Raw genomic sequence first — 72,089 nt, forward strand, 5'->3', positions numbered from 1 at the left:
GTTAAAAAGGGAAGATGACATTGGCCCACTGTCCCCTGTGCTCCCAGTTTGGGTTGGCCACCCAATGCTGCAGACAGTCCGGCACCTATGTCCCCGGGCCATACTCGCCATGCCTGGTCCACCAAGCCGGTTCAATGAATACCTGGTGTAAATAAAAATGTTATGCCTGGTACTTCAGTGGAATAAGGGAAGTTATTTTTATATATCAACTGTACACTAGACCCTGAGTATGCACGGACAATGATTGCTTTGTGCTTTCCATGTCCCAGGATCCCCTGGGAGAATAACATGAAGGGCAAAGGGGTCCAGGAGAGCTGGCTGTATTTTAAAGAATCCTTATTGCGGTTGCAGGAACAAACCATCCCGATGTGTAGAAAGATTAGTAAATATGGCAGGTGACCAGCTTGGCTAAACAGTGAAATCCTTGCTGATCTTAAATGCAAAAAAGAAGCTTACAAGAAGTGGAAGATTGGACAAATGACCAGGGAGGAATATAAAAATATTGCTCAGGCATGCAGGAGTGAAATCAGGAAGGCCAAATCACACTTGGAGTTGCAGCTAGCAAGAGATGTTAAGAGTAACAAGAAGGGTTTCTTCAGGCATGTTAGCAACAAGAAGAAAGTCAAGGAAAGTGTGGGCCCCTTACTGAATGAGGGAGGCAACCTAGTGACCGAGGATGTGGAAAAAGCTAATGTACTCAATGATATTTTTTTGCCTCTGTCTTCACGAACAAGGTCAGCTCCCAGAGTGCTGCACTGGGCAGCACAGTATGGGGAGAAGGTGACCAGCCCTCTGTGGAGAAAGAAGTGGTTTGAGACTATTTAGAAAAACTGGATGAGCACAAGTCCATGGGGCCGGATGCGCTGCATCCACGGGTGCTAAAGGAGTTGGCGGATGTGATTGCAGAGCCATTGGCCATTATCTTTGAAAACTCATGGCGATCGGGGGAGGTCCCGAATGACTGGAAAAAGGTTAATGTAGTGCCCATCTTTAAAAAAGGGAAGGAGGAGGATCCGGGGAACTACAGGCCAGTCAGCCTCACCTCAGTCCCTGGAAAAATCATGGAGCAGGTCCTCAAGGAATCAATTATGAAACACTTAGAGGAGAGGAAAATCTCTCTTAGAGGAGAGAAAAACACTTAGAGGAGAGAAAAAAAGTGATCAGGAACAGTCAGCATGGATTCACCAAGGGGAAGTCATTCTAATTGCCTTCTATGATGAGATAACTGGATGAGTTATTCCTTGACTTTAGCAAAGCTTTTGATGCGATCTCCCACAGTATTCTTGTCGCCAAGTTAAAGAAGTATGGGTTGGATGAATGGACTGTAAGGTGGATAGAAAGCTAGCTAGTTCGTTGGGCTCAACGGGTAGTGATCAATGGCTCCATGTCTAGTTGGCAGCCAGTTTCAACCGGAGTGCCCCAAGGGTCGGTCCTGGGGCCGGTTTTGTTTAATATCTTTATTAATGATCTGTAGGATGGTGTGGACTGCACTCTCAGCAAGTTTGCAGATGACACTAAACTCGGAGGCGTGGTAGATACACTGGAGGGTAGGGATCGGATACAGAGGGACCTAGACAAATTAGAGGATTGGGCCAAAAAAAACCTGATGAGGTTCAACAAGGACAAGTGCAGAGCCCTGCACTTAGGACGGAAGAATCCTATGCACTGCTACAGAGTAGGGACCGAATGGCTAGGTAGCAGTTCTGCAGAAAAGGACCAAGGAGTCACAGTGGACGAGAAGCTGGATATGAGTCAACAGTGTGCTCTTGTTGCCAAGAAGGCTAATGGCATTTTGGGCTGTATAAGTAGGGGCATTGCCAGCAGATCGAGGGACGTGATCATTCCCCTTTATTCGACATTGGTGAGGCCTCATCTGGAGTACTGTGTCCAGTTTTGGGCCCCACACTACAAGAAGGATGTGGAAAAATTGGAAAGAGTCCAGCGGAGGGCAACAAAAATGATTAGGGGTCTGGAGCACATGACTTATGAGGAGAGGCTGAGGGAACTGGGATTGTTTAGTCTCCAGAAGAGAAGAATGAGGTGGGATTTGATAGCTGCTTTCAACTACCTGAAGGGGGGTTCCAAAGAGGATGGAGCTCGGCTGTTCTCAGTGGTGGCAGATGACAGAACAAGGAGCAATGGTCTCAAGTTGCAGTGCGGGAGGTCTAGGTTGGATACTAGGAAACACTATTTCACTAGGAGGGTGGTGAAGCACTGGAATGCGTTACCTAGGGAGGTGGTGGAATCTCCTTCCTTGGAGATTTTTAAGGCCCGGCTTGACAAAACCCTGGCTGGGATGATTTAGTTGGGAATTGGTCCTGCTTTGAGCAGGGGGTTGGACTAGATGACCTCCTGAGGTCCCTTCCATCCTTGATATTCATTCTATGATTCTACAGCTGAAAGTGTGCTCTTCAGCTCATCTTCCACACTGGCAGAGAGGCTGTCCCAGATTAGAAGAAGGTGAAAGAGAATGTGTGATGACATGTTTAATGAGATTATAAACGCCTCTGGGACAGCTGACACTGAGCAGAGAGCGGGGAGGATTTCTTTCTCTGAAAAACTGAACATGGACATTGCGAGCAGGAGAGAGAAGCCCAGGAGCATGAGGATGGCCTGCAGTAGGAGATGCTAGAGATTCTGAAGGAACAAACAGACATGTTGAGGTGTCTAGTAGACCTTCAGGAGAAACACCTTGAGCCTAAACTCCCTCTGCAACCCCTGCAGAATGGAATTCCTGCATCGACATATTCCCCCTCCCCTTCTTCCAAACGTTCCAGGAGGCGAGGGGGGAAATGCTATATCCCTTCCACTCAACACCGGGGTAGGGTACTTGTAATAAAAGGCACACATACAGTGATCTTTGACAGGCAAGGCCACTCTATTTAAAAGACTAGATTAAGGTGTTTTTCCCCTCCATATTGCAGTCTGCTGACTGTCCAAGGTTGCATTTTTTCTGATCTTTCATTTCCAATATGTTTGTGCAAGAAAAGTCCATGGCCTGAGAATGAAATAATCTTTATTATTTCACACCATGGGGGAAAGTGGAGAATGGGAGGTATAGGAAAACTGAGGAAACAGAGGGGATTTGCTGGAGACAGAAACCTAGCAGGCACAGCAAGGTTCACAGTATGGGAAGGCACAACTCCAGAAGCAGCGCACATTCCTGAGGGTTATTACTGAATCAGGTTTTCAAAACCTCCCTCAGACACAGTGCTCCATGCTGCACTCTTCTTTTTACCCTGGTATCTGGCTGCTCAAAATTAGCAGACAGCCTATCCACCTCCTTGCCCCACCCCTGTGGAAACGTCTCACCCTTTGCTTCACAGATATTATGGAGCACACAGCAGGCAACTATAACCATGAGGATATTGCTTTCACTGATGTCTAACCAAGTAAGCAAACTGCACAGTGGCCTTTAAACTGCCAAAGGCACATCCAGCCTATGGTTGAACTGCTCCTTGCTACTGTCCAGGTGGCCGATGTGCAGCTTCATGAGCCATGGGAGCAAGGAGTAAGCTGGGTCTCCCAGGATGATTATTGGCCTTTCAATGTCAATGATTTTGCATTTCAGAAAAAGTCCCTGTTTGCACTTTCTGAATAGACCCGTGTCCTTAAAGATGTGGGCATCATGCACCTTCCCTGATCACGCCAAGCTGATGTCGTTAAAATGCCCCCAGTGATTCACCAGAGCTTGCAACCCCATTAAAAAGTATCCCTTTCCGTTTACATACTCTGTAGCAAGGTGGTCTAGTGCCAAGACAGGGATGTGTGTTCCATCTATCACCCCACCGCAGTTAGGGAAAGCCATTGCAGCAAAACCATCCAGTATCTCCTGCACATCGCCCAGAGTCACAACCCTTCTTAGCAGAAGGCAATTAATGGTCCTCCACACTTGGATCACAGCAAACCCAACGGAAATTTCCCAACTCCAAATTGATTCCCCACTGACCGGTAGCAGTCTGGCATCGCAAGCTTCCACACAGCAATTGCCACTCGTTTCTCCACAGTCAGAGCTTGTCTCATTTTAGTGTCGCTGCACCACAGGGCTGAGGAGAGCTCTGCACACAATTCCTGGTAAGTGGCCTTCACATACAAAAGCTCTGCAGCCACTGCTCGTCACCCCATACCTGCATAATGATGCGATCCCACCAGTCAGTGCTTGTTTCTTGGGACCAAAACCAGTGCTCCCCATGTTCAGCTGCTGCGTGACTGCCAGCAGCAACTGGGAATTGTTTCGTTCTATGGCTTCCAGCAGGGCTGCTTGAAGGACATTGCCATGTTCCATGCAGCGGCTCTTTTCCCAACTTTGGAAATACTGCAGGATAAGGTGGGTGGTGTTTGTAGTGCTCACAATAACAGTGCACAGCTGAGCGGGATCCATGCGTCTCAGGAGATGGCGTACACATGGCTATGCCAGCCTTTTGAGAAAAGGCACAAAATATTATGGGTTGCAGTTCACATCAAGGGAGTGGAGGAGAAAACTGCATCATGTGATGTTCAAGCCATGTGCCCAGTCCCCCATGTGAAAATGTTTTGGTCCTAAGAGGCATTGCAAGCCCTTCCCAAAACCCCCTGCAGTGAGTTACACTGTGGGATAGCTACCTATGGTGCACTGCTCTCAGCATCGATGCAAGCGTTACTAGGGAGGATGCACTCCACCAACACAAGGAGTGTGGCGTGGACACGCGCTACTGATTTAATTACTGCAGCAGCTGGATGTTGACTTAACTTAAGTTGACTTAAGTTTGTAGTGTAGACATGCCCCCAAACTAAATTGAAGTAAACCTAGTTTAAACCAGTATAGGACTGTTCACATAGCCTTTTGGTCAGATTTAACTAAATTGGTTTAAAAATCCCTATCTTGAGTTAAACCAATGCAACTTTTCCAGATAGACAAGCTCTGATTCGGGACTCCATAGCATTGAGTTCAGACTGTAGTTAAACATTAATTGCTATGGCTCTCTTTTTAAGACCCATAAATTCCACACAATTAAAATGGCAGGAAACGAACAGTAAGAAAAGAGAATGCACTAAAGGTGTCAGGAGCAGTGGAAGAACATTGCTGCTATGTGATTAAGCAGTTTTAAGTACAAAAAACCCAATCAAAACAAAAGCTCTTTCCCTTTGGAATTTTTTGGTCTTCTCTCTCTGCCAGATCCTCTGCTAGTGTAATTGGCATTGCTCTATTGATTTCAGTGCAGACACTCCAATTTATATCCACTGAGGAGCTGCCCTGCGTTGCCTCCTCACTTTCATTGTTTCTTTCTACCATCTATTTTTCCTCCCTTTTCTCTTCCTCATCTTAAAAATTGTTACTTTTTTCTACAGAAAACAAACTCCTTTCCAAGCTCAGAAGCACTCTGGAGTACCTTGATTAATGCTACACAAAGTAACCTTTGAAAGTAGAGATGGAACAAAAAGAGTGCCACTTGCAGATCAATCCAGCAGGGAAAGAAAAACATAAAACTTATTAAACAATCTTTAGTTAAAAATGCCTCAGAGTAAAATCTATAACTCACTGTACATTACCTTAAAATTCCCTCTGTCACCTCTTTGTATTTTCTTAATTTCTTCCTCTCATCTCAGCAGTGAGTCCTGGCTTCTGTATGAAACTCCTCCTAACAGCAAAGCCTCTGCTTTTCATACCCATAAGCCTCTACAGCAAAAGGAAACTTTTCCTCACAATCCGTCTAATATTGCCCCTGCAGACTCGCCTTAAAACCGAACTATATTGAATGACAGCGGGAAAGAGTTTGAACAATTGTACAGATAAAAGACCCAGAAGCATCACATCCAGCATACAAAGTGTTAATACAGCCAAGTCTGCCTGTGAACAAAATATTGACCCCATTGTGCTGAGTGTCCTTGGCTCCCATGGAAATCCAGGCGAGTTGAAGTTGCTCAATATTTTGCAGAGCTGGAGTGAATGCTGAAAGACAGTAATCAACATTCATGGAACTGTAAACATCTGCTCGGCTCAATCATGTAAGTAGGAGTTTTTCTGCAAACCTTTGTTTAAAAGGGTTTTTGTTTGGGGGTTTTGAGATAAGTGGTTCTGGGTTTGGCCCATTTTGATTTCTAATAGATACAAACAAAACTACGGGTGGTGTGAGTAAAACCTTAACAACATTTTGCTTTGCAAAGTCAAGATCAAGCAGTGGTTTGGATCAGGGTTCCATTTTATCCAAATCCTCAACATGCAGGGAGATTTGAATAAATGTATCTGGGTTTTGGCCCTTGTATAGTCATAAAGCTGATAGAAGCATTAAATGCATCTCTAAACAATAGTTTAAATATTATTGAATAATAGATTTTGCAGATAATTTTAAGTTCTGCATAAAGAGTATTCTGAGTGGCCCTAAGCAGGCACTCAGAGATTCAAGGACACCATTACTGGCATTTATGAGTATTTGAATAAAGCACTTATAAATTCCTACATACTGATATTAGTGGAGTGACTTATTCCTGCTGCTACCAATCTTAAATTTCAGAATATTAATGAGAAAAATTGCTGTAAAGTAGAAACGTGTCCTGAATTTGAAAGAGTCCAGACTCCAGGGTAATAGCAACATACTGTATATGCTACTACCAATTTTATAAGACACAGCAAAGATATTTGCTTGAAAAAAGTTAGTGCAGACTTACAAATAATAAATATAAGTGAAAAGTATTATCATAGTGCCCTTTTGCTGATTTAAACAGGTGGGTATTATCCCAGTTGTATAGATGAGAAACTGAGGCAAAAAGGTTATATGACTTGCTCTTGGTCACACAACTAGTCTGTGGCAGAGCCAGAACTGAACAGAGGTTTAATGACCCTTACAGCTATAACTAAAGTGATATATAAATAAATACAGACACACACACACACACCATTTCTTGATCCAGACATAGGCACACATGCATATGAGGTTGCTGCATCTCATGTCTCTTCACAATGTTAGTTATAGCAGATCAGCAGAGTGGTCTCTATACAGCTTTCAGTGGAAGTAGCATCATGACAGCCGTTTTCAGTAGCTGACTCCTACAAAACAGGTTTTTGGGTGTGCACGTATTACAGATGATCAGAAATTTTTCAGCAAAACTTTTTTTTGTTGAAAAATGCTAATAAATTCTCTGTGGTGCAAGGTAGAGAAAAAAAATTTAGGTATTGATACAGAGAGAGAGAGCCCCATCCCAGAATAGCCAATCATTTGGTGTTTAGGACACACATCTGAGTTGTGGAAGACATGGGTTTAAGTCCTGAATCAGACAGAGTAGGCTGTTCAATCTTGTTCTCCAAAATCCTAAGTAAATGCTCTAATGACAGGGCTACTGGCTATTCTGGGAGGTGTCTCTCTCTTCTTCTTCTTTTTTTTTTTTTTTGCAAAGGTTAGATGTGGAACAAAACTAATATCAGAACCTCAACATTTTTCATGAAATAGAATTATTGTTTTCCAACCAACACTAGCGTATATGCTACCAAAACAGTTCTATCAGATTATCAGTTTCTCTATGTAATAAAAATCACACCAAAACATGCACATTATATGTAGGCTTGGAACAATTCGATGTATTGGTTAATGTTGGTAAATGTGAATTATGCTGTACATACACAAACTGACCAAAAAGTATTTCCATCCATAATAATTGAAATTTTACTGATAGGCAAAGTAAGAACATGCTGCTTGAGAACTTATTAGAGTTTAATTTAAGGACATTTATTTTGTATATTTTAACGTTTAATGTTGAGAATTTGTATTTTAATAGTTATAAGACTAACTTTTTGAATTTCAATATCTACGGTCATTAGATAATTATTTTCTGACCTCCCCCCATAATTCCCCTCGACTTTGAAAATTTAAATCGATAAAAGTAAAAAAAAAAAAAAAGGCTTAAAAATAAACTATCCACCAAAATTATAAAACAGTAAAAATATCAAATACTGCCAACCCTAATTATATAGATGCAGTGTGGTTGTAGCAGTGTCAGTCCCAGGATATTAGAGAGACAAGGGGGGTTAGGTAATATCTTTTATTGGACCAACTTCTGTTGGCGAGAGAGACAAGCTTTTGAGCCACACAGAGCTCTTCTTCAGGTTTGGGAAAGGTAGTCCTAGCTTGTCTCTTTACCAACAGAAGTTGGTTCAATATAAGCATAATTAATAATTATACCTCAGATGGCATATTATTTTGAGGCATGAATTTTCCTGACATACCACAGACTGTTCTTGGCACAGGACCTTTCAACACACAGAGACAATGAACAAACCAGCCAAAACTGGAATTTGTTACCAGAACCCCCAAACTTGGAGGGCTGAGTAACATAGGATCCAGATTGAAAAAACTCATTCCTTTGCAAAACAAACTGACTGGTGAGGCTTTGCTAAATCAAGACCAAGGCCTTGGCTACACTTGCAGATGTACAGCGCTGTGAGTTAAACCTGACTTCGTGCAGCTGAGTAGGAAGAGCTCTGCAGTCTGTTCACACTGACAGCTGCCCAGCGCACTGTCGTGGCCACATTTGCGGCAATTGCAGTGCTATTGGGAGCGGTGCATTATGGGCAGCTATCCCACAGAGCACCTTTTCCCATTCTGGCGCCGTGGGTTGTGGGAAGGGGAATTCTGGGTCCTGTCCCAATGCCCCGTGATGCATCGCTTCGCATCCCAGAAATCCCTTTGTTTCCGTCCACCTTTGGCGCCATCTTTCAACGGTTTCTATGCAGCGCGATCTGTCTGCGGGAAATGGAGTCCGAACTGCTGAGGCGTATGCTGAGGAGTCTTGCCAGCAAGTCACGTTTGGCTATCGAACTATTCCTTAAGATCCAAAGCGACAGTGAGAGTGAGGGTGAGGAGTCCGACGATGCTATCGAGACGCGTAACGCGTACGACACGAAATTGCTTGTGGCATTCACGGACATGCTCAGCACCATGGAACGCCGCTTTTTGGTTTGGGAAACAAGCACCGAGTGGTGGGATCACATGGTCATGGAAGTCTGGGATAACGAGCAGTGGCTGCAGAACTTTCGGATGTGAAAAGCCACTTTCATGAGACTGTGTGAGGAGCTCGCCCCCACCCTGCGGCACAAGGACACGAGATTGAGAGCTTCCCTGCCAGTGGAGAAGCGGGTGGCTATTGCAATGTGGAAACTGGCAACTCCAGACAGCTACCGGTCGGTCGCAAACCAGTTTGGAGTGGGAAAGTCGACCGTTGGAATCGTGTTGATGCAAGTTTGCAGGGCCATTAATCGCCTCCTACTCAGAAGAACCGTGACGCTGGGTAATGTGCAGGAAATAGTGGATGGTTTTGCACAAATGGGGTTCCCTAACTGTGGAGGGGCAATAGATGGGACGCACATTCCTATTCTGGCACCACCCCACCTAGGATCCGAGTACGTTAATCGTAAGGGGTATTTCTCTATGGTTCTCCAGGCGCTTGTGGATCACCGTGGGCATTTCATTGACATTAACACAGGCTGGCCCGGAAAGGTGCATGACGCACGCATCTTTTGGAACACTTGGCTGTTCAGGAAGATGCAGGCCGGGACTTTTTTCCCAGAGTGGAAGATCACGGTAGGGGAAGTTGAAATGCCCATTGTGATCCTTGGAGATCTCGCTTACCCGTTAATGCCGTGGCTCATGAAACCCTACACAGGGAGCCTTGACAGCAGCAAGGAACAGTTCAACTACAGGCTGAGCTGGTGCCGAATGACTGTGGAGTGTGCCTTTGGCCGTTTAAAGGGTGGCTGGCGATCTCTGTATGGGAAGCTGGACTTGGCCGAAAGCAGCATCCCCGCGATTATATCAGTGTGCTGTGCCCTCCATAATATTTGTGAAGGGAGGGGTGAAAGCTTCACTCAGGCATTGACCTCCGAGGTTCAACACCTGGAGGCTGAATTTGCACAACCAGAGAGCAGGACTATTACTGGGGCCCAGCGCGGGGCTGCAAGGATTAGGGATGCCTTGAGGGAGCAATTTGAGGCTGAAAACCAGCAGTGATATCTGGTGCCCTGCACGGGAGTGAAGTGCAGTAGTTCCAATCTTTAGGAATCAGTGTCTGCTTAGCAGACAAGCAGACTTGCAGTGCCTGTTTATTTCTGGGCTAAGGAGTCTTTTACTTTATGCAATAATAAAGAATGTTTTCAAAGCCAAAGAATCCATTTATTGAAAAGAAAAAAAAAATTATTGAAAAGAAACAAGGGGGTGGAGTGGGGAACAGTACAATCACAGATTCGCGTATGTCCTGTCTGATGTGCTGTGCAGTGAGTGCTGACTTCAGGGCAGCTATACTGCATGGTGATGGGGGTTGAGTGCAGAGGGTAAGGGTCGTGGGTTTCAGGGCTGGGTGGTGAAGATATTGGTGTTGGAGGCAGAGGGTGGCGTGAAGAACACGGAAGTTGGGGAAAGTGGGTTGGAGGTGACAGTGGGGCACAACAGAAAGAGTTTTGGGACAAGGGCTGTGGGGGGGGGGTGGCATTTGCGGTACTGCTCCTCTTTCTGCATGGCTACCAGCTCCTGGATAGCGTCTGCTTGGCGCTCCAGGATGCTTATGAACCTATCAGTGCTTTGCTGCCGGTGCATGGTGCTTTGCCGCAGGTGCGCTGCGTTTTCCTGGCGGATCCTGCTTTCTCTCTCCCTCCAGTCCTGTGCTTTCTCATTCTTTTTAATAGATTGCCGCATCACTTCTTGCAGCATGTCGTCTTTGCTTTTTCGCGGTCTCTTCCTGAGTCTTTGCAGTCTCTGAGCAGGCGATAAGAGGGACAGCTGAGGTCTCAAGGTCGATGCAGCTGTATAGGCAAAATGCAACATTTAACAGAGGCAGCATTGTTTATACCAGACAGAGTAATGATTTCCCCCCGCACTTAAGGAGTAGAAAAGAATAGCATAATTCTACACAATAGCATAATTTTCCCGTCCGAAACAGAGCACACATATCCCACGGGAGCCTCAAAATGGTGAGTAAGGGGGACTGATTGTTTCAGGGCTGTACTGTCCTCTGGGTTTCTGTGCCTTGGGGAGAGCCAACAGCTTCAGGGGGCACCTACACTGAACACTGTCCCAACATTTTCCACAGGAGTTCGTCCTGGACGATACCTCGCTGCTGAGGGTGACCTGGGAAGCAAGGGAGGGTCTTCTACTGCAATGCGGCTTCCGCCCTGGCCCATATGCAGCTTGCCTGTGTGCAGCAATGGTCCCCTTGCCCCTCGCGGCACAGTGGAGCGGACACGTTAGCCTGGCTGGGACAAGGACCACAGTGGCTCTCCCGATAAACCTGCGCAAGCGAATTGCACACGTTCTGGATGAGACATTAGAGGAGATTACCGAGGCCGATTACCGCGATGTGATAAACCACATCAATGCACTATTCCGCATCTAGGCATGCATGCCTAACCCTCCTCTCCCAAAGAGCCTGCATGGAAAAAATTTCTTCCTGGAAAAAAAAAAAAACGCTTACCGGGAACCTGCTGTTCTGTTTGTCTTTCACCAAGTACTGGCCACTGCGACTGGCTACCTTCCTCCTGGCTTGAGACGAGCTCCTGGCTGCATAGCTCCAGGGATTCCGGGGTGTCTCCATCCAGCCCACCACCATCACTCCCATTTTCCTCCTCCTCTTCCTCCTCCTCCCCCCCCCCCCCACACCGGCTCTGAAGTGCCCATGGTGATGATCGGAGTGGAGGTGGGGTTAACCCCAAGTATCGCATCCAGCTCTTTGTAGAATTGGCAGGTCGCGGGGGGAGCACCCGAGTGGCCGTTTGCGTCGCGGGCTTTGCGGTAGGCACTCCGCAGCTCCTTGATTTTAATCCTGCACTGCAGGGCGTCCCGGTCATGGCCCCTTTCCATCATGTCCTTTGATACCTTCCCGAAGGTATCGTAATTCCTACGGCTGGAGCGCAGCTGGGACTGGACAGCTTCCTCCCCCCAAACACTGATGAGGTCCAGCAACTCGCCATTGCTCCATGCTGGGGCTCGCTTGGCGCGTGGAGGCATGGTCACCTGGAAAGATTCGCTGATAGCACTCCACGCCATGCCGGGCTGAGCAGACAGGAAGGGGATTTTTAAAATTCCCAGGGAATGTAAAGGGTCGGTCACATGGTTGGTTACCCGAGGCCAGGGCAGTAGAGTTTGAACTGATGACCAGAGTGGCTAGAACAGGCATTGTGGGATACTGCCGAATAATTCTGGAGGCCATTCACAGCGCATTGGGCGGCCACACTGGCGCCGCAGCGACAGCGCTGCACTCACTATTCCTCTCGGAGAGGTGGAGTACATGCAGCGCTGCAACCAAGGAGATACAGCACTGCAAATGCCTTGCCAGTGTGGACGGGGAGTGAGTTACAGCGCTGCAACTCGCAAGTGTAGCCAAGGCTCAAGACAATTTCCTGATTTTGTCCATCTATCACAACAATCCAGAACAATGCAAAATTCACATGTTATCCACTGATAAAAGGATTTTTATTAGGGCTGTCAAGCGATTAAAAAAATTAATTGTGATAATTGCATTGTTAAACAATAATGGAATACCATTTATTTAAATATTTTTGGATGTTTTCTACATTTTCAAATATATTAATTTCAATTACAACACATAATACAAGGTGTATAGTGCTCACTTTATATTTATTTGATTACAAATATTTGCACTGTAAAAAAAATGTTATTTTTCAATCCACCTAACAGAAGTACTGTAGTGCAATCTCTTTATCATGAAATAGAACTTACAAATGTAGAATTATGTACAAAAAATAACTGCATTGAAAAATAAAACAATGTAAAACTTTAGAGCCTACAAGTCCACTCAGTCCTACTTCAGCCAATCACTCAGACAAACAAACTTGGTTACAATTTGCAGGAGATAATGCTGCCCGCTTCTTGTTTACAACGTCACCTGAGAGTGAGAACAGGCGTTTGCATAGCACTGTTGTAGCCAACGTCGCAAGATATTTACGTGCCAGATGTGCTAAAGATTCATATGTTCCTTCATCTTCAACCACCATTCCATAGGACATGCGTCCATGCTGATGATGGGTTCTGCTCGATAATGATCCAAAGCAGAGTGGACCGATGCATGTTCATTTTCATTATCTGAATCAGATGCCACCAGCAGAAGGTTGATTTTCTTTTTTGGTGGTTCGGGTTCTGTAGTTTCGGCATCTGAGTGTTGCTCCTTTAAGACTTCTGAAAGCATGTTCCACACCTCGTCCCTCTCAGATTTTCGATGGCACTTCTGATTCTGAAACCTTTGGTTGAGTGCTGTAGCTATTTTTAGAAATCTCACGTTGGTATCTTCTTTGCATTTCATCAAATCTGCTGTCAAAGTGTTCTTAATATGAACATGTGCTGGGTAATCATCCGAGACTACTATAACATGAAATATATGGCAGAATGCGGGTAAAACAGAGCTGAAGACATACAGTTCTCCCCCAAGGAGTTCAGTCACAAATTTAATTAACGCATTATTTTTTAATGAGCATCATCAGCATGGAAGTATATCCTCTGGAATCGTGGCTGACGCATGAAGAGGCATACAAATGTACAGCATATCTAGCATATAAATACTTTGCAACGCCGGCTACAAAAGTGCCAGGCGAACACCTGTTTTCATTTTCAGGTGACATTGTAAATAATAAGCAGGCAGAAGCATCTCCTGTAAATGTAAACAAACTTGTTTGTCTTAGCAATTGGCTGAACAAGAGGTAAGACTGAGTGGACTTGTAGACTCTAAAGTTTTACATTGTTTTGATTTTGAGAGCACTTATGTAACAAAAAAAAATCTACATTTATAAGTTGCACTTTCATGATAAAGAGATTGCCCTACAGTTCTTGTATGAGGTGAATTGAAAAATACTATTTCTTTTATCATTTTTACAGTGCAAATATTTGTAATAAAAATAATATAAAATGAGCACTGTACACTTTGTATTCTATGTTGTAACAGAAATCAATATATTTGAAAATGTAGAAAAACATCCAAAAATATTTAATACATTTAAACTGGTATTCTATTGTTTAACAGTGCGATTAATCACGATTGTTTTGAGTTAATCACGTGAGTTAACAGCAATTAATTGACAGCCCTATTTTTTGTGTGTGTATGTAATTTAAATAGAGCATTTCAGTGGACTGATTCTCCACCCCTCCTTCCCACACTACTGGTTATTCTTTGAGTTGTGTGATCTGTAGCAGCATGCACAAAGTTAAGGTTACCACCTGCTCAATTTTTGATCCTCTGTTCTGCTCCCCCAGTTTGCAGAGATGCCTCTTCGATTTTGCCAGACATGTGGAGCAGGTCAATATGCTGCACTTGCCAATGCCGTATGGGAGTGCTGGTCAGGTAAACCCCATGCCACACAGTCAGCTATTATGCAAGGGTGACCATCTCCGTCTTTGCAGTTTTGCCCCTTCCACAGCATTAATCCTATACTCAACACGGGGAATACTGTGACAGTAATTACTGTCAAACTGCAACTGAACATGCTGACAATGGTAGTTCATTGCCTCCAGTTGATACAGTACTTCCCATGCAGAGGTGAAAGTAAGCCGGTACGAGCCGGTACGGAGGACCGGCAAGAAAATGGAGCACTCTCCCCCTCTCTGACTCCTCCTCCTGGCTCCAGCAATATTGAGGGTCCGGGGGCCTGGCTCCATATGAATGTTCGGGGCCTGGTCTCCCCGCTGGCCCCACCTGCTGCCCCCCTCCCTGTCTCCCCTGAGTGTGGGCTGGCCCCCCTTAGCTACCCCCATGCATCTCCCTTCGGTGTCTCTCCCCTGAAACTCCATGCTGCCTGCCTGCATTAACTGCCGCCGCAGGGTCCTAGTGCCCCCCCCCCCACTACTGCCAGAGCAGGCTGCCCTTCTCCCTCAGACCTTTTCATTTTCTGGTGGGACCCTCCACCAGTACAGCCGCACCCCCTGCCCGCAGTCACCGCTCTTGCCCCATCCTCCACCGCCAGTGAGGCTACAGTGAGGGGCAGCAGCAGGGGAGGAGGCGCACATGTAATGGCAGCCCCCCCAGCATGTCACCCACCACAGGGGAGGCAAGGGGGATTCCTGGACCTGAGAGGGGCCCTAGAAGCACATGCAGTGACAGTGGGGGGGGAGTGTGCTGCCATGGGAGAGAAGGGGGTCCCTACCCCAGAGCTCGCTGCTGCTGGCAGGGAGAGGGCTGGGGGGAGTCCTCCTCTCTGGCTCCAGTCCCAGGGCAGCCTGCCTGCACCCCAAACTCATCCCCAGCCCTGCTCCACCCCAGAGCCCACACCCCCAGCCAGAGCCCTCATCCCCCCGCACCCCAACCCTCTGTCCTAGCCCTGAGCCTCTCCAACACCCCAAACCCCTCATCTCCAGTCCCAGCCAGAGCCCTCATCCCCATGCACCCTAACCCTCTGCCTCAGCCCTGAGTCCCCTCCCACACCCCACAGCCCTCACCCCTGCACCCCCTCCCTCTGCACCCCCTTATCCCCAAACTCCCTCCCAGAACCTGCACCCCCTCCCTCCGCATTCCCTCCCATCCCCAAACTCCCTCCCAGAGCCTGCACCCTGCACCCCTCCTGCACTCCAGTCCCCTGTCCCAGCCCAGGGCCTGCACCCCAGACCTGCACCCCAGACCTCCTCCCCCCCCCCAAGCTCCCTCCCAGAGCCTTGGGCAGGTGGCGGGGTGGAGTGGGGGGGGGTAGACTTTGGGCAGGGGCAGGTTCTGGGCACCACCAAAATTTCTACAAACCTGCCATCCCTGCCGGCAAGAGCTGGTGAACCATACCGGGGTGGACCAGCTTCCTGAGGCAGCAATTTAAAGGGCTGGAGCCCAGGGCCCTTTAAATTGCCTCCAGAGCCCCGCTGCCAGAGTCCTGTGGTAGCGGTGGCGGGGCTCGGGTGGCGATTTAAAGGGACCAGGGCTCCTGCCGCCTCTACCGCCCCAGGCCCTTTAAATCGCTGCTGGAGCCCCACTGCCGCTACCCCAGGGCTCTGGGGACAATTTAAAGGGCTGGGCCCTTTAAATAGCCCCCGGAGCCTGCCGGAGCGGGCTCCCGCTGCTTCTACTACCCCGGGCTCTTTAAATAGCCACTGGAGACCTGCCGCCGCTACCCCAGGGCTCCAGCAGCAGGGCTCCGGAGACGATTTAAAGGGCCCTGGAGGATAGTGGCCCTGGAGGGTAGTAAAGCCTCGGGCCTTGCAGCTGGAGCCCCAGGGATCCATCGGCAATTTAAAGGTTCTGGTGTTCCACTGCGGTAGCAGCAGTTAGAGCCCTGGGCCCTTTAAATCGCTCCCTTTAAATTGCCCCCGAATCCCAAGGCTCCCAGACACCTCTGCAGCTGGGAACTCAGGGAGTGATTTAAAGGGCTTGGGGCTCCCAGCTGCTGCTACCACAGCCCTAGCCCCGGGCCCTTTAAATCCTGATTTAAAGGGCCTGGGGATTTAAAGGCCCCGCCTCTTCCAGTGGAGGCCATGCCCCTCCTCAGGACTCCGGAGTACCGGCAAGTCCTTTAAGTTACTTTCACCCCTGCGTGTAAAAGATACACTATGGCATCAGACAGAGCAGACCACCTGTCACAAGACAGCTACCTGGGCAGAGTTGGGAGACAGAGATTAATCAGCAGTGCTAACCAGCTGGTCCAATAAAGTGAGAACTGTTTGACCAGCTGTAGTATACAGCAGAGCCTATGAAAAATAATAATGATATTTGTTACACCATATAGAGCCTTCCATCTCAGGAACTCAAAATGCTTTCTCACCGTTAATAAATTAAACCATACGTCTGTGACACAGGGATTCGCATCTCCATTTTACAGATAAGGAGACTGACACACAAAGAAAGTAAGCAATTTGCCCTAAGTTTCAAAGGAATACTGTGGCAGAGCTAAGAGTAGAATCCAGATTGAATTCAGTATTGTGCCTTAGCCACAAGACCATCTTTCCTAGTTTATTGTGGGAAAGGAATAGAAGAAGAGGAACTAGACAGGAGAAGAAATGGATAGGGTGTGAAACTCATGGAACAAAAAATAGATTTGGGGGCACAGAGCAAGAAGGAGGAATTTAAGAAAGAGGAAGAATAAGAACTTGGTGAGCTTTGGGAATCATGTAGGAGAAGGCAATTGGGGAGGAAGGAAAAGAAAGATGAAGACTAGTAAGACTGGAAGAAAGGCAAAGCAAAGGCCAGAAAGAGTGTGCAAGAAGGACAGAGAGGGAAAGAAAGGTATGGAATGAGTAGGGAAGGGTGATAAAAAGCATAATGGAGAGCAGATAGGCCAACTGGGAAGGAAAAAAAAGGAGGGGAGAATACTCAGTATTCCAGGCAAAAGAAGAACTGGAATACTTGGCAATATAACAGTTTGTGATTCCATCTTGGTGTGGGTGTGGCTTGCCCTAAAGAATGTGGATCAGTAGGAAGAATATGGACGGAGATTAATTCATTTTTTGGCCAACAGTAAAGCTGCCCACTCACTGAGACAATGCAACACAAATTGTGCAAGCTGTGAAAGTTATCTTGGCTTGCATCTGAGAATGAAACACTTGAAAATCAAAGGGCACAATGCAAGCTATATCTGATGACTTCTCTATGTTACACGTGATGTAGGTCTCAGTGTGTCTTATGCTAATTCTATGGAAAACACCCACTGAAGTTTCTTCCAAAGGCAAGGTTCACAGTCTTGGGAGCAGTTTGACTAAGTGCCTGAATGTCACACCATATTAAGATCACATTTCTGCCTCATTAATGTTTAAAAAAGGTTTCACAAGTTCCCATATAATTACAGGTCCATTAATCACAAAAGATGTTTTTTGTTCTGCCTAGCATTAAAAAGCTTCTATATTTTGATCAGGCTATATTAAAAAAAATACAATGCCAGTGTTTGGATAATGCTGTTCTGTGACCTTGCTGTACAAAGCCTATGGCAGTTCCCGTATACAAATGATAAAGCCAGATAAGGGCCTGCCTATCCATTTTTACCACACTGTAACTCAAATTCCAATATCACCTCTTTTTTCTTTCATTTTCAAGCAGTTATTGAAATACCCCAGAATCTGGGAACCCCCCTTTTTGGCAAGCTGTCCTTGTTTCCAACACTTAGACAATGGGCCTGATTCTGCACTCTGCTACAGCAGTTTTTGTAGGTAGAACTCCATTGACTTCCATGGGGTTATACTGAACCCAGTTCTGAGCAAACTAGGCTGGCTTTTTTTGCACAGATGTTTTTGCACAGACACCAGGTGAACCTGGCTGTTTTGACTGATTTTCACTTTGAATTTCAGGGGTTCAGGCCCAACTGAATTGAAATGGAGAAAATATAGTCATATGAGCCCCTTGAGCCAAAACTGTCAAATTTCACACAAATGTGGCATCAAGAACCGTGTCACACTGTCTTCTTGACACAAACCTGCCTGATGCAGCAAAAAGGCCACGGGGGGGAAATTGATAATATGTATACATTATATCTCCATAATAATAAAGAATGTAGAACTAGTGAAGGAAGGAAGAGACCTGGGTGAAGGAGTAAAGGAGAACTGTCGGGGAGGAGGATAAAATTGGCGAAGATCTGTTGGTGGAAAGAGGCAGGTTTGGGGAAGGGTGTTTGTAGGGGGTCCAGTTCTGTTGGTGGAAAAAAATGCTATTAGTATGTTCTTCTTATAACCTGTGTCATGGCTATCGAGAGCTCCTTTTTATTTATATTTTTTTTACAAAGCCAAACAACCAAGCATTTCAAACTACTGGTAGGCTAAAGGGAGATTAAGAAGGGTTTAGGCAACACTCAGAACAGGAAGCAAAGGAGAAAGTGAAAAAAAATGAATACACTCATGCATGCACACTGCCTGCAAAGTAGCAAGGAAAAAGGTAGGGCTTGTACTAAAATTAGTGGGGGAAACTGAGGTCCACAGGAGAGAGGGTAAAAGAACATGCATGAAGAGAGGGGAGCAAGGCAGAAAATGTTATGGTCCTTGCTCAGCGGTGGTTGGGAGGGGAGCATCACCTAGTGGTCAGGGATTAGGCCCATGACTCACAGAGGCAGTGGTTGGTAGGGGAACCCAGTTCCACCCACTCTACCGGGCCCTAACTTAAGGCCCTTTGAGGGGTGCTTAATGCTGCCCTCTCTGGGCCACTTATTACCACCTCCCTGCGATTGTCCCAAGGCTGCCACCGGGGTTTAGGAAGTGTGAAGGGTGTCTGCTCACCGCAAGGCACCTTTCAGTGTCTGCACATCATGTGGGAGCTTCCTTTCTCTTAGGGTGGCAACTGCTTCCTCCTGTAGTGTGGTCCATCTTCCTGGGCCAGATTTGTCATAAGGCTTTCCCCTGCTGGGAAAGTCCAAACAAAACAAAGGGAATTAACACACCAAGAGTTCATATGAGAGGGAGAGAGGGATGCTTCCTTCTCAGGCCCTTCTCTGAAGCAGAACCTCCCATCCCTCAGGGAGGGATCTTTGGGCAGGTTTTAGGGAAAGATTCTGCTTTCCCTTAGCTCTTCTCTGCTGGAGCTGCAGGTTGCTGGTCTGCTCTCTTCACTGGTCTGCTCCCAAGTGAGCTGTTCTCCTGCCTTTTAACACATTCCCCAGTTGGTGTATTTCTACAGGTGTACTAGGGCAGGGTTGGCTGAGCCCAGAGTAGTTCCTTAAACCCTTGTTGTCCAGTGTGGGGTTTACATATGGTAATTACACAGGGTAATATAGACATCAAGCACATGTGTACTTATATATGACAAGATAATGCAGGATAGACTGTTTTAAAGTGTGAGTCTATTCTGAAAAGTGACAGTAAACGTATTATTGTGCGATCCCATGTTTATTATATTTCCATGACTCCCTATCAAATTTGAGGAGCTAAGTGAATTTTTTGCATTAGTCTTCACTGAAAAGTATGTGAGGGAGATTCTCAAATCTAAGCCATTCTTAAAGGGGAGAAAGCTGAAGAACTGTTCCAGATTGAGGTGTCAGTAGAGAAGGTTTTGGAACATATTGATAAATTAAACAGTAAGAAGTCACCAGGACCAGATAGTATTCACCCAAGAGTTCTGAAGGAACTCAAAATATGAAATTGCAGAACTACTAATCGTACTATGCAACCTATCACTTAAATTAGTTTCTGTACAAGATAACTGAAGGATAGCTAATGTGATACCAATTTTTAAGAGACGCTCCAGAGGTGATCTTGGCAATTACTGTCTAGTAAGCCTAACTTCAGTACCAGGCAAATTGGTTGAAATTGTAGTAAAGAATAGAATTTTCAGACACATAGATGAACATGATTTGTTGGGGAAGAGTGAACACAGCTTTTGTAAAGAGAAATCATGTATTAGAATTCTTTGAAGGGGTCAACAAACATGTGGACCAGGGTGATCCAGTGGATTATAGTGTACTTGGACTTTCAGAAAGCCTTTGGCAAGGTCCCCACCAAAGGCCCTTAAGCAAAGTCATGGATCAGTAACTGGTTAAAACACAGGACACAAAGAGTAGAAATAAATAGTTTTCAGAATGGAGAAAGGTAAATAGAGATGTTCTCCAGGGAACTGTATTAGGACCAATACTGTTTAACATATTCATAAATGATCTGGAAAAAGAGGTAAACAGTGAGGTGGCAAAGTTTACAGATGATACAAAATTACTCAAGATAGTTAAATCCAAAGCAAACTGCGAAGAGTTACAAGGGGATCTCACAAAACTGGATGATTGGGCAATAAAATTGCTGATGAAATTCAATGTTGCAAAGTGATACATACCAGAAAACATAATCCCAACTATATATATAAAAATATAGGGTCTAAAATTAGCTGTTACCACTCAAGAAAGATCTTGGAGTCATCGTGGATAGTTCTCTGAAAACATGCACTCAATGTGCAGCAGCAGTCATAAAAGCGAACAGAATGTTAGGAACCACTAGGAAAGGGATAGATAATAACAGACAATATCATAATGCTGCTATATAAATCCATGGTACGCCTACACCTTGAATACTGCATGCAGTTCTGATTGCCCCATCTCAAAAGAAATATATTAGAAATGGAAAAGGTACAGAGAAGGGAAACAAAATTGATTAAGGGTACAGAACAGCTTCCATATGAAGAGAGATTGAAAAAAAATGGGACTTTTCAGCTTGGAAAAGAGATGACTAAGGGGAGATATGATAGACTCTATAAAATCATGGATGTTATTGAGAAAGTAAATAAGGAAATGTTATTTATCCTTTCACACAACACATGATGTGAATGCCAAAACTATAGCTGGGCTCAAAAAAGAACAAGATAAGTTCATGGAGGATAGGTCCAGCGATGGCTATTAGCCAAGATGGTCAGGGATGCAACTCCATGCTCTAAGTGTCCTTAAGCCTTTGACTGCAAGATGCTGGCACTGGGCATCCGGGGATGGATCACTTGATAATTGCCTTGTTCTGTTAATTACGTTTGAAGCATCTGGCATTGTCAGAAGAGAGGATATTGGGCTAGGTGGACCACTGGTATGGCCCAGTATGGCTGTTCTTATGTTCTTAGGAGTTTTCACATAAAAAGTAGTTTTTTTTCTAATTGCTAACCCTGAAGATTCAATCTGTGCTATTTTTGTCTCAACCATCACTACTACTAATAAAGATTCTTCAAGCTAAGTCTCATCTGTCCTCCTCCATTGGTGGAAATCTTGCTTTCAGTCCCACTCGACTGAATACCACAAACCAGAGCAAGTTTGTTGAGGGAAGTGATACCATGTTGACTGTCACTTTTTAGGGTTTCACTTAAGTTAAAACATTTTAGAAATGTGTTTAGCTTTGGGCTGGGATTTCTCCTACAAATTGTTTTCAGTCCAGTGATCACACCAGTCTGCTTCTTCACAGCATAAATAATATTTTATTATAGCTCCTGAAGCGTTTCAAAGCCAATATATACTTGAAGGCCTGGGCAGACTAGAAACATTAAACTGTGAGTTAATGCAAATCCTTGAGCTCTGACTTCCCTTTACAGACCATATAAAAAGGTTTATAACCAATAGCATTAAATAAATGGAAGCGTATTGATCACCCAAATCTGAATATATACATATGAAGAATCATTTTTCACTTTGGTTCGGTATTTTTCCTCAGGGTTGCAACATCGTAAAATCTGCAACAACAACTGGGGCTGTGATATGTGAACATGAGTTGTGATCACTACTCAAAAGGCAAGAGAAAGTAAGCAGAGTAAGCAAAAGAACATTCCCAACAGACAAACTTATCAACGAGGCAGGAATGTGGGTTGTGCCATATAGAATTTTATTCTGGTCATTTATATGCACGGAGGGTTGGTTGACTGGAAACAAAAATGCTCTTGGTCTGTTTCTGATGTTGATATGTTACTCAGCCTAAATAAAACTTTTCTTTGAATCAGGTTAATAAAAAGAGAAGCCCAGTACAAAGTGGATAGCGGCACTGAAATGAGGTCTAATTTTCCTCTAATCAGATATTGGTAGGAACAAAGATAAATGCCTTCTGTCTTTAACATGCCTTTATTTGCAGTTCCCAAGATTAGCCTTTAAGCAACCAATCAAATAGCCCTCCAACACCCTAACTCAAGGGGGGGGGGGGGGGAATAGTAATCCTTCTGAATAAGAAGAAATCAGCATTCTTAAGTACGCAGGGTGTAATAAAAATTTCCATTTGGTTTGCTGCATTGTTTCCAGTTTTCCATAGAACTTACCCACCCTTCTCCCATTGCTATGGAGATGAAGATAGTGTCTAGACTCAATTGGCTAGAACTACAGCTGGTTTAAAGTGTCATAGCCGCATTGACTTCAATGGAATCACACTGACTTGCAGTAGTTGAGGTTCTTACCCTATATATTTAGAAGCAAATTAACTGAATATTTCAAATCTAAATGCTTCTTACATTGCTTTAGATTAGACAACTTACTATTTTCTAAGTGAAATAAAAAAAATTGATTATTGTCATTACATTTGCCTGGCACACCAGAGCCCAGTGCAGCCCAACATGGCACACTATGAAACAAATTCCCTCAGAACCTGGTTTGCAGCAGAAAAAACTCCCAGAGCCATGACAATGAAAGGAGCAAGGCAGGCATTTCCAGAGCTTCTCTTCACCAGTCACCTATCCTGTGCCAAGGACTAGTGGCAGGGCAAGCCATTAGTCCCAGCCATTCCAGCCAGCACCTCAGAGAATACAGCCCTCCACACCACTCTCTGTACTGGAGGTAATGGAGAACACCACCATTGTTTCTCCTCTATGTCTGGCCAGTTTAGGAAATAACAGGAGGTTCCCACAAGATGCAAGTTAACCTATTTCTGCTTCAAGTTGGAATAAGCTGGGTGCCTATAACATGGATTTTCTGATGGTTTAGGATATCTATATCAGTACAGCGTTACAAGAGAGTGGAACAGACTTACTTCACTCCTAACCGTGTCCAGTGAAAACAATGTCATTGAAACTAGAGATCAGTTCAGCAGATTATTACATTCCCAAACAAGGGGAGCTGCAATTCAAATAAAAGTCTAAAAACTTTCCAACTATCAGAGTGTTTAGACGCAGTGTTCCAATTCAGCTCATTAAGGAGAGGATGCAGTGTTCCAATTCAGAGAGTTTGCAGCTCAAATCTAATTCCAATCAAGATCTGGGGGTTTGGTTGGGGCCCATTCAAACCAAGCCAAAATCTTGTTTAAATGTAAAAAGTTTAAAGTTTTCACAAGCCTTTCTTGATTCTGACTAAGGCTGGAAGAGCACATGTCAAAATACCAAGAAGAAAGCTTTTCTTGGGTAACTTCCACATCCACCTGTAGCAGGATGAACTAGAGATCCAAAGAGCCTGTTTTCATGAGTTTTACAGCATGATTTTGCAGACTCACTTTCATCTGAACCTTTTCCAGTTATGCATTACTCCACCATACTGGGGAGTGTTAAATTAACTGATTAAAGGGTAGTCCATTTGATATGTTCTAAAAGTCAATAAGGTGGTTGAAAGTTAATTTGGGCATTACTGTATACCAAGCAGTCCATTTTTAAAAAAAATCATGTTTCCATTTCTTCATAAATTTGTATTTATTTATTTTAATTCATTTCTTATCAATAAAACATACTGAATGCCCAGGAAGCTTTCAATTCCCAAAACATACAATCTTAGCAGAAAGCAGAATTTTCACTTTCAGCTTCCTCGTGGGGCAGTATATTTTGCTCCTATTGACAGAAGTAAATGCTTCATGCAGAAAATAATTAAATTCTTTTCTTTAAAAAAAATATATATATATAGCACCACTTTTCTCTTGTTCCTTTTCAGAGGACATGCATTCTTACAGATCAAAGTTTTAACCCTTAGGATACTGGCATTTTCCAGACTGCCAGCCAAACAAATGCTTAAGGCATACATCTACAGTCTTCAGTGGTTTTAAACCACACAAATTTATCCACCTGTGTCTTTTAATGTTTTTAAATGGGTTTTGGTGCCTAAGCAGAGAGAAGACATATGTGTGACTATGCAGAGGCCAGGAGAATAGGGCTGCGTCTGAGGTAAGTAGAGTGTTTTATTTCATATTCACTTTTCTGTTGGTTGCTATTAATTTTTAACACTGACCTGGCATTTCCCAGGCAATATAAAGGAGGGAACTGTTGCTTCTTTCAAGTTCCCCACTTCTATTGTAACAATGAAGGGCCAATCCCTGGATCTCTCACAGGCAAGCCAGCCATCACCAGCAAAAGCCATTAAACCCACAATTAACAAGAGTATCAAAAGGTGCTGAGCACTCACAGCTTTTACTGAAGTCCGTGAAAGCTTCAGGAACTCAGCAGCTTTGAAAAACAGTCTGTATGGGCCCAGTTCTATGAAAGCTGTCTCATTGAGGGTGGAATTGAGCCCTAAAGCACACATAATACTACAGTACATGGTAGAAACCATTCTAAGTGTCATAGTTTTGCCGTTTCCCTCTGGAACCAAGAACAATTAAAACACTTTTGGCTGAGCTTGTGAGTTTGTTCAAATAAAAACACAAATATCAAAGTGAAACTTATGGGGAGTGACACCCTCTGAACTAAACAGCCCCAGGAACTGAAACTCCCGAGCTTTGCAAGGCAGTAGCCAAAATGGGGGCTGAGAGCCAGAGCAAGTTTAGTGGTGGTGGCAATACTTTGCCCCTTTCTCTCTCTGGTCACTGGCAAACAGAAAGCAGCAAGATGTGATCATCCAGAAAATCATAAAAAGGGAGCAGATGCTCATGCTTGGAGAAGAGCTTTTTATGTAGCTAACATCATCGTGCTAATGCACATACTTTTTCATAATTCTGTGATTTAATTGTTGCCCTAAGCCTCACTCAGCATTTCTTAAAAATGAAATTAGATGGCCTGGAAATCTTCTGCATAATGTAGGGGCTAAATTATCAGATCTTCTGATAGTATCACATGTCCCTTTTGACTCTGCCACCAGTTCAGATAGTGAAAGAATGCAATCAGAGTCACTGTTTCCATCTTTAAATGCATATGATAGTGCTAAACTTTTTATTTCATAATGACATTTCGCACAGAGATTCCAATTTCATTTCAAATAATTGTATGCTCTTTTGTACCAGTGGATTACAACCTCCAAGGCCTCTTCTAGTTTCCTGAATACGTGAGCTGGAGTAGCACCATGGCCTGTCTGAGAAGGTCCAAGTGCAATTAAGCCATTTAGAGAATACCAGCCTGGAGAACTCTGCCCATGCAGTAATCGTAATTGTATGAAAAGAGTCAGGAGCTACGAAGAATCTGCATGGCACTCTTTAAAGAAGCACTTCATCCCTCCATGAGCTATGAATGTTGTCATGTTCTGTGCTTGAGGGTTGTGAGAGATTTGGAGGTATTCCTGTCTGAAGCCCAATAAAAACCTGAGACATGGCTCCTGCAGGCCAGTGTGCCAACTCACCAAATAAGGAAGGGGGTGGGGGGAGTCACCATTACAGGTTTTTTCATCTCCTTTTCTTCATGGCTTGCTTTATATTCACAAACTAAACAAAATCCCCTCAAACAAGCACTTCTATCTCAGACAGTGGGAGGGGAGAGAATGCACCTTTCCCTGCTTGTAGCTCCCTTTGCATCAGTTTCCCCGTTCGTTTTATAACTCCCCTCAGATCATCTAGTTGATGGGCTGGAACCTGGTAACCTTTTATAGACGAGGCTGCATTCACACCTTGTCACAGGCAGGGCCGGCTCCAGCATTTCTGCCGCCCCAAGCAAAAAAAAAAAAAAAAAGCCGCGATTGCAATCACGACTGGCGGCGGCAATTGGGGGGGGAGGGGAAGCCACGATCGGCAGCGGCCGTTCGGCGGCAGGTCCTTCGCTCCTAGAGGGAGTGAGGGACCTGCCGTCCCCGAATTGCCACAGGTGCCACCGCTCTCTCTTGGCCGCCCCAAGCACCTGCTTGTTAAGCTGGTGCCTGGAGCCAGCCCTGGTCACAGGTACTGGCTAGTACTGGGGTCTACAACGTTCGGCACGCGGCTCGCCAGGGTAAAGCACCCTGGCGGGCCGGGCCAGTTTTATTTACCTGCTGATGCAGCCAGTGGGGGCCACGATCGGCCGAACCTGCCGCGTCAGCAGGTAAATAAAACTGGCCCAGCCTGCCAGGGTGCTTACCCTGGCGAGCCGCGTGCCGAACGTTGCCGACCCCTGGGCTAGTAGAAGATCTATCCAGGTGCATCTAAAGATATACACTTATTACTGTTTTATAAGAAGAGCTCCTGCAGCTGGCTGCAGACACTCACATCTTGTGTATTTAATTACCAACCACACTAAGGTTCCCAAGCTACAACATTGTACTGGATGTTCTATATCTTATAAGTCTCTGTTAATATGCAATAACATTGAGATTAAAAATATTTTTAGGAACAAATTCCCATTATAAGTTTCTATTTAACTTTATTCATCTGCCCCATTTCATCCCCATTCCAGTGGTTTAGTGACTAGAATTAAGAAACTTTAGGTATTTACACCAAATTTAACTGGATTCTTATGATGCCCATGGAATCAGATCAACTGCAAAGAACTTCCCCCGCCCCTTTGAACATTGTCATTACATACAAATGATTAGCAATGGGACGCATAGCATATGTCAAAGGGACATAAATCAATTTGCCTGGCCACATGTCCAAGGGGCAAAATAGAAATTGCACCTCATTTATTCTCCTTTGTATGTGGAACTGATTGAGGCTGTGAATCACACATAGTGAGCAGAGCTGGATGATGAAGGCATAAAATCTCTGTCTTCCATGTCGAAATCATAAGAGAGAGTGTGCATTAAATAAATAATCAAAAAGGTACAAACTACTGCAGCCTTGTGTATTGTTTGGCAGCAACAAAATATGATAACAAAGGTAGTCACATTTCAGAGTCAGAAGACTGTAAATATGATGCCCTGGCATGGAAGTAAATGGTGTAAGTCCATGATAAATGACATACATGTAGCTTTGATTCATGTATACAGCCACTTATGTCTGGCAACTGACTATGGGGGAGCGGGGGGGAAGGTGGTGTACAATACCAGCAAACTTGTATGCTTGCGATTCCTTTCATAATTACTGAATTAATTTCAGCCAGCGCTGCTTCAGTTTTAGGCAAAAGACAGCTTTAAAATGTAGCTTTGCCACATGTGCTCTTCTTAAGAGAAATATTATACAAATCCCAGCAGGACAAATCTATAGGACTGAATTCTGCCTAGGAAGATTTTTCTATTATTTCTGGCCAGACAAGTTCCCTAGTGAACATGAATGATTCCTAGCAAGACCCATTTATTCTTCAATTGATGCAGGAAAAACACAGGAGTTTTATTTCTGGCAGGACTAATATACAGTAGAAGCCAAGGCCACTGATCCTGGCACTGCAAACCTATAGCACATGATTCCTGGCAAGAAAAGTAAGGACTTAATTATTGGCAGCATACACATAGGAGTCTATTAGACAAACTCATTTAATTTCTGTCAGAACAAACATATTGGGTTGAATTATTAGCAGGACAAATACAAATGAATCCAGGCAAGACAAATATATGATGTTACATTCCTGGCATGACACATACGTGGGAGGGGAGCATATGGCCCTGTGTAAAAACGTATGGAGGAGAACAAAATCAAAAACCCATGTTGGTTTTGATGCATGGCTCTGAGCCACATTTAACCCCACAGGGCTGGCAAGGACGTAGTAAGGCAGAAGGTACACCCACAAAAAGGGTGGGGAGCCAAGGGGTTCTCCCTAGAGGAACCTTGGCCACAAACTTGTGGATCCCCAGCCAGCTGTGCAGATAGTCTGTCTCTTTTCCATGTTCATTCCATTTCCCCTACCATCCATAAAGCACAGGTCAGATCCCCACTCTGTGTTCAGCTACATTTTGCAACATCTGACTACCTGGGAAGAAGACTACAACTCCCATCATCCATCACGGCAAATTTCAACCTCAACCAACTTTATTTAAATCACTGTTTAAATTTATTTTGTGACAACTCAAACCTGTCCAAGTGGCTGATGAGAGTTACATTCCTTCTGTGGAAACCATTGGGCTGGGCAGCCAGACCAGTGCTACATGACAAAACTTGACAGAACACAGGTATTTAATAAGTGGATTATGTAGAGCACACAAGCTTCAGACCTCAGTAAGGTAACTCGTACAATATAGTGATTGAGATCCAGGGCACACTATACAATGGTGAACATGGTGTACTCTCAGTTACCTTTAGTACATTTGAGAGATTAGAAGGGTTATGCTGGGGAAGAGCCAGTTTGAGGAGTAATATCTGCTTACTTCTGTTTCCTAGAGACAATTACTTCTCATTGCCAAAGGGTGGTGACATAGTGAGCTGTGCAAAAATCATTGGTCATATTATTGCAATCAGAAATGCTCTGCAATATACCACTGTTTACAAAAAGTGAGTAAAGGAATTTTCAACCACCACCTGTTATTATTCAAAACTAATCTAAAATGTAATCTCCTGAAACAGCTATGAAGAGCTAATCCCAATATAAAGCAGTATGGCCTAGTAATTAAACCCAGCATCCTAGTTACCTAGGGTTACCAGATAGCAACTGTGAAAAAACGGGACAGAGGGTGGGGGGGGGGGCGGGGGTAACAGGCGCCTATATAAGAAAAAGTCCCAAAAACGGGACTGTCCCTTTAAAAATGGGACATCTGGTAACCCTACTGTTACCTGTGTTTTAAACTGCTTTGCCATAGATATGGGTGATTTGACTTGTGTTCTGTTAGTTTAACTCTAGCAGCCTTACTTCCTCCACACACTGAAATACACTGTATCTCCAGTTAGCAATAGATATATAAGACTACATGAAATCCAAAGTTTACTCCACCTGATGGGTGATAAGTATGCTCTCAGTTGACTAAGATACACTTTATAAAAATAAAATGTGAAAGTTTCATTATGTTTGAAAAACTAACAATGCTATTTTTTTCCCCAGGATCTTAGCAGAAATGTCCTGTTTCTGCACATTTGAATTGAATTGCAGTCCATCTGAGTCTGCCTGCCCAAATTCTGTAACTCAAAAAAACCCCACCCTCTGCTACCTGGAGTAAGAAGAAAACAGTACAATACAATGAGTCAAATTCTGATTGTAGCAAGGCGGAGTGGCCTGCCTCCGAGGCTGACTGGGAGGAACCACTTCCCACCCACTGGTGGGTGGAACCAGGCAGGGTCCATGCCTCAGGCTAGAAGCAGAGTGGCAGAACAGAATGCATCAGAGGTGGGGCCTCCAGCTCAGTTGGGCCAGAGGCAGGGAAGGAGCTGGATGTCTCTGCCTTGCTGATGGCCCTGCACCAGGGACTGATTTGTGCCTATCCCAGGAGTTGGACCCTGAGGGAGGGATGCAGCTGAGACTGCTATTTGCCAAGTACCCCGAGGAGCTGCTGGGATTGCTGACTGCTGAGTATCCCAAGGAGACTGAGGACTCCCCGAGCAACAGAGCCTTACAAGCAGGTAGGGGTAGGAAGTAGCCCAGGGATACCAGACATTAGATTGGTTTTGTGGCTGAAACCACAGACAGCATATTTCAGCAGGACCCCTGCTGACCACTTGCCACTGGTAGGGCCCTGGGCTGGGACCTAGTGGAGTAGGGTGGGCCCAGGTCCCGCTACTCCTTGCTGCCAACCTCGCCCCTGGGATGGCAGCCTGCTCATTTTAGGCTGAGTGGCCTGTGTGTGTTTGCTGTCTGCCCCAGCCAGAGAAGCTTCACTATGACTGCTACTGCTCTGCCCTACCCAGAGGGCCTGAGCCTGACTGTTTGCTGTATGCCCCAGCCAGAGGAGCTGAGGTATAGACTGCTACTGCCCTGCCCCAAAGGGCCAGGGCCATAGACTCTTTGCTGACACCATGCTAATCCCCCATCAATTGGCTATCAGCTGCTACATGGCATATCGAGGCGGAGTGGCCTCCCTCCAAGGCTGACAGGGAGGGACCACTCCAAGCCATTAAACTGACCTCAACTTTTACAGTTCAAAGCTGGAATAACTATTGATTTCAGTGGAGTTGCTCCAGATTTACACCAATGTAGCTGATCCATTATATTTTTATACAATTCATACAGCCTGTTGACAGCTTCATTACAGAAGGATTCAGAGTAGCAGCCGTGTTAGTCTGTATCCGCAAAAAGAAGAACAGGAGTACTTGTGGCACCTTAGAGACTAACAAATTTATTAGAGCATAAGCTTTCGTGGACTACAGCCTACTTCTTCGGATGCATGGGCTGTAGTCCACGAAAGCTTATGCGCTAATAAATTTGTTAGTCTCTAAGGTGCCACAAGTACTCCTGTTCTTCTTATTACAGAAGGAGTCATTCATTATTTAAGAGAAAAGAAAAGTTTTAAAGTTAAATGTAATGAGGGGAAGTAACCCACATTAGATCCACAAAGGGACTTACGTGTTGTGTTATTCAGTTGTTGGTTGTGGTGGTTCCCACCTTATAATTTTTAGCCCAATGCATCTGGAATGTGGAAGACGTAGGTTCAACGCCACCTATCTGCTGAATTGGGGGAAATATTTGAACCGGGGTTTCCTGTCTCTCAGGAAAATGTGCTAACCACTGAGCTATGCAATATTCTAGCTATTAGATTTAACTGAGAGTGTCAACAAGCATGTGGACAAAGATGATCCAGTTGATACAGTGTACTTGGACTTTCAGAAAGCCTTTAACAAGATCCCACACTAAATGCTTGTAAACAAAGTAAGCAGTGATGAGATAAGACAGAAGGTCCTGTCATGGATCAGTAACTGATTAAAAGATAGGAAACAAAGGGTAGGAATAAATGCTCAGTTTTCACAGTGGAGAGAAGTAAATAGAGGAGTCCCCTAAAGATCTGTACTGGGATCTATGGATATGTTGAACCACACAAATGACCTGGAAAAGGGATGAACAGTGAGGTGGCAAAATTTGCAGATCATACAAAATTACTCAAGATGGTTAAGTCCACAGCAGACTGCAAAGAGTTACAAAGGGATCTCACGTGACTGGGCAACAAAATGGCTGATGAAATTCACTGTTGATAAATGCAAAGTAATGCACATTGGAAAACATAATCCCATACAAAAGTATGGGTTCTAAATTAGCTGTTATTGCTCAAGAAAGATCTTGGAGTCATTGTGGATAGTTCTCTGAAAACATCTGCTCAAAGTCCAGCAGCAGTCAAAACAGCTTACTGAATGTTAGGAACCATTAGGAAAGGGATCGATAATAAGACAGAAAATATCATAATGCTACTATATAAATCCATGGTATACCCACACCTTGAATACTGCATGCAGTTCTTGTTACCCCATCTCAAAGAAGGTACATTAGAATTGGAAAAGGTATGGAAAAGAGAAACAAAAATGATTAGGGATATGTAACTGCTTCCATACAAGGAGAGATTAAAAAGACTAGGACTGTTCAGTTTAGAAAAGAAACAACTAAAGGGTGATATGATAGAGGGCTATAAAGTCATGATTGGTGTGGAAAATATGAATAGGGAAGTATTTACTCCACTTCCAGCCATGCCCTCGCTCCCGTGCCACCCCTTCTCCCTGAGCCCCTGTCCCCATGCCACCTCTTCCCCTAAGGCCCCACTCCCGTACCGCCTCTTCCTCCCAAAACCCCATCCCCTGCTCACTCCTCTCTCCATCCCTCTCCCCACCATCACTCATCCTTATGGCTGGTAAAAAGCAGGAGGGCATAACCCTCCAACTTTTAAAAGTGGGGGGGCATGGTCCCCTGCCCCCTCCCCCCGGTTCCAGCACCCCTAGTATCTTCCCCCAGTTTATGCATCGCTCTGGGACTTAGTTGGGAAATACATGTCTGGATGCCTAGAGTGGGGCAGCAGTGCACATGCACAGAGGTAGAAACTTAGGCACATAGGGAACTTTTACTGAAAAAATTAGACACCAAGTGAGTTTAGGCGTCTCCACGGTTAGGCAACAAACGAGCGGGAATTTTGTGATTGCAGCAGACCCTAAAATTGGGACTTGGTGTAAGGGACTGGAGCACAGGCACTCTGGCCTACCTGTCACACCTGGGCTGATGTCCACAAGTCAAGGATGGCCACGAGGGGGTATTCAGTGAGCAGGGATTGTAGTAATCACTAGAGCCAGGATCAGTAAGCAAAAGTCAGAGTCAGGCCGGGGCTGTAAATCAGAAATAGCTACTAGGCTGAAAATCAGGAGGCAAGAGTCAGGGTTAGAGTCAGGCTGGGGTCAGAGACTGGAGATCAGAAGCAAGCTGGGATCTGGAGTCACAGCAGGCCGGAAGTCTGTGTTGTTGCTCAGACAACTCCAGGGTTAAATAGTGCAAATGGCCAATCAGAAGGTGGCAGAGTGCTGTCACTCTGGATCCTTTGGACATTACTGCCTGTGGCACCTAATCGCCACAGTGCTTCTTGGATGTGACTCCGCATCCACTCTGTGCCCTCCTGGTAGTGATGGGGAAATGTCAGCCATCCCAGGCTCTGCAGGCCTGGGTTTTAGTCCCATGGAACCTACACCTAGGTGCCTAAGTCTGGGCATTAAGCACCTAAATACCTTTGTGAAGCTGGGCCCAGTGGCTCAAGGTGGGGTGGGGAGAGAAAGTTTCATATACATAGATCTACAGGAGTAAAAAAAAAGACTTCTGACTCTGGAGGCCAGAAATTTACAGACCCTGCAGGTTAGGTTTCTCACAGATAATTTCCAGGCACACACAGATCTAGATGTGGCTATTATTCTTGTCCTGGACAGACCAACCTTTACTTCAGCTGGAAATCAGAGCTTTGCCTGTCTTCACAGAAGATGATGCTCTCACCATGCTAGCTCTTGAAAATGCATGGACCCCCACCAAACTGTAAAACAAAGCAAACTTTACCAACTAGAGAGCCACTCTCTGTCTACTGAGAACCTGGCACCAAAACCCCCTCTCCCAACCCACTACCTGGATAGATGACCCAGGACTGAAAAAACAGGAGGGAAGAAAATCTGAGAGTCAGTGGTGGGGGAAAAAAAAACAAAAAAACACTGACCCAATGGAATTTTCATGTACCCATGTAAATACTGTGAAGGAGTCAAAGATCTTCCTCCTTCTTCTCATGAACTTAAACTGCTTTGACTCAACCCCAGGGTGAGGAACCATCATTTCAGTTCAGAGAAAATCTCTTGCCTCACATCCGAGTTGGCCTTATAAAATACCAGGAACAACAAACCAAGCTCAAGACCAAAAAAAAAAAAAACCCCACCTTTTCCCAAGAACTCAGCCCATTCTCACCAATAGTAGCATGGAAGCACTAACAGGATTCAAGGCCACCAACTGTCTCTCTCACCACAGCTAGAACCCCTTACAAAAGAAAGTATCTACACATCCTTTGAAGAGAGAATTCCGCCAGGAAAAGCAAAAGTATTTCTTACCTGTGCTAACGAAACCATCATACCAGTAAACTCACAAATTAACTCCCAGTGTCTAATCTCCTTTTCTAAGCAAACTAAAATTCAGAAGTTGGTAGAGGAATATTCTTCTACACCACCCAACAGCCATTATTCTGAAAGCCATTCAATCACAGTGCAGAGACAGCATTTGTTGCTCTGTTGGATCGTCTCATCCCGTCTATAGACAGTGAAGAAACACCTTGCTAGACATCTCTGTGGCATTTGATGATCACCAAATACTCCTATGGCACCTCCAAGAGGCTTCATGGGACAAAGAAACGCCCTGAAATGCTGAGATCTTCCCTCTCAGATGGAATCTAAGCTCAGTCCATTCCCTGTTCCCCATCTTCTTTAAAACCTATAGCAAGTCATTAAGAGAGCTAGTGAGACAACAGATATTAAAATGATACTGTGACAGTCTGTACCCCTATGTTACCCCTTGCACAAGACTATGATAATTTTTTTACAAAGAATGACTTGTGAGGCATCATTTGAAAAAAAACCATCATAATTTGCTGATCAATATTATCCTGGTAAAATATGTGTGGCAACATTGCATGTAAAGCTATAAGATTCCTCTGGATGGTTTTACTAAGACATGGTCATATGCCCTCATGGCATCCATTGTGGATAAGTTTACCACATGATGGATTTACAGTAGAAGACGCGTGGCAAGCTTCATGGTCCACAGAGAAAGTGACAAAATATTATCTTGTATCAGACCCCACTCAACGTCAACCCGGGTTTAATTTACCCACAAAGGCAATGTAGCCTTCTCAACCAGTTTCATACCGGACATGAAATTTGTGCTGCAGCAGAATTTCTGTGGCATTTTAGAGACAGTCCACTATGTCAATCTGGGCAGCCACAAACCATGACACACATTGTTGAGGACTGCAAAATGACTCAACTTCCTGGAGGTCTTCGTGCCTTGAACATTGCTGATAAGAATGCTGTGCCTTGGCTTGACCGGATTGCATACACCAAATAAATAAATAAAATATAAATAACTTGTAGTCACTTAAAATCTCTCTTTTTTAGTTAATAAATTTGTTTTATTGTTTTAAACCAGTGTGTCTGGATTGAAATGTTTAGGAAACTCCATTTGGGATAACAGGATTTGTGCATATCATTTCCTATTAATAACATGACAGATTTTATATGAGCTTGTATTGTTCAGCAGGGGCTGGGCAGTACAAGACATACATTTCTGGGGAAAGTCTGGGACTGGGAATTTGCTGATGTTGCTCTTCAATGTAATTCAAGGGTGGCTGGCTATAGCACTCATACAATAGAACTGGGAGTAACTTACATGCTGGAGGCTGTCTGTGAGCAGACCAGGAGTAGTAACTCTCACAGTGAAGCAGTGTAAAAGGCACCCCCAGGTTGGTGAACTGATAGGAGACAGCTGTTCATCAGTCCACATTGTACCCTGGGTCATGTCATAGGTACCCAGCACTACATCTCTTTACATTAGATGTGAAAAGCAGCATCTCCCAGTACCTAGCGATTATCAGGACCTAGATTAATAGCATCTGATGAAAGCTGAACCCAGGCAAAACAGAGGTGACATTTGGCAGAGAGAGAAAAGAAATGCACAGAATTTGCGCCTCTATTGAATATACCTGTGTCTCGATTGTTAAATAGGTGTTCCACTCATTCATGGTCTTCAGTGTTGAATATTTCAGATTATATCTAGTAATGAATTTCCATGTCCTGAAACAGCTCCAGTCAGTATAGACGACAGCAGCCTTTTGATTAAGTATTCAGGTTATTATGAGTACCTCATGCGGATGCTCTGTCCTCTGCACTGGCTCCCCAATTTTGATTCAAGATCTCTCTCATATTAACAGCCCTCTGAGGGAGTAAACCCATTTGATAACAGGAATATTAACTGAAACATATAAAAATGGCTGAGTATTTGTGGAGAGCCAGTTTCAATTTCAGAATCACAAGTATTCATACCAGGAACCTGAGTCAAAGAGTTTTGAATCGTCTACTCAGGGAACAGAAGCATACTAAGTGATTTGCTTGTCATATAAAACAGCTCACATTTCAAATAGTTGCAACAAACTGCTTATGAACCACCTACAGACCAGAAATCAGTCACAGTTTAGCAAATAACTAAGTAGTAAATTCAAAAAAATAATCTGCTGGCAAACAATTTGCAAGCTAAAAAAAGGCAACATTCATCAAATACATTATTTGCTAACAATTGTTATTCCAGCTTTACTTATAACACCTTCTTTGCTTCAATACTGGAATTTCTGCTGATTGGGGCAGAAAGTTTTTTTCAACATTAGCTATTTCTTTGATGTATTAAGTTTTGTCATTGAATAGCATTACAGAGCTGTATGACTGAGAAAAGGCTACAAGTAAAAATCTAACATTAAATAACTAATATTAATCAGTCATTTCCATGTATTAAATAGGATCTGTTACCTTCATCAACCTTGTGGTTAATAAAAAAGATGCTAAAGTTTTAAAATCAAAGTATTGCCCAGTCAGCCCAATAAAGAAAGCCAAGTGTCCAACAACAGAATCTGAAACCCAGTTATTTGCAAGAAAATCACCAACATGCAAATTACAGAAGAAAAGATTCTTCAGAAAAATCAGCACGCTGACCTAGAATTAAGGGGCACCCATAAAATGTTTTCAAGGAAGAACACTTGTCTTAAATTTTTAAGTAATCAGGGCCTGACTTTTCAGATAAAACAGTATGAGCAGCATAGTTTAAAGACATAGCTATGACTTTATTGGCGTAAGCTGGTTAAAGATGACCATGGAGTTGTTTTCAATAATAGGTGTAATCACCTGTGCATTTTATACTCTATGATCTCACATCTACAGGTAGGCCATTTTCTAACTTAACTAAGGAGAAAATTAAGACAGCTTTAAATTACAGTCTAGCTAAATCATTTCCTCCTACTGTGTCAATTAAACACAACATTCTTTTTCACATCATGAGCTCTTGGTAAACAGCTGATGCTTACAGCCCCAGAGCAAGCCACATTTCAGTGGTGGGTGAAGCAATTCTTGTATATGTATTCTGCAAAGCAGTTTAGGATCCTTTAGGATGAAAGCTGTGCTACATAAAAATAATGTATTATACATAGAATTACAATGGATATTTGTTTGGTAGAGAGTAGATGGTATCTCTGGACTTACATTTCTCTTCTTTTATATCCATTTCCTTTGACTTTGTGTTTCCCAATCGCTGTAATCTGCATTCTACCGGCATCCTGCTGCTTTGTCACTGGACTGTGACTTGAACCATCATTCTTCTCCAGAATCACCTGGGGACTTCTTGCTGCAAGGCAATACAGGTAAAAGTGGATGTAATGAAGCGCACTGAAAAATAAAAGAAAACATAAATATGCAGAGCTGTCAAAGGAAATTATTTCTCCTATACAGTGCTGAATAAACCAACCACAAAGAGAGAAAGTCAAAAGACCCAGTGTTTTTGTGATCTTTCAGTAGAGAAAATAGATGTCTGTTACTACAGGGTCTGAAATGCAGTGCTAAATGTACTTTGTTGACGAATGTGTTAATGAAAAATGCTCATCTGGCTACACGAATGCTTACATAACCTGTATGGAGGTGATCCTGGCTATATGACTGCATAGAAAGTTCATTGGCTCTCTCTTAAAAGCATCTCTGGATTTCATATCTACCCAAAGGGGAGGCCCCGGAATTGCATGTCACCAGCAGTTGTCCACAGCCCAAGGAATTAGTCTCAATACCCTAATTCACTATGCAAGTACCACAAAGTGGCTATTCAAGCCACTTGAATATAAGGTGAATAAATAAGTCATAATAAAAAAAATCTGATTAAACTTTGATTTTACATAGCATGTTTTATCCGGGTATCTCAAAGCTCTTTATAAAGTAGAGTAAGCATTTTCCTAATATACAGTTGGAGAATTGGAGGCATAGAGAGATTAACAAGCAACTTACCCAACTGCATCAAGTAGGTAAATGACAGAACTGGCACTAGAATTGTGGTTTCCTGACTCCCAGCTGACTGCTCTTGCCACTACAAATGGTGCCTGTAGCAAAGTGACAACTCAGAGGCGTGACACCTCCTGCTGGTCATCTCGGGAATTAGCTCTCCAGCATATACAGCACCTCCTACTGGACGGTGTCTCGCCTGCCGTTGGCCCCCGTGTCCCTCCCTGAACCCGGTGCCCTTTACCTTGGGGTGCTGCTCCAGCAGTACCCCCACTCTCTGGGTCTCTCATCCCAGGGGAACCTCCAACCCACCTTGCCTCAGTGGCTACTGCCAGTCATCATCTAGCCCCCGCTCACTGGGGCAAACTGCAATCCGTAACGGCCACTCATGATCATTGGCAAGGGGGTCGGACCAGCTGCCTCTGCCTAACCCCAGACTGCACCTCTGCAACCCCTGTACTGGCTTTGTTCTTTAGCAAGGCCCGCAGCCTGGGGATTTGCCAAGCTAAAGCTCCCCAACTCTTCTTGCCTTTCCCTAGCCCTGCTCTACTCCCAGTACCCTGAACTCCCAGGCAGCCCGGTCCTTCTCCCTCCAAGGCTGGAGAGAGACTCCTTGCCTTGTGGCCTGGCAGCTCTTTTATAGGGCCCAGCCTGACCCTGATTGGCTGCCCCCCAGCCTCTCCTTATTGGCTCCCAGCCCCAGGCCTCTCCAAGGGGAGGCCTTTAACCCTTTCAGGGTTGGAGTCAGGGCCAGCTCCAGCATTTCTGCCGCCCCAAGCAAAAACAAAAAAACAAACAAACAAAAAAAGCCGCAATTACAATTGCGATCGGCGGCGGCAATTGGTTAAAAAAAAAAAAAAAAAAAAAAAAGCCGCGATCGGCGGCGGCAGTTCAACGGCAGGTCCTTCGCTCCTAGAGGGAGTGAGGGACCTGCCGCCCCCGAATTGCCGCCGGTGCTGCCCCTCTCCCTTGGCCGCCCCAAGCACCTGCTTGTTAAGCTGGTGCCTGGAGCCGGCCCTGGCCGGAGTGGGGTGACCACCCCGCTACAGTGCCTCTCTCACAAACATGACTACTTAAAGAATCTTTGCAACACACAATACTGAAACTTAAATGCTTCGATATATTTTAATTGACTGTTTGTGTTTCCTTCTCTTTGTTGTTTCAGTCTGCAAGTCTCTGGCTACCTAGGCACCTTCTGAACTGACTGGACACTTAATAAGGATCAGCACCTCTTATTCCTCCTACTCACTGCCACTGCTGCTCCAAGCTTGCTCAGTACTATTCACAGTCAGCTCTATTCATGCATTTCTTGAACAGCTAGAGAAAGAAAACCTGACCTAATGCCACCTTACTTGAAGCCAAGTAAAAACCACTAACAATTTTAACAGATTTGTACACTAATCAGTTCTGAAGGGTGGCATTCTGTGTGTTCTGTTCTTTGAGCATTTTGTGTACAAAGAAATCTTGCATTATACACTACAAAAGGCAAGTTTGACAGGAATGAGCCAAATCGGTAAAGAGCTCTGGCAAGTATACAGCTGTTTCTAATATATGGCATCCTGAGAGAATTTTGATGACATCTGCTATCAAGGCAAGAAAAATTTAGAAATGCCTTTAAAGAATCAAATCCATATTGTCATTCAACTTTTTAAATACATCATGGTCACTTCATCGACAGACGTGTAGCCTCCATGTAACTATATAGGTCTCTTACAACAATGCCTTTCATCTTCTCCCCAGAAGGCAATCGGGGTTTCTTTTATCACAAATCTCCCTGAAGGGAAGCGGTCAGAATTCACAGCCTTTTAACAGATGAGCTCTACCTTAGGGAAGGAGGTTGGGGGAAAACATATGGATACTGCTATTCTCAAAGCAGTACCGAACTATACCTCCATAATGTAAGGGAAGCTCCATTAATACAGTTTCTCACCACCACCAGCAGCAAAGGCCTGTGAGAGGCAATATTTACAGGATACTTTTACACAGGCAGATTGTGTTTTTTAATTAAAACTAATTCAAAATAAAGTCACATGGACTACACAATTGATAAATTCTGTCTGCATGATGCTTTAAATCACAGTAGTTGTCACACAGTTCATTTAGACTGAATAATACATTTGTTGTATTGTTAAATAGAAATTGAGTACTGAAACATTTATTGAAGATTAACAACCATGTAATACCAGGTATTAAATTTGTTCTGAGAGTGCTTTTCAAGTGTCTGTAATTTTATGGGTCCTTCATTTTGAAGCTGAGTCTAACCCATTCTGCCATGGTACTGTGGGGTTGCAGTTTGTGCTGCTTTCTGACTGAATCCATTCTTCTCTCTCTGGTCAGATTATTATTATTTGTTTGTATTTTGGTAGGCCCTTGAAGCCCCAACCAAGCTTGTTTCCCATTATGCTAAGCACTGTACATATACATAGTATGTTAGAATAGAAGTAAAATGGTATTATCACCACTGCATACAGCATTAGTGAGATCATTATAGAATCATAGAATATCAGGGTTGGAAGGGACCTCAGGAGGTCATCTAGTCCAACCCCCTGCTCAAAGCAGGACCAATACCCAACTAAATCATCCCAGCCAGGGCTTTGTCAAGCCTGACCTTAAAAACATCTAAGAAAGGAGATTCCACCACCTCCCTAGGTAACCCATTCCAGTGCTTCACCACCCTCCTAGTGAAAAAGTTTTTCCTAATATCCAACCTAAACCTCCCCCACTGCAACTTGAGACCATTACTCCTTGTTCTGTCATCTGCTACCACTGAGAAGAGTCTAGATCCATCCTCTTTGGAACCCCCTTTCATGTAGTTGAAAGCAGCTATCAAATCCCCCCTCATTCTTCTCTTCTGCAGACTAAATAATCCCAGTTCCCTCAGCCTCTCCTCATAATTCATATGCTCCAGACCCCTAATCATTTTTGTTGCCCTCTGCTGGACTCTTCCCAATTTTTCCACATCCTTCTTGTGGTGTGGTGTCCAAAACTGGACACAGTACTCCAGATGAGGCCTCACCAATGCCAAATACAGGGGAATGATCATGTCCCTTGATCTGTTGGTAATGCTCCTACTTATACAGCCCAAAATGCCGTTAGCCTTCTTGGCAACAAGGGGACACTGTTGACTCAGATCCAGCTTCTAGTCCACTGTAACCCCTAGGTCCTTTTCTGCAGAACTGCTGCCTAGCCACTCAGTCCCTAGTCTGTAGCAGTGGATGGGATTCTTCCTTCCTAAGTGCAGGACTCTGCACTTGTCCTTGTTGAACCTCATCAGGTTTCTTTTGACCCAATCCTCTAATTTGTCTAGGTCCCTCTGTATCTTATCCCTACCCTCCATCATATCTACCACTCCTCCCAGTTTAGTGTCATCTGCAAACTTGCCGAGGGAGCAATCCACGCCATCCTCCTGATCATTAATGAAGATATTGAAAAAAACGGCCCCAGGACCAACCCTTGCGGCACACCACTTGATACTGACTACCAACTAGACATGGAGCCATTGATCACTACCCGTTGAGCCTGATGATCTAGCCAGCTTTCTATCCACCTTATAGTCCATTCATCCAACCCATATTTCTTTAACTTGCTGGCAAGAATACTCTGAGAGACTCTGTCAAAAGTTTTACTAAAGTCAAGGAATAACATGTCCACTGCTTTCCCCTCATCCACAGAGCCAGTTATCTCCCCATAGAAGGCAATTAGGTTAGTCAGGCACGACTTGCCCTTGGTGAATCCATGCTGACTGTTCCTGATCATTTTCCTTTCCTCTAAGTGCTTCAAAATGGATTCCTTGAGGATCTGCTCCATGATTTTTCCAGGGACTGAGGTGAGGCTGACTGGCCTGTAGTTCCCCGGATCCTCCTTCTTCCCTTTTTTAAAGATGGGCACTACATTAGCCTTTTTCCAGACATCCGGGACCTCCCCCGATTGCCATGAGTTTTCAAAGATAATAGCCAATGGTTCTGCAATCAGATCATTCCAGGAATACCATGTCTACAGTGCTTAATTTGTACCAGGGCTGAGCCCCGTCACCTCTAGGCTTGGCAGTTCATAGCCCCAACATCTCTGGGCCTGGCAGTTCATAGCCCCGGCACCTCTGGGCTAGCTACGTCAGTTATGAAAGTAAAAAAATTGCTTGAACCCTAGCACCTAATTGCACGAGCCCCAGCACCTCTTTCATTAAAAATGAAGCACTGCATGTCTAGTTATGGTGTCCACACTAACAAGGATGCTGACAAATTGGAAAACATTCAGAAGAGAGCTACAAGAATGTTTTGTGGTCTGGAAAACCTGCTTTACAATGAGACCAAAGAAGCTCTCCCTATTTAGCTTGACCAAAAGAAAGTTAAGAGGTGACTTGATCATAGTCTACAAGAACCTACCTAATAACATTTCTGATAGTAGAGAGTTCTTTAATTTAGCAGACAAAGGCATAACAAGATCCACTAGCAGGAAACTGAAGTAGACAAATTCAGACTGGAAATACGGAGCACATTTTTAATAGTGAAGGTAATTAACCATTGGCACAATTTACCTAGGTATATGGTAGATTCTCTGTCACTTGAAGGCTTTAAATCAGGACTGGATGTGTGTCATGTATAGGAATTGGGTAATATCCCTTTAAATAGCTTGTGAACCCTCTAGTGGAGCTTACTGTGTTCATGGTTTAGAAATCAGCGAGAGCAGCAGTATAGATATATAACTAGAGCTTGCTTGTTGTGCATATTTAGTAAACATGGTTATTTGGGGTGTGTAGTTCCTTCATATTGTTATTGTTGTGGAAAGGGCAAAAGAGAACAGCAACTTTTAATAGGTATGCTCCAGGTCCACCAGAAAAATATAGGCTTAATGCAGGATCACTGGGTAAAATTTTATGGCCTGTGCTATGTAGCAGGTCAGACTAAATTATCATAATGGTTCCTTTTGGCCATAAAAGCCTATGAAGTCCCTGCTGCAAAGACCTGATAATCTAAATAGAAAAGATAGACAAAGGGTGGGAGGAAGGAAGTATTATCCACATTTCACAGTTGGGGACCTGAGATAGAAACATTTGTGACTTTCCCAAGGTCACACAAGAAGTCTGTGAGATCTGGAAATTAAATCCAGATCTTCAGACTCCTAATCCCTAGAGATTACAGCCATCTGCGGCTTCCTAAAATGTGTTGTTTTCTAGCCACTCCCAGTGCCTATCCCCTCCTGCACTATGGAATGTTGGGGGGGAGGGGCAGGGAGTTGTCAGAGTCTAAGCAAAACAAAGCAAGTGGATCAAGGCAGGGAGTGTGGGCCTTAAAACTTGAATATGTAACCTTGAATAAAATATCAATGTGAGGCTAACTTTGTGCTTTTCTTGACAAATTAATCCCACTGTTTTGACCCAGAGGGAAATAAAACTGTTTATCTCCAGAATACAGGAGTCTTAATTTATCTTTTTTAAAACTATAGTTAGAAGCACTTAGCTGAACTATTACTCTTTCAGAATCAAATTTAATGTACAAGATAATTAGTCTAGCCCAGTAGACTAACATCCCTTCTTCTCCATGACCACCTTATGGGCCAGTAGCTTCCTCCTCCTGGCAATTTTCTTGTTAGGTTTCATCTCTCTCCTGGTTAACCCCAAACTTTTTTACAGTCCTTTCTCATTGCACCTCCCCTGTCTTTTAAACATCCTGTTTTGGAGCTCAGAGCCCAATCAAGCTTTTCTACTTGAGAGAATTTTGAATGAAGAAAGATCTTGGGATTTAAGGGGGAGGAGAGAAGAGGTGCCTGTCCAAGCCAGAACACTAAATCTGCAAGGGTGTGTCCACACTGAAATTAGACACCTGCAGCTACTCCATGCCAGCTGACTCAGGCTCACAAGGCTCGGGTTAAGAAGCTGTTTAACTAAGGTGTCATAGGCGTGCGTAGAGGGTGTGCCGGGTGTGTCTCAAAAAAAAAAAGTGGCTTTGCGTTTTAATTTAATCGCATGATATGCTCTTTTAGTTTTAAAGTATGGATTGTTGTATTATGCAATAAGCACAGAATTGCTTAATATAGATGTTGTAGAAATGTATGAAAAGCCCGTGTTCACTTGCAGCATACGTCCCCACTACTGTGGCACTGCATTACCATTAGTCCTCCCCTCTCCCTCCGACTACTATTCTAGAAAATTCTTTGACCTTTATAAGCGGCCGCGTCAAGCATGCCCAGCACAGTGACTACAGTGTTTGTAATCTTTGTCATGTGTACTCTACTGAAATAGCATAACAAGCCAGTGGCTTTACGTTTTAATTCAATTGTATGATACCCCCTTTTAATTTTAAAATATGGATCGGTTCATTGTTAAGATAAGAAAAGGAGCAGACAAACTGAATTATAATTAATGTGCTGATAGTAGTGCAAATACCTCGGACTCCTTGGTTAAGGACTTACCTGAAGATTGTGCTGCCACCAGTTCCAGTGCGTGCAATAAACTGAGTAATGGCCAACAGAAACAGACTTTGTCTCTTAGTTCAGGTCAGTGTAGTTCCTATTCAAAGCCATCAAACATTCCGTCTGATGACCCGGTCTGTGATATTCCAAAAAATAGATTAGAATGCCAGTCTCAATTATCTAGAGGTCCTTATCAGCCTAGATTGAGCATGTTTCCTAGAAGTAAAATAGGGAATAAACAAAGAAGTTTTCAGTCCGATTGGTCTGCAAATAGGGTGACCAGACAGCAAGTGTGAAAAATCGGGACGGGGGTGGGGGGTAATAGGCGCCTATATAAGAAAAAGACCCAAAAATCGGGACTGTCCCTATAAAATCTGGACATCTGGCCACCCTATATGAAAAGAACAGGTAGTTAGAATATAGCCTCTCAAAAGATGCAGCATTTTGCTTTTGCTGCCGATTCTTCTCCTCTAATGATGCAGCAAACAAAGGTCACACTGATCCAGCATTTATTGATAAGGGATTCAGAAACTGGCATAGGGCTAACGAATGTTTTAAAAACCACCAACTGTCAAACTCTCATGTGTTGAGCTGTTCTTCATGGTTAAGTTTTAATGAAGGGAAACCTATTGATGTATTGTTGGATGAGGGCAAGCAGGCTTATCTGTCTAAACAAGAAGAAGAACGGTGCCATAACCGAAGCGTAATGGAGCAACTGATTGACATTGTTCTGTGTATGGCGAAAGGTGGGAGACCATTCAAGGGTCACAATGAAAAAGCTGACAGTTTTGAGAAAGGTTTATTTCTAAATCTTGTCAATGTGTTCCAAAAATATGATCCCATAATGGCAAAGCATGTGCAACAATCTCCTCGAAACATTACCTATCTGAGTAATCACATCCAAAATGATTTAATTGTGGCCTTGCACAATGTTGTGCAACAAAAGATTGTGTCTTCACTAAATGGAAAAATGGTCTCAATAATTGCCGAAGACACTACTGACTGTAGACACCATGAACAGATGTCCGTTGTGGTGCGGTATTTTGACAATGAAAAACATAGTCTAGTTGAACATTTTGTGTCTGTTCAGAGACTATTAACAGTTGATGCTCAGTCTATTTTTGACCAGTTAAATGACATCCTTAGCATTCTTAAAATTGACTGGTCATCAGTGATGTCTGTCTGTTTTGATGGCGCATCTACTATGTCTAGATGTACTGCGGGAGTTCAAATGAAATGTAAAGAAAGAAACAGTGAAATACTCTATGTACACTGCTATGCACATTGTTTGAACCTCTTCCGAGTAGATGCATGCACTTCAAGTAAACAAAACAGAACTGTCTTTGATTTTTTTGGTGTTATTCAGACTCTTTTATGACTTCATGGAGGGGAGTCCTCTGCGACATGCAGTAATGGAGAAGATTTCACAAGAAGTAGGATCCCAGTTGAAGACTTTGAAGTCACTGTCAAACACAAGATGGGCATGCAGAGCAGAAGCAGTGGCTGCTGTAAAACAAAACTACTCCATCATTTTACAAGCTTTACAAGAGATTATCCAAACAACTTGCCTTGCTGACACTAAAGTAAGAGCCAGGGGCCTTATCCATGAACTAAATTCATTCAAGTTCATCTTTGCCCTTCACATGATGCACCCTATTCTCCAGATGATGGTAAAAGTTCAAGCTCCAGATCTCTGCAATGACAGGGGTGAAAAGCTTGCATAACTCTTTGGCTGCGATGAGAAGTGGCCCAGAATATTTTCCATCTAGTTTCAATGACAGTGTGGAAATGTGTGTAGAGAATGATATATCGATTCCCCCAGTTAAGAAGAGAAAAACGTCCACTCGTATTGATGATGCGTTTGAGTCCCAGCATCACTTTGATACAAAAGAGGAGCAGGAGAGAATAACTTCATTTTACCCACTCCCAGAGTCAATGATTACCAGCATTGACCAGCGATTTGAACAGAAGACTTGTAAAATTGTGACTGCAATGGGAAAACTGCTGAGCTTAGACATTGGCAGGGATGATATGAGAATCATTGCCAATAAAGTTAAAGTGTCCTTGGATGAGTTGGAAGCTGAAGTCCGATTGCTTCGGGGTTATGACAGATCTGTTCCTAAAGGTAGCCAGAGAGTGGCTTAATTGGCTAAAGCAGTGTTTCCCAAACTTGGAACACCGCTTTTTTAGGGAAAGCCCCTGGCGGGCCGGGCCGGTTTGTTTACCTGCCGTGTCCGCAGGTTCGGCCAACTGCGGCTCCCACTGGCCATGGTTCGCTGCTTCAGGCCAATGGGAGCTGCTGGAAGTGGCGCGGGCAGAGGCCGAACCTGCAGACACGGCAGGTAAACAAACCGGCCTGGCCTGCCAGGGGCTTTCCCTAAACAAGTGGCGTCCCAAGTTTGGGAAACACTGGGCTAAAGGAATCGGATCAGTCATCCATGTTCCAATCTATTCAATGCTTTGCAGTCTTACCTGTTACAAGCTGTTCATGTGAAAGAGCCTTTTCGAAACTAATAAGGACTGGGAATGGCTGAGCCATTACAAACATTGAATCTATCTCCCCTTGTAAGTATTCTCACACTTCTTATCAAACTGTCTGTACTGGGCTATCTTGATTATCACTTCAAAAGTTTTTTTTCTCTTAATTAATTGGCCTCTCAGAGTTGGTAAGACAACTCCCACCTGTTCATGCTCTCTGTATGTGTGTATATATATCTCCTCAATATATGTTTCACTCTATATGCATCCGAAGAAGTGGGCTGTAGCCCACGAAAGCTTATGCTCTAATAAATTTGTTAGTCTCTAAGGTGCCACAAGTACTCCTGTTCTTTTTTCGAAACTAGCACATTTAAAAAACAAATTAAGAAGTACAATGTCCCAACAGCGCCTCGACTCACTCATGATTTTGTACGTTGAACAAGAATTGGCTTCGTCAGTTAATTACAATGATGTGATTGAGGAATTTAAGTCCATAACACCTGGTAAGCGACATCTCATTCTCTAGGACAGGAAGATGAAGAAACCTGTTTTGGTCAATTTGGGTTAGCTCATTATCTGGTTAAAGATAAAGATCATGAAAATTGACTGTATCTTTGTATACGCCTGGTTATCACCACCGCAAAAATTTGGTATTTTATGTCTCATTTTTTAAGTTTGTATTTTTTAAGTAAAGTTTAGTTGTTAATTTAAAAAAAATTAAGTTTAGTTAAGGTTTAGGTTCTTTAGTTTGTTTGATGAATAAAAAGACTATCCTTTCTGACTGAGTATCTACACTGCAATTAAACAGCCCATTAGCCCAAGCCCCATGGGCCAGCTGTGGGTTTTTAATTGCAGTGTAGACATACCCCAAGAGGCAGGGGTGAGGTAGAGTGCCAGTCACACAACCTGTCAGCACTTGCCTTCCATATGTTGGCTCATGGAGACTTCAGAGAACTGGCCATTGTGCCCTTATAGGAAAGTACAAGAGTAAGCAGATATAGAAGAGGGCCGACTCAGAGAAGATGCAGAATCAAGTAGGCATTGCTCTAAATCAGATGCTGGTCCAAGTATCAGCTGGAGGACACACAACAGAAATGTGAGGTGCTTTCACCGCAGCCAGAGCTGATCATGCTATCTCCCCACAGTACTCACAATAGCTCTTTCCAGCCTGGGGAGAAAGTAACTGGGATCAGCATCTGAATTCAGCCCAGCTGGCCCTTTTCCCATCTTCTTATGTGAAATCTCCATTACTAGAGATTTGCAACCATGGTAGCTCATTCTGTAGAATCCTCTGCTAATCTCGGTGTATGAATTGTCCTTTTGATCCACCTCAAGATATGCCATTATTCATCCAAGATACATTTTTTGCCTCATATTCTTCTGCCATCAACATTCCCTTCCAGTGATCATAAACATGCATCACCTGCTGAACACTTGTCCCTTATTTATTTATCTTTGTAGTCTTTATACCACCTTGTTGTGCTTATTGAATACCATGATCTGTTTGGGCAACGTGACTGCATACACTTGAAAACCAAAGGCACATTGCTGGTTAAACGGGAGACCATTTTTGTTCCACTTAGTTATGTAGCTGCTACAACAAACAGAAAATGAGAGTTGTTCTAATCAGGAGATGTGCTTTCTTATGTGAAAGATTTTTCAGTGCCAGGTTTTATACTGAAATTACTTGAGTATATAATGAGAGAGTCATTTTCTTTTTTCCCAGCCCTAATATTCTAGCTGCTGCTCTGCACACCTCTATAGGATGTGCCTAGAGGCCACTGGCACAACATACTGTAAATACATATTTATGAAGGAAAGTTAACCTGATGTTTTATGCTGCTTATTTTACATACAATCCATAGAACCGTGAACATATGCAATCTGTTTTAGGATAGACTACCTTTTAAAAAACATGTTGCCCCATCACCTTTCATCTAACACCTATTTTCAATTAGGCAGGATGGTTTCATGAAGCATTATCCCACATCCTTATCAGACATGGTTAAATATAAACATTCGAGGAGGTGGACTTCTGAAATCTTGTTTTATAAATAATTTGAAAATAAAACATCTTGTGTGCCTCCTTTAACAGCATTGCTAGCTATCACAATTTTATGACTAGTCTCACAATATTTGGTGGTGGTCTTCAGAGATTACATGCAAATCCCAGCTTTCATTTAAAAAAGTAATTAAGCTTTCTTGGCTGTGGAGAAGAGCTTGGAAAGTGTGAACTGAGTGTACTCTAAAGGATCAAAAAGTAGAAGGCAAACAACCTCTAATTCTGTTTATTTTAACTTTATTATTTTTAAGCCAATCTGATGATTTTTGACTCATGGTTTTTAAAGGCTTGGGGATAGCAATACTGCATCAATTACATCATTCTGATAAGCATTGTCTCCTGAAATTTAAAATTCAGGGAAGAGATGAGAAATGCAGGAAAAGATGGGATAGATCTCATCACTAGGCAAGATGGGAGATAGTATGGTTCCTATGTCAAGGGATGGGTGAACAGGTGTGCCTCAGGGGAAGGCATCCTGAGTGTGCAATGCAATGAGTTCTGCCAGGTTGTGCCCCTGAGGCAAGGAGTCAGAATTTTGTTTATAAACAGAGTGATTAACAGGTGATTAAGATAAGAAAGGGCTGTTAGGATGTTTCCTAAAGTTAAATGATCTGTTCCAAGCTTGGTGAACTGCAAAAAGTAAGTAGCCTAAATGATAGAAAGTAATTATAGATTTTTCTACAGTTGTTTCAATTGTTGTATTCAAGAGGTGGTAACAAAATTATCTTTGAGAAGATAACGGATTTTTTTAGTCAAGGAAATGCAGTAGACCTAATCTACCTGGATGTCAGTAAGGCATTTGATACAGATTCACCTGGGAAATTATTAGTTAAATTGGAGAAGATGGGGATTAAGATGAGAACTGAAAGGTAAATAAGGAACTGGTTAAAGGAAAGACAACAACAGGTCATACTGAAAGGTGAACTCTCAGGCTAGATTAGAGGAAGGTTACTAGTGGAATTCCTCAGGAATCAGTCTTGGGACCAACCTTATGTAACATTTTTATTACTGACCGTGGCACAAAAAGTGGGAGTGTGCTAATAAAATTTACAGATGACACAAAGTTGGGAGGTATTGTTAATACTGAGGAGGACCGGAATACCATAAGAAGAGTTGAATGACCTTGTAAACTGAAGTAATACAAATGGGATGATATTTAATAGTGCGAAGTGCAAGGTCATGCAGTTAGGGACTAACAACAAGAATTTTGCTATAAGCTGGGGACTTATCAGTTGGAAGTGACAGTGGAGAAGAAAGAGGTGGGGGTATTGCTTGATCAGAGGATGATCATGAGCCATCAATGTGATGTGGCCATGCAAAGGCTAATGCGTTCCTGGGGTGCATCAAGCGAGGTATTTCCAGTAGAGATAGGGAAGTGTTAATACCATTATACAAGGCACTGGTGAGACCTCATATGGAATACTGTGTGCAATTCTGGTCTCCCATGTTTACGGGCTAGTCGACACTGGCAAGGCTTAAGCGCTGCCACGGCAGCGTTTTAACAAGCCTTGTGTGGTCGCGGCGCAGTGCTGGGTGAGAGCTCTCCCAGTGTTCTAAAAAAGCCAGCTCAAGGACGGGCATGGCTCCCAGCACTAGGGCACTGTTTACACTGCCACTTTACAGCGCTGCAACTTGCTGCACTTAAGGGGGTGTTTTTTCAAACCCCTGAGCGAGAAAGTTGCAGTGCTGTTAATTGCCAGTATAGATAAGCCCTAAGAAAAATTAATTTAGACTGGAACAGGTACAGAGAAGGGTTACTCCCTTCTGAGGAATGGAAACCCTATCTTATGAGAAGAAACTCAAAGAACTTGGCTTGTTTAGTCTAACCAATAGAAGGCTGAGGGGAGATATGATTACTCTGTATAAATACATCATAGGGATAAATACCAGGGAGGTAGAGGAGTTATTTAAGTTAAGCATCAATGTGGACCCCAGAACAAATACATATAAACTGGCCATCAACAAGTTTAGGGTTGAAATTAGGCGAAGGTTTCTAACAATCAGAGGGGTGAAGTTCTGGAACAGCCTCCCAAGGGGAGCAGTGGGGGCAAAAAACCTAACTGGCTTCAAGACTGAGCTTGATAAGTTTATGGATTAGATGGTATGATAGGACTGCCTACAATGGTGTGTGGCCATCAGTGACTGCCTGTAGCAAAAATCCCCAATGGCAGGAGACAGGACACTAGATGGGGAGGGCTCTGAGTTACTACAGAGTGCTAATATGATCATTCTAAATATTGCTGATGAACAAAAAGGACAAAGAACAGTTGATATGTGGAACCCAGTAATTGGTCATTGCGTAGCTTGACCAAAAGGAGGGATTGTGAAAGTAGAATGAATTATATTGTAGAAGTAGAATGAATTAAAGAAATGCTGTATGTTCCTTTAAGCAGGAATGAGGAAAGTTGAGATAAAGTTGTCAGGAAGAGGAACATTAAGGTATTGAACAATGGGTCCACTTAAGCTGATGGTGGGACATTAATAGGAGATTGGTGAGAGTTAATAAAGACATGAGATATGTGTCTAGCCCAAGGTAAACTTATCAGTTCTGCTCCCTTTGTAATCTTGTTAATGTCGCGCCCTTTTATCTGTATAAATAAGGTGGTTTGAGCCTCATATGGGGCTCACATATTCTGGGTGTATTAGCAGAGCGCTTTTGCTAATAAACAGAGTGGTCTGACAAATTGTAAATCCTGAGTCTGACTGACAGGACACATTCTACTTTGATCTTTGCATAAACTTCCCATTGTTTCCAGTGAAAGGTGTGCTGTGAATAGCACAGTGGTCACACTAAATAATATCTATTAGTTTGAAAGTTTTGATTGGTACTTCCCATATAGGAGACATTGTTATACCAATAGAATAAAAACCAGCAGGATCTTATTAAGAGGGATAAGGCAAAGATGCCACATTTATTGTAAATATACTGATAAAGCAAAAGATAAAAGTAAACAACGTTGTTTGACTACTTATTTCTTATACATACACACATACATATATATATATATAGAGAGAGAGAGAGAGAGAGAGATTCATTCACACAATCATTCATTCAAGTTCTGTATAGGTGTTATAGTTACCAGCCTAGAAGTTGCTCATGCCAAGTTACTGGCCAGGTATCTTGGTCATGAGGATGGAGCCGAGTCTGTGTCAGGTGCACCTGATGCTCCTGGAGGCTGGCAGCAGAACCAGAGACTCAAAGTCATCAGTCTTTAGAGTCCATTCTTATAGGAATTAGTTCCTATGTTAGTCTATGGGAGCTGTTTCATCCTGCTGTTGCTGACTCAATCAGCAGATGGCACATTCCTGGTGGCTCCACACTGTCCAAAGTTTGTGTTTCTCATCCTTCCAGGTGGGTCCCAGTTTACCCTCCGGGGGTTTCTGGTCATCCACTTGACACATTCTTCGGCCGATGGATACTCCTTTTCTAGGCTGGCACCTCCCTAACCATCCATGTATATCAAGCATTCATCAGCATACATTCCATCCCTTAACCATATTTTAATTTACTGTCTCCACCACTTTCAGAGTGTGTGCTAATTCATTTGAGACTCCCAGCCCTTTAATCACAGAGGGTGGGGGTCTGTCCTAGGAGCCATTGAATGAAGTGAAAGTCACTTAACAGCTTATAGTGTTTGTTTACATTGTATAACAAAGTCAGTTAACTTGTTTGTAAGTTTTACATAGTAGTCACAGGATAGATATAATCAATGGTTTCTACAGACAGTAGCTTACAAGTTTTAACAGAAGACCCAAGAGATTTTTGTACTTGGTGAAACTGTTGGATTTTAAAGTGTGGGGGCCAAATTATGAGGGGGTCACTGTCTCTTGGGGGAATCACTGTTAGTACCTTCTTTAATATCCCTACAACATCCCTTAAAAAAAAATAAAAAGCCCTAACTTTATAAATCTTAAGTAAGTAATTTGACCCTCTAGACAGAAGGAGTTTTGGCGCCCCCATTTTAGATCATCCAATCGGTGCCCCGGAAAATGATAGTCTTACAAGCTTAAAACAGCTAAATTACCATGATAAGCTGTTCAGAGCAGGTACTGTCTCTCTATTCTTATAGACTTGGATAGCATTCAGCACAATTGGGGTCCCTGTTCTGATTAAAGTCTCTCAGTGTTACTGTAATACCAATAATTCATAATTTATGCAGCATTCTAAATAAAGGTAAATTATGTTTCCATCTGTGCAGCCACATAATACCAATATACATGGGGCCCTACCTATAATTTACCTAAGATGTCCCAGCTGTATGATAGATTCAGACATCACAATGAAATGGCTGCATATTACAAAAATTGAGGAGCAGCTGAATTAGCCCAGCTGCATTTGTTTTCTAATGTGACTTTTCAATCTGAAAATAAAAGTGGTAAATCATGTCTATAAGATTCCAAGCACATCTGCTTTTTAGTATCATGTTAAACTTCTAAAATAATGGGATTCGTACTATCTAGTGATAGGCACTGTGAAATTAAATATAAGCATCTTTATTTGTCTAATGTACCTGAACAGCCATGTGTATGCTTTGCCTGAGTAAAATGCTGTTATTCATAAGCATAATTCTTTTCTTTTTATTCAGTCTAATATTCCTCTCAATCAAGCAAGAATATTAGTCTAGTTCAGGGGTTCTCAAACTTAACTGCACCACAACCCCCTTCTGACAACAAAAATTACGACACAACCGCAGGAGGGGGGACTGAAGCCTGAGCCCGCCCAAGGCCCGCTGCTTCAGAGCAAGGGGGGCAGAGCCAAAGCCTGAGCCTCACCACACCAGGCAGGGGGGCCAAAGGGCTTCAGCCCCGGGTGGGGGGCCTGTAACCTGAGCCTCGCCACCCAGGGATGAAGCCCTCAGGCTTTTCAGCTTCAGCCCCAGGCCCCAGCAAGTCTAATGCCAGCCCTGGTGACCCCATTAAATGGGGTCATGACCCACTTTGGGGCCCCGACCCCCAGTTTGAAAACCACAGGTCTAATTGGACCTATATAATACAAGAGGACCACACCAGCATCAGCTTTTTTTTTTGTTGATTTTTCTTATTATCTGTTAGGGCTGTCCATTAAGCACACTAACTCATGCAACTAACTCAAAAAAATTAATTGTGATTAAATAAATTAATTGCGATTAATACCACTATTAAACAATAGAATACCAATTGAAATTTATTAAATATTTTGGATGTTCTTCTACATTTTTATATATGGTAGATTATATTGTGTTGTAATTGAAATCAAAGTGTATATTATTCTTGATTACAAATATTTGCACTGAGAAAGAAACAAAAGAAATAGTATTTTTCAATTCACCTCATACAAGTACTGTCGTGCAATCTCTGTGTCATGAAAGTGCAACTTACAAATGTAGACTTTTTTTTTATTACATAACTGCACTCAAAAACAAAATACGAGATAACATTGTAAATAAGAAGAGGGCAGTGTTAACAGAAAGTGAGAACAGGCATTTGCATGGCACTTTTGTAGCCGACATTGCAAGGTATTTAACATGTCAGATATGCTAAATATTTGTATGCCCCTTCATGCTTCGGCCACCATTCCAGAGGACATGCTTCTATGCTGATGACGCTCATTAAAAGAATAATGCATTAATTCAATTTGTGACTGAACTGCTTGGGGGAGAATTGTATGCCCCCTGCTCTGTTTTACGTGCATTCTGCCATATATTTCATGTTATAGCAATCTCAGATGATGACTCAGCACGTGATCATTTTAAGAATACTTTCACTGTAGATTTGACAAAAACGCAAAGAAGGTACCAATGTGAGATTTCTAAGGATAGATACAACACTTGACCCAAGGTTTAAGAATCTGAAGTGCCTTCCAAAATCTGAGAGGGATGAGGTGTGGAGAATGCTTTCAGATGTCTTAAGAGAGCAACACTCCGATGCATAAACTGCAGAACCCAACAACCAAAAAAGAAAATCAACCTTCTGCTGGTGGCATCTGACTCAGGTAATGAAAATGAACATGCATCAGTCCGTACTGTTTTGGATTGTTATCGATCAGAACCCATCATCAGCATGGACATATGTCTGCTGGAATGGTGGTTGAAGCATGAAGGGACATATGAATCTTTAGCGCATCTGGCACGTAAATATCTTGCAATGCTGGCTACAACAGCGCCATGAGAATGCCTGTTCTCATTTTCAGGTGATATTGTAAACAAGAAGTGGGCATCATTAACTCCTACAAATGTAAACAAACTTGTTTGTCTGAGTGATTGGCTGAACAAGAAGAAGACTGAGTGGAATTGCAGGTTCTCAAGTTTGACACGGTTTAATTTTGGAATGCAGTTATTTTCTGTACATAATTCTACATTTGTAAGTTCAACTTTCATGATAAATAGATTGCACTACAGTACTTGTATTAGATGAATTGAAAAATACTATTTCTTTTGTTTTTTTTACAGTGCAAATATTTGTAATAAAAATAAATATAAAGTGAGCACTGTGCACTTTGCATTCTGTGTTACAATTGAAATCAATATATTTGAAAATGTAGAAAACATCCAAAAATACTTAAATAAATGGTATTCTATTATTAACAGTGCGATTAATCGCACGATTAATTTAGATTAATTTTTATAATAGCTTGACAGCCCTATTATCTATATATTATATGTTAACATTAATAAGTTAATGAAGAACTTTCAACTAAATCTTTCCTTCATTTCAAAGCTCTAAATTTCCATAAAGGATCTAAAGTTTTAATTTTCTCATTACTTTTTACAAGAGAATAGTTAACAAAATCTTTACCGTCTTTTAGCATTGCAACCTGAAAATCCCTTTCCTTTCTTTTCATCTTCAATGATGCCTCTGAATGATCTCATGCAGTACTTGGCATATGTCTGTCCTTTAAAATTGCCTGTGGAACAGGAAGGCTGAAACTTGATAAGACGTTAAAATTCCTGGCCTTTGTTAAGTTAAAAGGTGCTCTACCTTTTCCACAACATACTGCTAATGTTGTTTGGGGAAGAATACATGTAATGGAAATTACAGAGATGCAATCAGCAGTAGCAGCAATATGGTATAGAATCACTTTCCTATCAACAAGAAAAAGCGATTTTAGCATGGCATGGACTGAAGCTTTCCCACAGTTTATTAAAGGAGTTAGAGCAGGCCTGCACAACTCGTAAAGCGGCAAGGGCCATATTACTCCAAAGAAAACAGCTGAGGGCCAAAACCCCCCAAGCGCTGCCAAACCCCCCTCCCCAGCGCCACCCAGCCTCCCCCCCCTCCGAAACACAACACCCCCCCGGCGCCACACACCACACGGAAACAACCCCCCCAGCGCTGCCGAAACACTACCCCCCCCAGCGCCACCTACCCCACGGAAACAAGCCCTCCTTCCCCAGCGCCACCCCACCGAAACAGCAGTATTGAACCTCGGTAATTTGTTGTAGCGGGCCCCTAAGGTAGTATAATTAAGGTAAAAGAAAAATGTCTTTCTGCTAGAAGTAGAATAAGATCTTCCCTCCACTTTGTAATCAATTGCCCTGTTGAATGAATGAGGTGTGAATGAGGAAGGCGTGGAAGGCAGGCACCTCCAGACAGCTGCAACTCTTGGAGAGGGCAGGGCCGGCTCTAGGATTTTTGCCACCCCAAGCAAAAAAATTTTTGGCCACCCCCCCTTTTTTTCGTGCCCCTCTGCCCCTGGCCCCACCCCAACTCCACCCCTTCCGAACCCCTTCTCCAAATCCCCAGCCCCGCCTCCTCCCCCGGCGTACTGCATTTCCCCCCCACCATTTCTTCCTGCGGGCCCCCCACGACCTCCCGCCCTAGCTCACCTCCGCTCCGCCTGCTCCCACGGGTGTGCTGCCGCTCCGCTTCTCCCCCCTCCCTCTCAGGCGAGGGAGGGCGGAGAAGCGGAGCAGCGGCGCGTTCAGGGGAGCAGGCGGAGCAGAGGTGAGCTAGGGCAGGGGGGCGCAGGAAGTAACGGGGGGGTAGGGGAACCACTCCCTGCTCCAGCTCACCTCCGCTCCACCACCACCACTGCCTCCCCCGAGCGCCCCGCCGCTTGGCTTGTCCTCCCTCCCAGCCTTGCTGTGTGAAACAGCTGTTTCGCGTGCGGCAAGCCTGGGAGGGAAGGGGGAGAAGTGGAGTGGCGGTGGCGCGCTCAGGGGAGCAAGCGGAGGCGAGCTGGGGCAGCGGGGGCACTTTTCCCCCATGCCTCGGAGTTGGCGCCTATGATGGCCGGCGCCAGAATGCTGCCCCTAGAAACATGCCGCCCCAAGCACCTGCTTGTTTTGCTGGTGCCTGGAGCTGGCCCTGGGACAGGGGATGGGAGCCAGACCAGATCAGTAGAACAGGTCAGCCACCGATTCACCGCTTGCCTCCTCAGCCCCCCTCCCCTGGCTCACCTACTCACTCCCCGCCCGCTTGCCTACTCAGTCCCCCCCCTTCATCCACCGCTTGCCTACTCACCCCGCTGCGGGCCGCACAGTGAGCCCACCTACTCAACCCCCGCGGGCCGCACAGTGAGCCCATGCGGGCCGCATGTTGTGCAGGCCTGAGTTAGAGTTTTCACTCACTCCTGTCTTAGCACAACCAGAAATAAAACAGATAACAAAACATTAAACAACATAAGCCCTGCGCTTTGTCATCTGACCAATTTGTGAGGACTGAAGAGAGAAGGATCCAATCATATCCTACTTCTGACCTTCACCATACCATTCTAAATTAGAATTTTTGAGGATCAGAACCAAAAGTAACATACAAATATAGGGCATGAAGCTGCTCCAAGTCGCATAATTTCCTTTGGCTTCAAGCTGAGCAGGATTTTGGACCTCCTCCTTATATCAAAGAGATATATTTTGACTGGGGCACAAAAACACCAAGAAGTTTAGATTTGGACACAGCAAGTTAGAGCCTTCAATGCTCCTGGGACTTATATAATTTATATATATAGATATGGATATAGATATATATCTGTATCTATATATATCTCTATATGTGTGTGTGTGTGTACACACACACATAAACACAGGTTACATAGGGCCCAGAAACATGTCTGAATAAAACAAAGCCCTGCATTGAAGGGACTCAAGTGGTTTTGTCAGCCCTCCCCCACTAGAAGCAAAACCATCTGGAATAATCCAGTGGACCCCTCTGTTGCATATCACACAAAATTCCAAAAAGTTTCCATGCTTACAGCCATTTAAGGCTTCATTGTATATTTATCGCTTAACACAATGTCAAAGTTTACATTCAAACTGTGATTAAAGATTTTCTAAAGTAGGAATATTTGATTCAACAGTGGGATTCGATATACACATATTTGTGGCTCTTTTTAATAGTGATGCAAATAAATATTGTGGCAAAGCCATGCTTATCTAGGAAGTAGGGAACAAATCATTTTTAAAAGGTCAAAGCTGATGCAGAGCTTTATTCAGAACTAAATAACCTCCCAGGTTAAGCGGCAGTACTTAAGAACTTGCTATACTTTTTATTTCTTAAGAGGAGAGCTCAGTTTGCAGTAAAATATGCACATTCACAACAAGATGTGGACATTAAGGAAAAAAAACGAACAAACAGTAGACAAATTGTTAGCTCTTTAGAGCGGATGGAGTAGTTTTACTGAAAATGCTTTATTTTAAAAATCAGAGGAGCTGGAGGTTTACAAAGCAATACCAGCCTTGGTCTCTCGAACATGTACTTAACATTTTAAGTTGATATTTTGTATAGGGTTACCATATTTTAAAATAACAAAAAGAGGACACTCCAAGGGGCCCCGCCCCCACCCCCAACTCCGCCCCCTTCCCCGCCCCAGCCCCACACCAACTCCGCTCCCTCCCCTGAACGCTCTGCCCCCCTACTCCTCCCCCTCTCCTGCTTCCTGTGAATCAAATGTTCACGGGAAGCCTGAAACAGGCAGGCAGCAGGTAAGCTGGGGCTGGGGCTGGGGCTGCACGAGGAGGCGCGGCCCAGTCTGGCCCCCCGGCTGAGCGGCTCCGGCCCCGGCGTCTCCAGCTCGGCTCGGGCCTCGGGGCACTGGTCCTGGTTCCGGCCAAGCGGCTCCAGCTTGGCATGGGCCCCGGCGGCTCCGGCCCGGCTCGGGCCCTGGGGCGCCAGTCTTGGTTCCGGCCAAGCACGCTGGCCCCGACGGCTCCAGCTCAATTCGGGCCCCGGGGCATTGGTCCTGGCCAAGCGGCTCCAGCCCCGGCGTCTCGGGCCCTGGGGCACCGGCCCTGGTTCCGGCCAAGCGGCCCCGGCCTGGGCGGCTCCAGCTCGGCTCGGGCCCTGGGGCACGGGCACTGGCCCCAGCCGAGCTACTCCGGCCCCGGGGCACCGGCCGAGCGGCTCCGGCCCTGGCGACTCCACCTCGGATCGGGCCCCGGGGCACCGGCCCCAGCCCCGGGTGAGCGGCACCGGCCGGCGGCCGAGCACCGCCAGCTCCAGCAGCTCCGGCTCCAGCCCCAGCAGCTCCAGCCTGGATCCAAGCCCCACGACCCCTCCCTATTTTTCCGGACATGTCCGACTTTTTGGAATTTCCCCCCAGACGGGGATTTGAGGACCAAAAAGCCGGACATGTCCGGGAAAATCCAGATGTATGGTAACCCTAATTTGTCTTTATATAGCTGTCCTCATTACCTCCTCATTGAAGGCAAGTTTGCAGCCCCACAGCTCCTTACCACAGTTGAATTCTGTTGCACTCCTTGTCCTCAGTAAAGTGAATGGGAATTTTAGCATTGTTTCCATTGTACCACTCAGAAGATTTCTTAGATGGCATATTTCAGCACATACTTCTCCCATGGAACCCCTCCAGACTGACCGCAGCCAACAGGACTTAGGATCAGATCATCATAAACCCTGAGCACTTTTAAGGAGCTGGAGGAAGAGTAGAACAATTTGCAGGTGAAAACATGCCTGTTACTGTTACCATCCATATGCCCATTTCAGGACACCCCGGGAGAAAGAGCCACTAGTGCCATCTCCCATAGAAAGAGAAAAGGAGACATTGATCAGATCCAGGCCCCTCAACATTCGAACTGTGAGAACTATTGAGGGCTGCAAAGAAGAACGCAAAAAGTTTGTGAAAGCTTTTTGTATGCAACCAAACTTTTGGGCACTTACCCAAGACTGAATTGAACCATTTGAGATGTAACAATCTGTCCATCTTTAAGTGTGAGTAGCAGGACCAAGAATAAATGGAATATTAGCCTCAAATGAATGGAACGAAAATTAAAAACCAATTCACTGCCCATTAAAAGAGTGACTATCTTTTTATTAACAGAAATGGTGGTGTAGGGGTTTCAGTAATTCACTCAGAGCAGGAGAAGCAATTGCAGCCTGGGGATGATTACATCTAGAAAGGTAGTAATCATTCCTCTCAAAGCCTTTCACTAAAGAGCATAGCAATAGGATGAGTCAGCTTACTCTCCAATGGCAAATATGATTATGGAGTTCTTAATGTTAATGTTGTTATTCAGGCAGATCAATTTTTTTCAGAACACCAGATCAGTAGATATGGAGGATAAATTTTATTCAAATTCAATCCGTACACAGACCAAAGTAGAGTAAATTTCTATGGACAGAATAAGTTAGGCAGTAACTTACACACTATGACCTCTTTGCAGTTAGTGTGCTCTCTGGATGCAGGGGCTCCAAGAACAGTTTAGAGTTAGGGGAAGCCATGCTGTTCAAGAGCAGATAGAAGTTAACAGGGCAGATAGCAGTGTTGAGGCGAGAGACCTGTGTACAGAAATGCCTTGCTTCCAGAGGCTTTTGGCCCCAAGCTACTTCACGAGGAGATGAAAGAGATGAGGTGCCAGTTTGTGTCCTGCCAGGGTAATTCAGAGGAAACATCACATTAAACCTCTGTTTACATGTCATTGTGAAAGTTATTCCTGCACAGAGGAGATGTCCTCAGTTTTCACGCTGTCTGTACTCAAGCAAAACTCCTGTTGGCTTTACTTGCCAAATTACAGACACTGGGGAAACTGATTAAGAACCTCAGAACTGGCCCACTGTCAGGCCATGTACCTCAAAAATATATATATGTACTATCTCCTCCTGATGTTTTAGTCTACACTTGCTGGCAAGGTAATCAGTTGAATGTGTAACCTACTGTGCATTATGGCAACTGGCATATTGTAACTATGAGATTTGATAGAAAGATCTCCTGAGGTGATCGGATGGGAGGAAAGAATATACAGATTTAAACAACACACTCTTAGCACTTCTATAGCACTTTTCAACTCCAGCTCTCTCTGCACTTTACAAAGATGCGCAAGAATCATTATATCCTATTTTTCAGATGGGGGAACAGGGCCAGAGAGGTAAAGCAACAGTAACAGAGCAAAGCAGTGGCAGTGCAGGGAGTAGAACCCATTAATACAGTGAGGATTTTAAATTCAGACACACCACTGTTTCTATTTATCTTATTCTGGAGAAGTGGTCAAGCAATTGTTTGCAGCTTTAACAAGTATTAAATATTCACTTGCTGTGGAAAATCTACTCACCAGACAGGGGGAATAGAAAGAAAAGGAAAACATGCTTTATTGTTCCTTTTATCTCTATTGCCTTGATAGCTATTCTTCATTGCTAGCAACAGCAATTTCTTAGAACGTTACAAAATGCAGATAAAATCTCTAACGTGACATGTTAAGAAATAAGATTTCAGCAATCTCACCTTGCATTCTAATCTGTAAAATTACTTGGGCTGCAGGAAGCATTCGTCTCTAGCAATTTGAATTAAAGCCAAAAACTGAAAGCTGCACTTTAAAGATTTTTTTTTACTTGAGTTTTATTATAAGAGAACGTGGAATTGACTTCTGCGTATCACTAATTTATAGGGTAAATATAACCTTGCATTACAGCAAACCCATAAGCCTATACACTGCCCTCAATCTGTGGCAAAACTTCCTCTGACAAGAAGTCAGGAAGCATTTGTGCAGAGAGGGTATATTATGGGATGCATAGTGTGGGGAACTATCAATTTCATTTTGTATGAATATTGCTGTGACGTTCCCCTCTGATGTTATCCGGAATGGTGATCTGCTAGGTCACTCCAATCCTTGACTCTGGGAGCCAGCCTTACCCTGCTCTGCTGTGAGAACCCCCACTCCTGGGCTGTTCATGCACAGCCTCTGGCATGTAAGCTGCTCCTTGGATTGTGCAACCAAACAACACTAGCCAATATCTCCGGTCCCTAGGAATCTCCATCTTGCAGTGTCCAGTTATGCCCGCTGGATGCTGCAAGCTTATATAAGTTCATCAATTTAACAAAGAAATTGATATGTACCAGGTTTGTTATCCCAAGGGGAGTCTCTGACTCACTTCAAACCAAACACACTGTTTCAGATAGAATAAACAAACAGATTTATTAACTATAAAGATAGATTTTAAGTGATTATAAGTCAAAGCATAACAAGTCAGATTGGTCAAATGAAATAAACGCAAAACACATTCTAAGCTGATCTTAACACTTTCACTGCCCTTACAAACTTAGATGCTTCTCACCAAAGGCTGGCTGGTTGCTCTTCAGCCAGGCTCTCCCCTTTAATCAGCGCTTCAGTCACTTAGTCGTGGTGGTGTCTGTAGATGTAGGTGGAAGAGAGAGAGCATGGCAAATGTCTCTCCCTTTTATCATGTTCTTTCTTCCCTCTTGGCTTCCCCCCCCCTTCAGAGTCAGGTGAGCATTACCTCATCGCAATCCCAAACTGACCAAAGGATGGGGGTGTCTAACAGATTCTTTTGTTGCTGCCTAGGCCAGTGTCCTTTGTTACTGTGAGGCTGGGCTAGGTTTGTCCCATACCTGCCCTAATGAGGTGTGAACTGTCTCTCTGCTTTTGGAGAGTTTTTGCCTGGGCTTATTTTAAGCCACGAGGATACATTTTCAGCATCATAACTACATACATGAAATTATAACCTATAACATTACTCTAACAATTACTATATCACTATAACAACCATGCTCAGTGCATCATGAGCCTTCCAAAGACACCCAACATGACAAACTTTGCATTGGATACCACACAATCATTTTATAAAGATGAACATTGGGATGTAGGGTGTTCCCCTGAGATACAGAGTGTCACAACTGTGCATGCCTCTCTGTGTTTGTTAATGATGGGTTTCTTGCTATGAAGTTAGATCAAAAGGGGTTGTTAAAGAAGCCAAGCAGGAAAGGTGAAACAATGGCCTAAAATGGATCCCAGGATCCCACCACAAAGAGAAGTGGGGGCATGGGCTTGTCACTTGAAAGGGATGCACTCTGCAGACTGGAAAAACAACTCAGAAAGGGCAGCCTACTCTGGGTTACACATGGTTTAAGTAGTCATAGCCTAACCCTGGTAATCAAGAGTTCTAGGATCTATTCTTATTATATGGCCCCATTAGGGATTGGCACTTACTGCCATTTGAAATCTAAATAAATACATGAGCTCTAACATGTAGGACAGGGCAAGGGATATCTTTAGGTTCTCCAGACTTCTGCTGCAGAAGTGGGGCCCAGCTGCTTGTTTCTTTCAACACCAGGAATCAGTTTATTTTTTCAGAACCCTCCTCAAGTAAAAGGGCTAGAGGCTTAATTAAAAGCAGATTGTCCTTTGTGGGATCCAGATGTTGGAGCTGTAAAAAGAAGCTAGCTCAAGAGCCTCCTCTTGTTTATCAGTGCCTATTCCTGGAGTGACATTCCACTCCCAATGCACCAGTACCCTCCTTGATTCAGATAATTGCTCATCTGCCCAGCTGAAAATCCCCCAAGACAGCCAATTGCCCCCTCTATTCCCCAATAATAAAAGAAACAAATTCTGGATCTTCTAGTGCATTTCATCTTATCTGTTTGTCTGGCAGCTTTTTGTATCAGGGTCTTGCTTTAACATCACAGAGCACCCCAATGGTGCTTAACCAATGAATAATAATGTGAGTCAACAGCTGTGTCCGTGGCCTGCAGAAAGAGTGAATACTAGGTTGTTGTGAACTCCAGTCTTGCACGATGTAGTGCATAGATTCCTCTGTTCAGCCATCAGTGAATCCATCTCAGTGGAAATAATGATATTGTAGAGATCTTAGACTATAACAGAAAAAGTTATGTTTCACAAGGGGTGACATTTAGAGAGAGAGACTTTATAATGAAGTATTTACATTTTAAACTTTAAGAAGTTATAACTACGGAACTCTTGCTCGCTGAGGAATTTTAACTTGCTACCTCTTTAGAAACATTTAAATAATTCATTTCTTCTTCATTTCTTCCTCCCCTCCTCTCTTATTTTACACACACACACACACACACACACACACACACACACACACCCTTCCCCTGTAATTATTAGTTTCTTGTTTTAATTCCCCTGCCTCAATTCCCAGAAGCTTTTACTACCTGCTAGAAAAAGCTAAGTTAGTCAGTTGAGAGCTTGTTCATTTAGCAACACTATAATGCTCTTCTACAGCCTGAAAAAATCCAACAGCTCTACCTGTATTTACTATGATCATCTGCATGACAAGCAGTTTTTTGGCAGGAACTACAGCAGTTTATGAAAGAGTCCTCTGAGGCAGCCCTTTTCCCAAAGGTAGCCAATTCAAATTACAAAGGGACACTGTACTTCCTCTTTCAGAAACTAGCATGTCCTCCAACACCTGCCTCTATTCCCTTTTCACTCGTTCCAGATAATTGAAAAATTAATTGAACTTATTAAAAATACAATAGTTGTGCCATGGGTCATGAATTATGTTATGCTGTATGGGGAAGATTACAGTATGCAGGAGCAGGTGAAAAAAGGTACTTTTTTGGAAGTGATTGAAAGAGGCCTGGCAACCTGGCAAAAGGCTGCTGCACATGTTCATTGTGGGAGACACAGATACACAAGTAACATTCTATGGGCCAGCAAGGCTCAAACATGTCACATAGAATTACTATTCAAACCATGCCACTCTCTGAGCTGCACAATTTGAGCAGAAAAACAGGCATGTGTTCCAAACTTTGGACAGGCGTAAAATTTTCAAAAGTGTCTAAATAACGTAGGTGACTAAGTCCCATTACTGAAAATGACTTAGGACCCTAACTCTCACTGAAAGTTAACTGGACAATCAATGAGAGTTTGACTCCTAAATTCCAAAGTCACTTTCAAAAATAGGATTAAGATGCTTTTGGAAATTTTAACCCAAATCTTCAGCTGGTATAAATTAGGGTGACCAGACAGCAAGTGTGAAAAATCAGGAAAGGAGGTTGGGGGGGTTAAAGGTGCCTATACAAGACAAAGCCCCAAATATTGGGACTGTCCCTATAAAATCGGGACATCTGGTCACCCTAGTGTAAGTTGATTAGCTCCAGTGAAGTCAACAGAGCTACACTGATTTACACCTAAAGAGGATCTGGCCCTATTACACAGTAACAACCCATTCCTTTTTAAGATGTCAGCACAGAATGTCCATGAGACAAAGGGTAACTGGAAGCCTGAGTAAACAGGAGGATATGTAATAAAGTGATCACACTTCTCAACTGTCTTTTGGGTCAGGACCTGACATACCAAGGGAAAGAACATGCACAAATATCTAAAAAGCCTCCCCACTAAACCTGAATATTGCTGTTCATCATATCTGGACACTGTAACTGCTTCCAAATCATATTGCACTGAACTTGCCAATTGATTTTTAATAAATAATTTTTCTAACATTTTTACTTTGCTTCTAAAACTCAACAGGGCTGGCAAAAGTATTAACCTAAACATTATTTGTAAAGAAGTTGACCAATGTCACATGGTTGATGAGAGATACTTTCAGAAGTGTCTTAAATAATATCTGCACAATGTATGCAGTAAGGGCTTGATTCAAAGCCCTTTGAAGTCCATGGCAAGACTCCCACAGACTTCAGGGGGCTTTGAATCAGATCCTAAATATAGGCCAGTTCCCAGGAGGGACCAAGAGGCTAAGTGCACTACTTGACTTTATGCAGCAATATTAAAAGAACTTTCATAGGATAAGCTAGTGACAGAATGACTAAAATCACATTGCTATTTTATTGCTCCTTCTAACTGGAATCTCATTGGGGTAGCAAGTCGCTTGCGTTGATGGGGAAAAAGAGAGAGTTATGTCACACAAATGTGTTACTCACTGAACCACTCCATGTAATAGGCTCCAATTTCCTCTTTGCTACACCATTTTTTAAAAAAAATTGCTAATTTTTTTGTGCTGATGATGAATGATACCAATTTACTCAGGACTGATTCTACTGGCTAGAGAGTCAGGCACATGGCAGACAGCCTCTGAAAGTTTTTCATATAGCTATTGTGCCAAACTGCAAGGTGACTATGCCATATAGATGAATGTCTACTGTGGACAAGTAGAAAAACTAATTTTACCTTGTGACCAAAGTCAAATTTGAATGCAAGCTGGTACACGAACTTACTAAACTAGTAAGTCATTGCGAGGCTCTCAATATACTTTCTGCTCCAGTTTCCTCAAAAGAGCTAAATTTAATCACATCACTGATGTCTTTTAAATCCCAGAGAGTTGCATTTGCAAATCTGTAACTGCTGTAAGGCTTTTTGATGCCTATGTTATACCTTCAGACCTTTGTCCAGACATTTCCTTCATATATTTTTAGGTAACATTCACCATTATAAAGAAATCTTTGAATAAACATTCACTGTGAAAAGTGAAGGGGAGAAGTATCTAGTAGCAGAAAAAATAAAACCAAACCATCTAGTACATATGCCTTTCTAAGTAAGAATTATATTATTGTCAACCTTATCTATCTTCTCCCCATCCTGTCTCTGGCCCTCACTTACCATGTAACAATTACATTGAGATTGTCCTCTCTTCAGGGCAGATATTATGTCTTAGATGGCTTGAACACATTTCTGGGGGCTCAAAAATACATAATTGTAATAATATGCAAGCTCTTGTTTATTTCCTTAAGAACAATCCAATATAACTCAATTCTAGTGACATTTAAGTGCAGCACTTATACCACCAATTGAGCCTACTAGCTTCACAGATGCAGCTGCATGCAGGGTTGCCTAGGGCCGGCCCACAACATTTTGCCACGTGAGGCAGGGAGCTCAAATGATGCCCCCACACCCCGTCGCTTGGGCCAAAACTTTGAAAGGTCTCAATTCTGCCTTCTTCCTGTTCTACTCCTCTCATGGTACTGCTCTGCTACCTACCCCAATAAAGGAGAACTAACAACTTAAAATGCCTTGTTCAAAAATTGTAAGTAACACTTAACTTTCAAACGCCTGAACAGCAAATGTAACTTTTCTTGTCTGCATAGTAAACACTGGCATTTTTATCTGTTTGAATAATCAAAGTGGTGCTTTCCGTGCCTTCTTGGTTGCAAAGATTTGAACTGCTTCCTGAAGGTCCACAGTCTGGGCCAGCTCATGCTCTATTGAGATGGTTGCAAGGCCGACCAGCCTCTCCTGTGTCATTGTGGAGCGTAGATGTGTTTTTATTAACTTCAGCTTGGAAAAACTGCATTCTCCACTGGCAACTGTTACAGGAAGTGTTAGAAGTATGCGCAGAGCAATAAAAGCATTTGGAAAGCAGGTGTTCATCTTATTTGTGCACATATATTCCAGAACAGCCTTTGGAGTTGATCCTGCTGAAATGTATCTTGAAAGGGCTTTCAGTTCATCACCTAAATTACTCGCATCAATATTGCGCATGTCTTCATGTGTCAACACTGTGTCTAGTGCCCTGCATTGCTGGTATAGGTCTTCTTCAGGTTGTGACAGACCCAGACCAGTGGGGTACAGGAGTCTGGTAGAGGGCAAATATACGGGTCACTGGATGAGTAGTTTTCTGTTTCCTGAGTGACCAGAGCAGGGGCTGCACTAGAGTATTCAGGAATCTGCTAGAACCAGTTCAGGCAGGCAGGCTAATTAGGACACCTGGAGCCAATTAAGAAGAAGCTGCTAGAATCAATTAAGGCAGGCTAATCAGGGCACCTGGGTTTTTAAAAGGAGCTCACTTCAGTTTGTGGTGCGAGTGTGAGGAGCTGGGAGCAAGAGGCGCAAGGAGCAGAGAGTGAGAGGGTGTGCTGCTGGAGGACCGAGGAGCACAAGCGTTATCAGACACCAGGAGGAAGGTCCTTTGGTGAGAATAAGGAAGGTGTTTGGAGGAGGCCATGGGGAAGTAGCCCAGGGAGTTGTAGCTTTCATGCAGCTGTTACAGGAGGCACTATAGACAGCTGCAGTCCACAGGGCCCTGGGCTGGAACCCAGAGTAGAGGGTGGGCCCAGGTTCCCCCCAAACCTCCCAATTGACTTGGACTGTGAGGTCTTCCAGAGGGGAAGGTCTCTGGGCTGTTCCCCAACCCACATGGTGAATCTCTGAAGCAAGAAAATCCACCAATAAGCGCAGGACCACCAAGATAGAGGAGGAACTTTGTCACAAGGTATAGTGAGGAGTTTTGGAATATCAAATAACATCCCACATATACTGTTGTGTTCCTTGAGCTGCATGAAACGTTCTTCAACTAACTGTATTGCACAATCTAGGACCTGGTTAAAGAATTCAACTTTGAATGGTTGTTTGGGGTCTCTTATGGGATTATCCCATACCTCGTAATCAAAATGTCTTCTTCTTTAGTAACTCTTGTATTCTTGAATTGGTGGAAAAATAGCTTCAGTGTGAAGTTCCTCTGCCAATTTCTGTGCACTCTTCAGAACGTTTTGAAATCCCTCATCTAACCACTAAGACTGTAGGTATGACTTTGCTTTGCTTTGCCCAGTTGTTCCATTGCTCCAGATATATCAAGGTCAACGCCTTGGAGTCTCTTGCTTACAACATTTATTTCAAACAGTATATCATGCCTCAACACTACAGGGCTGCCCAGAGGACTCAGGGGGCCCCCGCTGCTGAATTGCCGCTGAAGACTTCGGTGGTGGGTCCTGGGGCAGAAGGACCCCCCGCCGCGGGTCTTCAGGGCACTTCGGCAGCAAGTCCCGGAGCGGAAGGACCCCACGCCGCTGAACTGCTTCCGAAGACCCGGAGCAGAAGAAGCTCCAGGGGCCTGGGCCCTGCGAGAGTTTTCCGGGGCCCCCGGAGCAAGTGAAGGACTCTGCTCCAGGGGCCCCGAAAAACTCTCGTGGGGGCCTGGGGCAAATTGCCCCACTTGCACCCCCCTCTGGACGGCCCTGCAACACTAAGCCACACAGAAATTTGAAGTTATGTATGTTTCTGGTGATTCCATTTCCCTCTGCCACTGTTCTCCCATGAACAGTTCCTGTCATAGCATTATGCTCCATAATGGCAACTATGGCATCATCTATCTTCCCAATTTGGTCTTTGATAGGCTTTATCGTCTCCACTCGACTTTCCTATCATGTGGCACTCAGTGGTTTCAGTGTCAGAGACGATGTTCCCAGATGTTGCTTCAAAATTATTCCCTTTTCACTCGTTCCAGATAATTGAAAAATTAATTGAACTTATTAAAAATACAATAGTTGTGCCATGGGTCATGAATTATGTTATGCTGTATGGGGAAGATTACAGTATGCAGGAGCAGGTGAAAAAAGGTACTTTTTTGGAAGTGATTGAAAGAGGCCTGGCAACCTGGCAAAAGGCTGCTGCACATGTTCATTGTGGGAGACACAGATACACAAGTAACATTCTATGGGCCAGCAAGGCTCAAACATGTCACATAGAATTACTATTCAAACCATGCCACTCTCTGAGCTGCACAATTTGAGCAGAAAAACAGGCATGTGTTCCAAACTTTGGACAGGCGTAAAATTTTCAAAAGTGTCTAAATAACGTAGGTGACTAAGTCCCATTACTGAAAATGACTTAGGACCCTAACTCTCACTGAAAGTTAACTGGACAATCAATGAGAGTTTGACTCCTAAATTCCAAAGTCACTTTCAAAAATAGGATTAAGATGCTTTTGGAAATTTTAACCCAAATCTTCAGCTGGTATAAATTAGGGTGACCAGACAGCAAGTGTGAAAAATCAGGAAAGGAGGTTGGGGGGGTTAAAGGTGCCTATACAAGACAAAGCCCCAAATATTGGGACTGTCCCTATAAAATCGGGACATCTGGTCACCCTAGTGTAAGTTGATTAGCTCCAGTGAAGTCAACAGAGCTACACTGATTTACACCTAAAGAGGATCTGGCCCTATTACACAGTAACAACCCATTCCTTTTTAAGATGTCAGCACAGAATGTCCATGAGACAAAGGGTAACTGGAAGCCTGAGTAAACAGGAGGATATGTAATAAAGTGATCACACTTCTCAACTGTCTTTTGGGTCAGGACCTGACATACCAAGGGAAAGAACATGCACAAATATCTAAAAAGCCTCCCCACTAAACCTGAATATTGCTGTTCATCATATCTGGACACTGTAACTGCTTCCAAATCATATTGCACTGAACTTGCCAATTGATTTTTAATAAATAATTTTTCTAACATTTTTACTTTGCTTCTAAAACTCAACAGGGCTGGCAAAAGTATTAACCTAAACATTATTTGTAAAGAAGTTGACCAATGTCACATGGTTGATGAGAGATACTTTCAGAAGTGTCTTAAATAATATCTGCACAATGTATGCAGTAAGGGCTTGATTCAAAGCCCTTTGAAGTCCATGGCAAGACTCCCACAGACTTCAGGGGGCTTTGAATCAGATCCTAAATATAGGCCAGTTCCCAGGAGGGACCAAGAGGCTAAGTGCACTACTTGACTTTATGCAGCAATATTAAAAGAACTTTCATAGGATAAGCTAGTGACAGAATGACTAAAATCACATTGCTATTTTATTGCTCCTTCTAACTGGAATCTCATTGGGGTAGCAAGTCGCTTGCGTTGATGGGGAAAAAGAGAGAGTTATGTCACACAAATGTGTTACTCACTGAACCACTCCATGTAATAGGCTCCAATTTCCTCTTTGCTACACCATTTTTTAAAAAAAATTGCTAATTTTTTTGTGCTGATGATGAATGATACCAATTTACTCAGGACTGATTCTACTGGCTAGAGAGTCAGGCACATGGCAGACAGCCTCTGAAAGTTTTTCATATAGCTATTGTGCCAAACTGCAAGGTGACTATGCCATATAGATGAATGTCTACTGTGGACAAGTAGAAAAACTAATTTTACCTTGTGACCAAAGTCAAATTTGAATGCAAGCTGGTACACGAACTTACTAAACTAGTAAGTCATTGCGAGGCTCTCAATATACTTTCTGCTCCAGTTTCCTCAAAAGAGCTAAATTTAATCACATCACTGATGTCTTTTAAATCCCAGAGAGTTGCATTTGCAAATCTGTAACTGCTGTAAGGCTTTTTGATGCCTATGTTATACCTTCAGACCTTTGTCCAGACATTTCCTTCATATATTTTTAGGTAACATTCACCATTATAAAGAAATCTTTGAATAAACATTCACTGTGAAAAGTGAAGGGGAGAAGTATCTAGTAGCAGAAAAAATAAAACCAAACCATCTAGTACATATGCCTTTCTAAGTAAGAATTATATTATTGTCAACCTTATCTATCTTCTCCCCATCCTGTCTCTGGCCCTCACTTACCATGTAACAATTACATTGAGATTGTCCTCTCTTCAGGGCAGATATTATGTCTTAGATGGCTTGAACACATTTCTGGGGGCTCAAAAATACATAATTGTAATAATATGCAAGCTCTTGTTTATTTCCTTAAGAACAATCCAATATAACTCAATTCTAGTGACATTTAAGTGCAGCACTTATACCACCAATTGAGCCTACTAGCTTCACAGATGCAGCTGCATGCAGGGTTGCCTAGGGCCGGCCCACAACATTTTGCCACGTGAGGCAGGGAGCTCAAATGATGCCCCCACACCCCGTCGCTTGGGCCAAAACTTTGAAAGGTCTCAATTCTGCCTTCTTCCTGTTCTACTCCTCTCATGGTACTGCTCTGCTACCTACCCCAATAAAGGAGAACTAACAACTTAAAATGCCTTGTTCAAAAATTGTAAGTAACACTTAACTTTCAAACGCCTGAACAGCAAATGTAACTTTTCTTGTCTGCATAGTAAACACTGGCATTTTTATCTGTTTGAATAATCAAAGTGGTGCTTTCCGTGCCTTCTTGGTTGCAAAGATTTGAACTGCTTCCTGAAGGTCCACAGTCTGGGCCAGCTCATGCTCTATTGAGATGGTTGCAAGGCCGACCAGCCTCTCCTGTGTCATTGTGGAGCGTAGATGTGTTTTTATTAACTTCAGCTTGGAAAAACTGCATTCTCCACTGGCAACTGTTACAGGAAGTGTTAGAAGTATGCGCAGAGCAATAAAAGCATTTGGAAAGCAGGTGTTCATCTTATTTGTGCACATATATTCCAGAACAGCCTTTGGAGTTGATCCTGCTGAAATGTATCTTGAAAGGGCTTTCAGTTCATCACCTAAATTACTCGCATCAATATTGCGCATGTCTTCATGTGT

General features: G+C 43.5%; 2 long non-coding RNA genes across 3 annotated transcripts; both read left to right on the forward strand.

The window, feature by feature from the left end:
* Window positions 1–5,877: 5,877 nt before the first annotated feature.
* LOC101943883 (uncharacterized) lies at window positions 5,878–26,377 on the forward strand. 2 transcript variants are annotated; one of them, XR_010598240.1, is made up of 4 exons: window positions 5,878–5,985; window positions 14,223–14,310; window positions 22,029–24,438; window positions 25,491–26,377. It is a non-coding gene; the product is annotated as an uncharacterized LOC101943883 (long non-coding RNA). The 2 variants fall into 2 exon arrangements; XR_256911.3 differs by having other exon boundaries at window positions 22,029–26,377.
* Window positions 26,378–28,700: 2,323 nt separating this feature from the next.
* On the forward strand, window positions 28,701–39,972 carry LOC135981286 (uncharacterized). Its single transcript, XR_010598241.1, has 4 exons — window positions 28,701–28,811; window positions 29,356–29,870; window positions 37,103–37,138; window positions 38,929–39,972. It is a non-coding gene; the product is annotated as an uncharacterized LOC135981286 (long non-coding RNA).
* The last annotated feature ends 32,117 nt before the right edge of the window (window positions 39,973–72,089 follow it).

The sequence above is a fragment of the Chrysemys picta genome, chromosome 2 (assembly GCF_011386835.1).
Source record: "Chrysemys picta bellii isolate R12L10 chromosome 2, ASM1138683v2, whole genome shotgun sequence".
In the NCBI taxonomy this organism is placed as follows: Eukaryota; Metazoa; Chordata; order Testudines; family Emydidae; genus Chrysemys; species Chrysemys picta.